This window comes from Scleropages formosus, chromosome 21 (assembly GCF_900964775.1).
Source record: "Scleropages formosus chromosome 21, fSclFor1.1, whole genome shotgun sequence".
Taxonomy (NCBI): domain Eukaryota; kingdom Metazoa; phylum Chordata; class Actinopteri; order Osteoglossiformes; family Osteoglossidae; genus Scleropages; species Scleropages formosus.
The window spans coordinates 15719267-15791101 of NC_041826.1; the positions used below are offsets into that span (position 1 = coordinate 15719267).

The window sequence follows — 71835 nt, forward strand, 5'->3', positions numbered from 1 at the left end:
AATAAGTAAATCTTTGTAAGTAGCTTAACATTGCGTGTCTTTGGAGAAATTCCTCAGCTAAATGAACAAACTGACTGACCCTTTCATCCCATAAACATGAATTGCATTCCTCATCTTGGCATTGATCTCTAGCACACAGGAACACCAGATACAAGTAGTAATCATCATGCGTGCGAGTTGAATGATAGCAGTCCTGCGCTATACTGTTTCTGTTCTGAGCACATTATTTTGCCAGCTGATGCCTGGATGTGGAAATGCAGGTTTCTTTAGCTCTGCAAGAGATGGAAATTTTTAGAACGTAGAACAGGGAATAAAATGCCCTTAAAATGAACAAATAAATGGGAAATACTGATATCTTTGAAAATTTGTTACTCTAATGTTACGCACGGCAGCAGTGTACTTACGTAATACAATGCAGTTATACACAAATTTGCCTTTCTCCCTAAAAAGAACTCAGGATTCAGTCAGGCAACCTTGTGTAACAGCAATGAAGGCAGAGCTTTAATAGCTTATGTGTTTCATTTGTTTGAAGGTGCAGACAAGGCACATTGATGTTTGATGTTTGTTTTTTTTTTTAATTTTTTTAATTGAACTTTGTTGATATGGTCTTGATTTTCAAGTATATTGAGTTGTGCGGTAGTGTTGTGGTTGTTTTGTTTGCAAATGTTGAATTGTGTGCTTGTAAAGTGCTTCAATTTTTAATTGGCGTTAGTAAAAGAAAGGAAAAATGAAGATGTGATGCATTTTGAAGTGATCTCTCCCAGAGAATGTAAATTTATTCATAATATCTGTTTTTCTCTTCATGTTTGAAATAATGGCATTCAAACAAATAGAAGCATCTACACACCATGAACAATATGAACACATAGTAATGCATTAACTGGTATAGTGAAAAAGAATAAAAACATTGAGAACGAGTCACTATACTGCAGGATAACATTTCCACAACTAGTGGCCATCTCCTGCCATAAGGGACAATAAGTGACAGGGACCTGTTCAGGTGGGAAGCAATTTGCAATATCATTTGAGTGTCTAGTGCAATTTTTCCCTGGAGAAACTTACCACACTGGTAGTTATAGAGCCCTGTATACGAGCGTGATGCTGATTAATTTCTAAGTTAAAGATGAGATGGTGATTATTTTGTTTTACTGAGCACCAACCTCTGTTCACCATGAGACAGAGAAGGTGTTGTTACACTTGTGGCTTTGGCTCCTTTTTGAAAGGACCTAGAGGTGTTCATATCACAGCCGCCACCACCACTGGTGACAATGAACTGGCCCACATCCTGAACTGTCCCAGGAATTATTTTTTTCTTTTTATTTTTCCCGCTTTTCTCCTCTGTCCCTGGAAAGAAATTTAGTTTGACCCCGCATGATTGCTGGTTAAGATGTGGGCACCACCAAATGATGCAACTATGTAATAGATGAAGTAGCACTAATTAAATCGTGGTGAGTGACCTTGTCACGTCTCCGTCAACCAGCGCATCGGTTCACCAAGTTAGACCTCCAAAGCGCGTACAACTTGATCAGGATCCGCAAGGGGGACAAATGAAAGACGGCGTTTTCCACCACTCTAGGTCATTATGAGCATCGGGTTATACCGTTTGGTTTAGTGAATGCCCCCTCGGTTAGTGTGGCGGACGGTCCGGAATCACCTGCTCCACGGTGCCGAAAGGTACAAACATCAAGCAGACCAACACAGGCGTACCCTTTCCTTCGCGCCTGGGCAAAGAGTGTGGCTGTCCACCCGGGACCTTCATCTCAAGACCCCTTCTAAGAAACTTGGGACCCGGTACAACGGCCCATTCGAGGTTTTGCGCTGAGTGACTCCAGTTACCTACCGCCTTCAGTTACCCCCGGATCTCCGGGTACATCCTACATTTCATCTATCTCTCCTAAAGCCTGTAGGGGTGTCCCTCCGCCAACCGCCGGTCGACCCAGCTCGGTCCCCTCCTTTACCAATTGATGGGGATCGAACGTACACAGTCCGGGCCCTGTTGGACTCTTGCAGGCGGCGGGGTGGGCTACAATACCTCGTCGACTGGGAGGGATACGGACCGGAGGAGCGATCCTGGGTTGCAGCATCGGACATTCTGGACCCCGCACTCATCTCTGACTTCCACAGGGATCATCCTGAGCGTCTGGCCCCTTTGCCCCAGGGGGCGGCCGTCATCCCGGCCTGAGGCGTCCAGAGCCGCCCGTTGGGGGGGTACTGTCACGTCTCCGTCAACCAGTGCATCGGCGACACCTGCTGTTCCCTGATGGAAACGGAGATTAAAAAGGGACGCTGAGGAGGAGACAATGTGGAACCTTGTTCAGCAACTCCTCTTTCAGTCCGCTTGGGTTACGTGTTACTCCTTCCAATCTCGACCTTTGCCTGTGTGCTCTTTGACGCCGATTCTCGCCTTGTCCACTGAACTCTGTTCGCTGATTGCCTGACCATTGCCTGTCCCACGACCACTCTCTTGAATTACGTCTGTCTGTTATAATAAACGTCGCTTTGAAGAACTCTGCATTTGAGTCCGTCACCGTGTGGAACGAAACCATGACAGACCTGTCTCTGATACAGTCAATCTGTAAACTTTCCGATGACACCTTTGCCACAGGCTCTGTGCTGTACAATCACACATGAAATGTGCAGCCTGAAGGTATTCTTTGTTGCGCCCTTTCTGCTTCCTAGCAGCAAATCTTGATAAAATGCACACATTTGCCAGCAAAAGCAATGAAAGAACTGAACATTTTATTTTATACTACTGCATGTTTATGTATTACTGCAACATCTCTATAGGGATGTAGAAGTGTGGAACTCAGGTGCAGTGTGAAAATATGAGTGTACATGGTAAAGATGATGCCATGTCTATTACCATCTACCTTCCTCTGATTTATCTGGACAAAAAGGACAACTATGTAAGGATGCTGCTCATTGACTTCAGTTCAGCATTCAACACAATCATCCCTCCAAAACCGATAACTAAGCTGAGCCTGACCACCTCCCTCTGCAAACTGGATCTTCGACTTTTTGACTGGGAGACCGCAGTCCATCAGGATCGGCAACTCCACCTCCAGCACCACCACACTGAACACTGGCTCTCCCCAGGGCTGTGTGCTCAGTCCACTGCTGTTTACCCTACTGACTCTTGACTGTGCTACAAAGTACAGTTCAAATCATATCATCAAGTCTGCTGAGGACATTACAGTTGTGGGCCTTATCAGCAACAATGATGAGTCAGCATACAGAGAGGAGGTGAACCAGCTTACAGAATGGTGTAAAGACAACAATTTATCTCTTAATGTTGATAAGACTAAAGAGATTATTGTTGACTTCAGCAGGACCCGAGTAGACCACTCACCACTGCACATCACCGGAACAGCTATGGAGAGAGTCAAAAGCTCCAAGTTTCTTGGTGTGCACATAATGAAAGGTATTTTAAAGCTGTGGCCCACTCCAGAAGTTTGCTCTGTAAATATGTGAATGACTGAAGTGTTACATTTTTTCCACTAGAAAAAAACAAGAACCTTTTATAGCAGACCTGTGCTGTGTGCTGAAACAGTTAGTTAAACAGGGAAATCAACTCAGAATTTTCATGCCCCCAGTCGCGTGCCCGACAACTGCACCTGTGGGAGATTCAGAAGGCAGGGTTTAAAGAGGCTGCCTGGAAGCACCTGACTGTGGAACCTCCACTAGAGAAGCTGTAGTTCACTGCTAGTGTGCTTTCCCTGGTTGCCTTCCTGATCCCTTCTCCCGACCCTCTCTGTGCACCTGTGTTCGCTTCATCCTATATCCTAAGCAAGGATGGGGTGGCCATGGACCCCGAGAAGGTTCGAGCGGTCTCTGAATGGCCATGGCTGAGAAACGTGAAGGCTCTACATCAATTCCTGGGCTTCTGCAACCTCTATAGGAGGTTCATAAGAGGATTCAGCTCCATCGCCGTCCCCCTCATGGCCGTCATCTGCTAGTAAGGAGACCCGTCTGGCTTGGACCTAGCACGCCTTCCAGGAGGCGAAAGATCGGTTCATGATGGCCCCTGTCCTCATGCACTCGGACCACACGTTGCCCTTTGTGGTGGAAGTGGACGCGTCCCTGGTGGGGATGGAGGCCGTGTTGTCCCAAAGGCAGGGTGATCGCCCAAAGCTCTATTCTTATGCAGATTTCTCATGGGAGCTGTCCCAGGCTGAACGGAAATACGACACTGGAAACCGGGAGTTCTTGGCAATAAAATTAGCCTTGGAGGAGTGGTGGCATTGGTTGGAGGGGGCCGCGCACCCTTTCCTGGTGTTAACCGACCATTGCAACCCATAATATCTCCAGAGGGCACGCAGGCTAAACCCTTGCCAAACCCAATGGGCCGTATTCTTAACTAGGTTCTAGTTCACAGTATTGTATAGGCCAGGCACCAAGAACACTAAGGCAGATGCCCTTTCATGCATTTATAATAGCGACCTTCCAAGTGAGACCCCCAAGCCAATCCTGCCTAAGAACCGCATTGTTGCTGCTGGAACCGCTGCTGGTGCCCTCTTGCCCCCGGTCACACTTGGCAGTGGACTTCCTGTTGGACCCCCACTTCCGAAGATAAGGCCACAATACTGACCTTAGTTAACTGCTTTTCCAAGGCCTGTGGCCTGATTTCCCCATCCCCACCAAGGCTTCCCACAGCCATGGAAATGGCAGAAGTTCTGTTCCAGCAGGTATTTTGCTTATTCAGCCTACCCGAGGACATCGTATTGGACTGGGGGCCCAAGTGTATATCGCGGGTCTGGAAGGCATTCTGGAGCAAGCTGGGGGTGTTGGTTAGCCTCACCTCCGGATACCACCCCCAGGCAAATGGCCAGGTATCTGCCCTGGACGGAATATGCCCATAATGCCCTGACCCACTCTTCCACAGGTATGTCTCCCTTTCAATTTGTGTTAGGGTACAAGCCCGCTTTGTTCCCCTGCCACCCCAGCCTGAGCAATGTGCCTGCGGTTGATGCCTGGTACCAAGTCAGTGGTGAGCTGTCAAGCAACACCTCCAGCAGAGCACCCACTGGTACAAACAGCAGGTGGATTGACACTGATACACCCGCTGCTTCCTGCTCAGACAGAAAGTGTGGCTGTCCACCCGAGACCTGAAACTACACCTTCCTTCCAGGAAACTCAGCCCACGCTTCATTGGACTTTCCAAGGTCCACCGCAGGGTCACCCCGGTCACCTACAAGCTCCAGTTACCCCAGCGGTTGCAAATCCATCCCACTTTCCATGTGTCCCTGTTCAAGCCTTGTGGGACTTCCGTCCTCCAGGCCTCGATCAATGCCGCGCTCCCTCCACCGGTACAGGTGGACAGAGGTCCTGCCTATACTATATGGGCGCTTCTCGACTCCTAGTGGTGGCGCAGAGGGCTACAGTATCTGGTGGACTGGGAGGGCTATGGGCCGGAGGAACAGTGTTGGGTGTCTGTCTTTGTCACTGATTTCCACAGAGACCACCTGGACTGGTCCCAGGGGGGTGTCCAGGACAGCAGGAGCCACCAGGTGGAGGGGTACTGTCACGTCCAACAACTGCACCTATGGGAGATTCAGGAGGCAGGGTATAAAGAGGCTGCCTGGAAGCACCTGACTGTGGAACCTCAACTAAAGAAGCCACAGCTCACTGCTATCGCTCCGAGATCTCTTTTCCTGTTTGCCTTCCCGCTCCCGTCTCCCTTCCCTCTATGTGCTCCTGCATTTGGTTCATCTGGCTCTTCGACCCTTTGCTCTACGATCATGACTCCGGCTCTTCTGTGCTCCCCTGTATGAGCACATGATAAAGATCGACCAATCCTTGCCTGCCCCTGAACATGTTCTTTCTCTGCCCCTTATCGGAAATAAAGCACCTGCACTTGAGTCTGTGGGCTTGGTTTCCTGGGTTCAACAATGACAACAATGGAGATGATTCTGTAGGCTTACAAATGGACCACAAACAGGCAAATAATGGCTGGTACAGCAGCAGCGAACAGATCGGCATCTCAGAACACATTTGCACTCCAGTCAACTAAAGAAGCTGAACTGACTCCAACAACCATTCAGTTACCAATTCCACGTAAGTTATGAGTGGAAAAATTGCCTGCTGTGGCACACCCAGGCTAGGGGAGTGGGGGATAGTTAGGAGTAGTGATTTTACCCCACCTGTCACTAATAATTGGCCCTATTTAACCCCGTCTTCACAAACAGTAGGAGAGAGTGACTCGGGAGTTCCAGACGGACACGGGACCTGAGAGCCTGAGGAAACACAACCCCAGACCTTGAAGTTTCAAAGCCTGCACCAAGAGCACAGAATGGCACAAACATGAGAGAGCACTCCTTCCCCTGTGCACAATTTCCCCTTCATTGATGTGCCGTACTTGTAAATAAAGACAAATCCTCACCCACTGAATGTGTCCTGCATGTTTGTGCCACACCCATTTATTTTTAATTATTGACGATGGCAAAATCAAGGTTTGTTTTAAACAGCTGGACTCTGTAGACCTGTCCTGCCTGTTATCAGTGGTAAGAACCTATTGTCTCATTGAGGGAATGACAGCTGTGATCAAGAGAGGATTGTATTTAGCCTCGACAATGTATCTATTGTTTGGTGACCCGGTGTCATTGCTCACTCATGTCCTGTGTTCCTGGACGTAGGATAGAGGTGGGTGATTCCCTTTTCATAATGCATTCACCCAACACACGCACATGCACCCACACACACAAAATGTTTTCACTTTTGATATAACTGATCACCTACAACTGAGTAAGACATTTCTTAGTAAATGATGTCATATCACTTACTGTAAGGGTTTTTAGCCCAAGCTGATTTCTGTAAAAACTGCCAAAATGGTCACGTATGGAACACACACACATTTTCAGAACCGTTTGTCCCATACGGGGTTGCGGAGCCAACCCGGGGTGGAAGGCCGGAGGGGGAGGGGACACACCCAGGACGGGACGCCAGTCCATCACAAGGCACCCCAAGCAGGACTCGAACCCCAGACCCACGGGAGAGCAGGACTATGGTCCAACCCACTGCGCCACCACACTCACATATGGAACATTGCATTAATTTTTACTTTTATTAATTTATCTGATGCTTTTCTCCAAAGCAACTACCCGTATATGCAGCTGAGTAATTTTCACAGGAGCAATTTAAGATACACACCTTGCTTGAGGATATTACAGCTGGAGGTTGGATTTGAACCTGTAACTTTCTGGAACTTAACTCAGTATTACATTTTTGGGGGGACAGTACATTGAAAGTACAGTAAGAACATGGGGACAGCTGGCAGCGTGGTTGTTAGAGCTGTTGCTTTTGGATCCGCAGGTTGCAATTCCACCTCCAGCTGTAGTACCCTTGAGCAAGGTACTTTCCGCAAATTGCTCCAGTAAAATTACCCAGCTGTTTAAATGGTTAAATAATCGTAGGTAGCTTAACACTGTAAGTTGTATCGGAAGAAAATGTCAGCTAAATGAATACATGTCAGTGTAAGAATTCATTCTGCTCCTGACTGACTTGCTTCTGTGCGGAGTGCCAGTGCGTCCAGAAGATGGCACAGTTTACAAGATACCAAGTGTGACAGAAGAGCAAACAGCAGCTGTGTATAACATACGATCATTCTTACATTTAAATTTCTGTATTTATTCAGCTAGAAAATGCATTTCTCCAAAGTGCACAAAAATTGCTTTCAATAACAGGCAAATTGCTTTAGTTGCAGACACGTAATTATGAAAGTTCAATTTGTTTGTATGATACCATCATTTGTCTGGCATGTATTGTTTAAGTAGCTTAATAGAAAAGTGTGAATCAGAAAACAAATGTAGATATAATTATGGAATATAGGAATATAGTGTGGTAAAAAAATTAAGAAGCTGTCAGGGAATTGCAAAAGAAATGGGGTTTGAATCCTGGGAGGTTTTCAGCAGTTGTGAGGGAAAGGGGGAGCTCATTCCACCAACACAGTGCCAAAACTGAGATTTGAGGGAGTTTATATTTCGGTTCCTCATGAGCTGGTCCACCAAGTGGCCAGAGGTGAAGGACTGCAAGGATCTTGCTGGGGTGTAGGGAATGATCAGGTCCTGTAGGTATCAGGGTGCACATACCTTGACATATTGTGGGCTCTATCCAAAATCTTGAACCTGACACACGCAGCTACAAGAAACCAGCAGAGGGAGAGATACAGGGGAACACTTGGGCAGGTCAAACACAACTTGCACCAACACTCTGAAACAGCTGGAGAAGCTTATGTTTACATTTATTCATTTAGCTGACACTTTTTTCCAAAGCAACATACAATGTTAAACTACACACACATTTTCAGAACCGCTTGTCCCTTACGGGGTCACGGGGAACCGGAGCCTACCCGGCAACACAGGGCGTAAGGCCGGAGGGGGAAGGGGACACACCCAGGACGGGACGCCAGTCCGCCGCAAGGCACCCCAAGCGGGACTTGAACCCCAGACCCACCGGAGAGCAGGACTGCAGTCCAACCCACTGCGCCACCGCACCCCCTTCTCCAATGTTAAACTACTTAAAGTTATTTACCCACTTACACAGCTGGGCAATTTTACTGGCACAATTTCAGGTAAGTACCTTGCTTAAGGGTACTGTAGCTGGAAATGGGATTCCAACTTATAACTTTTGGACCCAACAGCAACAGCTCTAACCACTATGCTACCACCTGTTCTGAATGGTGTCAAGGTCTCCTAAGCCAGAATCAAACCAGCAACTAAGGACGTCAGCTGTGCGTTTTCTCCTGCACCAACTGAGCTATCGAAGGCTCTTAATAGTGGAGGCTGGCAGACCAGGCAGGAGGGAGATATGGAAATCCAGGAGAGCTATCAATACAGAGTAGATGTAGAGCAAGATACAGGGATATGTGCTATGAGATAAGGTCAGATCCTATAAATGATATACACGAGGTATGTTGTATAGGATTTACCTGCGTTTACAGTTATTCATTTAGCAGACGTTTTTCTCCAAAGCAAAGTATAACTCAGTGTAATGGAGAGCATATGGATGGGTTATGGCTCAAATGGGCTGGGAGAAGAAGAGATTTCAGTGAGTTGTTATTCAAAGGCTTTTGACTGATAAAGAGAAAGAAATGAGTAAGTTGTCCAATTTGAAAAGAGCTTCTGACAGGTAGGGGGACCTGGTGGGAGATGGAGGATCTCAGTCCTCAGAAAATCTAAAGGAGTTGCAGATGTTGATCAGTCATCTAGGTGGAGATGTTATTACTTCTATTTAAATTTCTGGTTTAAATGACTTCGGATATTCCTTTCTGTTCTATATATTTTCGTATTTTCTATTGATGTGTGGAGGAGAAATGCATGAAATATAAAGAACTATCTGTTCATTTAACAATAAATGATGTGTAATGGGGGCGGTGTGGTGGTGCTGTGGTGTAGTGGGTTTGGCCAGGTCCTTCTCTCCCATGGGTTTGGGGTTTGAATCCTGCTTGGGGTGCCTTGTGGTGGACTGGCGTGTTGTCCTGGGTGTATCCCCTGCCCCTTCAGCCTTGCGCCCCATGTTGCTCGGTTAGGCTCCGGCTCCCCGCGACCCCGCATAGGACAAGCGGTTTCAGAAAATGTGTGTGTAATGACGTTTTTAATAGCAGTGCTTTCTCTGTTTAAAAAGAAAAACAACACAATACAATTGTTTGTCACCACCACAGACTTATATAACTTTTTCATGGTAAATTATAATCTTTGCTGGCATTTTGACAAACCATTTCAGGTGTCAGCATCCCTATGCAAATAATTCATACAAAACTTCTAACAAAATTATACAGCATCATTGCAATAATCCTGTAAGAAAATTGCAATGAGATTTCAATTACAATTTTTATGGCATACAAAACACCTTTATTATATATACGGTATATATATGCTATGTTTCATTATATTTATGCTATTTTATATATAGCAATGTTTACGAATAAGGAATAAGATTAGTGTTTCTGCTTTATTCTGAAAAGATTTATTCACCTTTAACATATTCTTTATCTTTTTTTGTGCTGTAACATGCCATGAAACTGAAATCTTGTGCTTTTGGGAAATGATGAGTTACCGTCTTTTAATTCTGGCCTTTGCCTGATTTTAAGTGAAGTCACCATGTACATTGCAGTTGTTTTTTAGAGCACATCGCACAGACGTGGAATAAGTCCAGCTTCAGCTTTAATTTATTGTTTTGATTTTCTGTACAGTCTGTCTTAATGTAAATTGCATTCTGTTTAAATGATCATCCTTTTCATGCTGCCTGACAGTGAGGTATGGGTCCTCCCAGAAGGGAGCACACATCACAGAGGGTGGGAAGCGTGCAGGGCGGAGACATGAGCTCCCCTGTTAAAATCAGCCTTCACACTGAAGTCTGTGTCTCAGGGCTTTGGATGCCAGAACCAAGCGTGGTCATTACAGCCTGAAGACACAGCCAGACTGGACCTGAACAAGACCCACAGCTCAAGTCCCAGCAGGACTTGTGACCCAAGCTGGCTGAGCCCAAGGGCATTTGACAAGATCAGAATCGTTTGGAGGAATCAGTCAGGACCCAGATTTTGCTAAACTGAAGAAAGGGTGAGGATGAAGCCTGTGATGCTGCTGACCCTTGCAATCTGTGGGGTTCTGACCCAAGGAAACCACATTGAAAGGATCCAGGAATGCAATGCACATTGCGCTGAGGTAACATTGTTCTTCTACACCTGTTATCACAGTGTACTGCTGTGCTAAATCCACTGTCTTTTATCTCTTTTGGAGGAATCTGTTGTATAGCTGTGTGGACAGTTTCAAACATCTAATCACCATTATGGTTGTTACTACCTTTATGATTGTGAGTGTAATGGCAGTCAGTCTGCCCCCTGTCAAACACCCATACTCAGGGTATCCAGGAGTGTCATTAATGAGGGTCTGAGGGACTCTCACTGCTGGTATTTAGTACTTTAGCAGAATTTGGAATAGTGATGATACAGCTCCAATGAATAAAAAAACTGTGATTCCATCACACTGTATCCCAAGAAGTATATTTCATATATACTGTATAAACCGCCATCCCTATTTGTGTGAAAAACTGTATTCTTCGTCCTGACCTGGTGCCCTCTTTATTTCCATTTGTAGCTGCAGGTTTTTGGATTAGTGTGAATTTTAAAAGAGCCTCAAACCTGTACTAGTCAGATTTACTGAACTCAGCATGGTACAGATAGCAACTGTGAATGGTAAGCGCTGCCTTAAGTCTCAAATAACAGGAGAAGGTCCAAAAGAATCAAAAAAAAAAAAAAAAAAAATGAATAAGCTGTAGATGATCCAATGGCTTCTACAGCTATCAGTTTTGAGCCTATTGGTGAACTGCTGCTTCTCTATCATCTTGTACCTTTATGTAATACCTCAGGTTTCAAGTTAATGTTCAGAAAAGCCTTCAATTTAGTTGACTGTACCTTGACTGTAGAAGAAAAAAAAAAATTTTTGTAGGAAGGTTATAAGGATTCATCTAACCTGCGTTTTATGCACCTACTTCAGTTATGAACATCAGTGCATCTATTGGAAAGTAACAAACTAGGTTTACTTAAGAATCACATGTCTGGGGCTATGTCTCTTTTTCCTGATGTAATTAAAAAATTTGTATTTTCGCTGAGATGTACGTCGCTTTGGCGAAAAGTATCTGTTAAATGAATAAATGTAAATGAAGATTTGACAAAAGCTGTTTAAGCTGTTGAGACAGAATTGAAAGATTGTGTTTGTCAGTGAAGGCATGTTTTAGACAATCTCCGGTGCAAGGTTGTGGTGGTCTGTGTGTATTCTGTATCCTGGACCCAAACACCAGATGTGATGTCATAAAACTTTTTTTTAAATGAATATCAAAACTACAAAATAAAAACTTTCTTAAAATTAATGAATATAAAAATTGTATAACCACAACCTTCCATTTAATGCCATTGAAAAATTCATCCCATAAGGATGGTCAGTGTTTTTCAGCTTCAGGCCAGTTTCTGCTTTCTTTTTCTTCTTCACCATCAACACATATTTCTATTCTATTCACACTATGTTTCACCGACTGTTGATGACATGTCATTTTTTTTTCTCTGAGCTGTATGTTGCTTTGGAGACAAATGTCTGCTAAAATTAAGAAATGTAAGTGTAATGGACCGAATCAATACAAGCTTAATAAAAAAGACATTTATCATTATGGCTTAGATGAAATAAAAATCGTAGATATAATAATGGTAAATAAAAATTTTTTGTAAAAATTTTTGTTAACTTCATGCCACATTATTAGCTAATTTAAAATTACTAAAATTAAAAATACACACTTTCCACAAACCCATTGTCACATCCCCAGCAGCCAGGACATCAGCAACACCTGCTGTTCCCTGACGGAAGTGGGGATAAAAGGGGATGCAGAACAGACAGGGACTCCGTTTCATTCCGGATTGCGATTCCTGTTACGCCTTCTGATCTTGACCTTTCTCCTGTGTGTTTTGACTGAGATTCTCGCCTCGCCCTGTGTACTCTGATTACTGATCGCCTGACCCTCGCCTGTCCCTCGACTACTCCCTTTGGATTGCGCTTGTCTGCTACAATAAACTTCTCTTTGAAGAACTGTGCACTTGAGTCCGTCCTCTCGGAACGCGAAACCATGACACCCATAGTGAATTCCGATAGTGAACTGACTAATGTCACAAGTGTGCGACGTTTTTCAGCTTGATATTGATCACAGGCACCCAAAGAAAATCCTTACAGCCATGGGGAGAACATATAAAGTCCACACAGACTGAGCTGACTTCAAACAGCTTGAACAATTCAGGCACTGTGAAGGAGCAGCACCAAATGCTGTCCCACCTTGCTACCCCCCACATGTATAATGTGATTGAAAACATAAAGAAATTTTAATTTGCACTTTGCACCATTACATAGTACATGTAAAATGAAGAAATATTCTATGTGGCGTGACTTTCATGTACAAGTAGGTGAACACAATGACTAATTATGATTTTACATTTTGTCATCAATATTAAACGTTTGTTAGTTTGCTGTGTACATGAATTGAGTAACTATCTCAAAGAGCTGTTCATTGTGCAATGAAGACGTTTTGTAGCTGAGACATACAAGATCGAAACTGTATAGCCGTGACAAACTGTATAGACATCACAGAATTGAAAGTTACTGAAAGATAAACAAGCCACTCTGTAAGCAGTTAAACAACTAACAAATTTCACCAAGAAACAAACGAAACCAGTAAGTAATATTTTCCTCTCAGTTTTTAGGTAATATGACAAATGATAAATTGATCATATGATCAAAGACAGATCTTCAGCAGCATAGGACAAGCTTTAAGCTGTAAAACTGGCTTCATGTAGCCGGATTTTAACATGCGTATCATTGATGTTCGTCAAATCCACTGGTATGGGTGTGTACGTGGGGCAGTAAGCCAGAAGATAAGTGACATAGGTGACATAAATGATCAGTTATTCAATTCTTCCCCCAACAGGAACTTTGGTATATACATCGTTGACCTTTATGGGACCAACTTATGGATCTACCTCACAGAAGTAATCTCTGATATGCAAACCACATAATTTGATTTGTAATGTACCTTGGAGGGTTTTCTTTGAGTCATAATACATCACACTTGGTAATAATTGATTTTACACAGTTTATCAGTTGTTCGATACTGATTTGTTTTACCAAACTGAAGGATTGTACTGGAAAAGAGTGATTCAAAAAAGAAATGATGATGGCATAGTATTAGAGCTAATACATTTAGGCTCAAAGCTCACAGATTCAAATCCCACCTCCACCTGTAATACCCTTGAGCAAGGTATTTACTTTAAAAATACTCCAGTAAATTTGTATAAATGGGAAATTAGTTGTAGAGAGCTTAACACTGTAAGCTGTCCTGAAGAAAGGTGTCAGCAAAATGAATTAATGTAAGAAAGCATGCCAATTTGTGTTGCCAATGTGGTGCAACAGTGTCATGTTCATATAGAGCCTTTTGCAGTGTTTCACTGTTCTCGTGTGACCTTATAACCTGGACAATGGTGCAGAATCCTTGCCGTAATACAGATGCTGCTGTAGGAACTCCAGAATTTTCCTCCATGACTGCTCCTGAGCATCAGCATGTGGTTTAGACTGGCCGCCCCACAGCATCATCACTGCATGTCGATCAAAATTTACTTTAGTCTCTTTAAACAGACATCATAGTTTGCCATCACCTCCTTATTAACATTAAAGATTTCTGTCGCTACTCATATTGACTGTACTACTTACATACTATGTGGATTCATGAAGCAAACTATGTATAGATATCTAACATACCATTAGCTTAGCAGGGTAATGCTACACATTGTGACAAAAACAGACTGTGTTCCTATTAATTAATTAGATACAGTACTGTGCAGAAGTTTTAGGCACTTGGTTGGGGAAAAAGCTGTAAAGTGAGAATGCTTCCAAAAATAATGCTCTTAATAAACTTCCTACAAAGCTTAGTAACCATCCATCATCAACAAACGCTCGTCTTGAGCAGGGTCGTGGCGGGCTTGGCCAGCTCCCGCTCTCTGGTGGGTCTGGGGGTTGAGTCCCGCTTGGGGTGCCTTGCGATGGACTGGCGTCCCGTCCTGGGTGTGCCCCTTCCCCTCCAGCCGTGCGCCCCGTGTTGCTGGGTTAGCCTCCAGATCGCTGCAACCCCCACTTAGGATAAGCAGTTTCAGACAGTGTGTGTGTGTGTGTGTACTTTATTCTTTAACGACATACAAAACCCTTACTGTAATACTGTAACTTTTTGCAAAAGGAATGCTTGGAAATCTAAAATATGCTCTTTCCCATTGACACTAATGCAGACAAAATTAAATAACCATCTAAAACAAATTTTTGTGAAACCTCTAAGTTCCTAAAAATTTTGCACAGTACTGTATCTGTTATTAGTTAACATTAACATTTACTGTATAGGCTGCTGTCCAAAAAGAAGATGCTGGCATGACAGTGTGGAGAGTAGGGTGGCTCAATCAGATGGCCAGTTTTGGGGTAGGAAAGTACAGTCAACAAATGACTGTTCCCAGCTTTCTCCATCATCATGTGCATCTGCAAGATGAGGGCCAGAGTTAAGCATCCCTTCACTTCTACATAGACATTATACTGTCAGAAAATTCTATACTGTATACATTGCCAGAAGAAAGAAATTGGCTCCTTTGTGATTTCTTGCATTATTAAAAAGTTTTGATATGGAATGTTTTCAGGTCAGGGGGGTGCGGTGGCGCGGTGGGTTGGACCGGGTCCTGCTCTCCAGTGGGTCTGGGGTTCGAGTCCCGCTTGGGGTGCCTTGCAACAGACTGGTGTCCCGTCCTGGGTGTGTCCCCTCCCCCTCTGGCCTTACGCCCTGTGTTGCCGGGTAGGCTCCGGTTCCCCGCGACCCCTTATGGGATGAGCGGTCTGGAAAATGTGTGTGTGTGTTTTCAGGTCTTCAGCTATCATTTAATATTAGATAAAGGGGACTTGACTGAACAAATAAGTATTGCTGAAAACCTGCGTGTGTGTGCTTGTCTGTGTGAAATTACTGTTTATATTACATTTATTCACGTAGTAGATGCTTTTGTCCAAAGCAACTTACAACAGGTACTATGTAGTGTTACTAGCCCACACACCTTAGGTGACTACATTGCTAGATACACTACTTACAAGGGGTTACTCATCCACGCATTAGTGAAACACACTCACTCCGTGACACTCACACACACTACGGGGGAACCTGAACAGCATGTCTTTGGACTGTGGGAGGAAACCAGAGCACCCAGAGTAAACCCACACAGACACAGACACAGGCAGAACATGCAAACTCCTTACAGACTGAGCAGGGATCAAACCCACATCCACCCAGGCGCTGTGAGACAGCAGCGCTACTCGCTGTGCCACCATGCCGCCCCCGTTTACGGATAAACTTGTTTTACTTGATGAAGAAAATCCAGCAACAACTGGCATTGTATGGAGAAAGTAATTGCCCTTTAGTTAAATCAACCCAGTTAAGTGATAACTAGTCAGGTGACTTAAAACAGCCAAGCTTAAATTCAACCAGCCCTGCTCATGTCATGCCCATGGCTTCCACACTTGCCACTGATCAGAGGGATGGGTATAAAGGCACAATGCCGGCACACCTACTCGTGGCACCTTGTCCAGAGCAACTGTGTTGCCATTGTATCTATGGACAAGTGGCAGCCTTCCTACTGCTCCCTCATTCCTGTCTCTGTGATCCTGACCCTTGCTATTCTTCCTCAACCTTGTCTCGCCCATCAGAACCACGTCTTTCCCCATTTGGTTTGCTCCAAATAAATGCATCCGCATTTGGGTTCCCTGCAACACTGCCTCACCTGAATTGCTCCAGAAAAATTGCTAAGCTGTCTAAATGGGTAAATAATTGTAAGTAGCTTAACATTGCAAGTTTCTTTGGAGAAAAGCATTAACTAAGTGAATAAATAAATGAAACTCCTCTACAGTCATGTAAAAAAACTGACAATGAATTATAAGAAACATTTAGCTGCATGGGTGTGGTGGCGCGGTGGGTTTGACCGGCTCCTGCTCTTTGGTGGGTCTGGGATCCAAGTCCCACTTGGGGTGCCTTGCAACAGAGTGGTGTCCTGTCCTGGGTGTGTCCTCTCTCCCTCCAACCTTATTCCCTGAGTTGCTGAATTAGGCTCCAGTTCCCCGCAACCCCGTATGGGACAAGTGGTTCAAGAAGTGTGTGTATTTGGTAGCAGTCATGGCAGCCAGTTTAGTAGAAGGGAAGATGTACATTTCCACGCAGTTCTAATTTGTGTTGAATAACTTTCTTCATTAAATACAAATAACCAAAAGACTGTTGTACTGCTACACTATCGGCTGCTTCTATTAGAGTAATGATGAAAGCCCATCACTGAATGTTTGAGGTTACTAGTATACAGGTGCCAGAGAACTGACACTGTGTCGTACTCACATCTTCCGCAGATTCTGCTGCCGGCAAGCTCTGATCATCTAGCCCATTAACAAATAGCAATGGGCACTTTATCTTCCTCACCTATAAAACAAATTAAACAACTGAGCATGATGAAATCCAATTAAAAGAATATGAAAAAGTCAAGGAACAGTGGTGACGTCGAAACCACTTACATCTAATTTTGTGTCAAGATCCGATGATATTGGTAAAAGAATGTCTTTCCAGATTACACAATTCTCTTTGTCAATATGCATTTTGGACATGTTTCTGAAAAGCACAGTAAAGATGCATTTCAGAACAAGCTGTTATTTATTAATCAGTAAATTAGGTCATGTCAGTCTGAAACGGTTTTTTTTCTCACCGCTCTATATTGCAAAGACCGTGGTTTTATGGGAACCCTTAAACTGGGATACACATACAGAAGAATACAAATGACATACAGCAAGACAGGACTCACTGTTTAAAGAACTCCAAAGCAGGTGCGAATGCTGTCTTCGTAGATTTGACATGGCTTCCATTGATACACACGCAACACCTGGGCTGGGTTTGGAAAAAATAATCAGTTTGCTTGGTACTTCACTTATGAATGATCAAAAACAATTTTTCAGTTTACACTGCACCTTCAAATTATACACACAACTGGTACTGGAAGCCTGGTTGCAACCCTATTTGTTCATAAATCCAACTCTCAAGTCACACTTGAGGAAAATTTAATAATACAGACGCTCCTTATTTTATTCGCAGGCTAGCCTCTGCAAATACCTTAGATTGTGCTACAATGAATTAAAAAAAAAAAATGCTGTCATTTGTAGGGATGTTGTGAGTTCTACAGCCTATCTTGATGTGACCAGCAGAATTACTTGAGGTCAAGGTGACTGTAGAGATGAACAGAGAACATCTTAGTGCACATGAAAAAGAACTCCTCTGACTCACTGCCTTCTTGACACAAGCATTACAAATGTTGCACACCAGACCTCCTTTTCCCAATCTTGGTCTGGTCCGTCCACAGTTGTCAATGGAAGCACCCACTCTCCCCATGAACCCCAGCATCGAGCAGTCTGCTGCCAACACGTCTCACAATGACAGAGCAAGCAGATTCAAACCATGGAATGAATCACTTTCAACGCAACATGACATGCACAAAAAAGGCAGCAAAGGACATCTGACTCAGGCAGAGAGAACATGTTGTTTCCAGCAGAACTTGTATTTTTACAACATTTATTTTTTCTCCAAAGCAACTTCCAGTGAAATTTATGTAGTGCTATTTGCCCACACACCTTATTTACCAAGGTGATTTGCAGTGCTAGATACACTACTTACAAACAGCCATGCATCCATTCATCAGTGCAGCACACTCTCTCTGTCACTCACACACTAGGGGTGAACCTGAACAGCATGTCTTTGGAATGAAACCCATGCAGACACTGGGAAAACATGCAGACTCCACACAGACTGAGCCGAGATCAAACTCACACCCTCTTGCACCACCCAGGCGCTGTGAGACAGCAGCAGAACTCGCTGTGCCACAGTGCCACCTACTTTTACTGCAAAGCTGCGGATCACATTCGGGTCTCTTGTCCTGCACGACCATCCTGTGGATCCAGTGGTGTGGCTCTAATGGTGAGCAATGTTTCTCACAGTGCTTCCCAGTTATTGTTGCCAACTAAGTTGTCATGGGGCATGTACACAAAGGGGGTTAAGGCCCTGGTGGACAGTTGTGCAGCAGAGAACTTCATTGATATAAAAATTGCTGAGACTTGGGGTTTGCCCTGTATTCTATGCTTGAAACTCTAAGCTATCAGCTGTATAGATGGAGGACTAATTGGGTTTGGGCTGGTTAACCACCATACAGAATCTGTCACCAGGGGCAGAAAAGATTTGGTTTTATTTAATCAAATTCCTCTTAAACCCCATTATCCTAAGATACACATGGGTAGTTACCCATGACCCTGTCTTTTCTTGGAGTGCCAGCGAGTTGCTCTCTTGGGGAAAGCAGTGTTCAGAAAACTGTTTTACTATTCCACGTGGCTCCGCATCCATTGAAAGCCATAAAGCAGATAAGCCCTTGCAGAGTCCTCTGGAATATTCAGACCTAGCAGATGTGTTTAACCATTGACGGCACTGTTACAAGGAGCTCCGGAAACCATTCAGGCCTTTAAGGACCCGTTGATGCGTTTTACCACTGCTCCAATTCTGAAACACCCTGATCCGAAGTTACTCTTTGTGGTTGAAGTCGATGCGTCAGAGGTTGGTTAGCAGCAGTGCTCTCACAGTGTCAGGGAAACCCCCTAAGCTATATCCATGTGCCTATCTTTTGCTGAAATCGTCTCCCACAGAATGAATTATGATGTTGGAAACAGGGAGCTCTTAGCAATAAAATTCGCCTAATAGTATTGGAGGCATTGGTTAAAGGGTGCCACTCACCCATTCTTAGTTCTGACAGACCTTCGGAACCTGGAGTATCTACAAACAGCAAAGAGGCTCAATTCCAGACAGGCACAGTGGACCAGATTTAGCTTTACAAGTGACTTATCGCTCAGGCTCCAAGAATGGCAAAGCTGATGCTCTCTCCAGGTCATTTGAGGTTATGCCCAGACTCATGTCACCAGATACCATCCTGCCACCTGTGCAATTCATAGCTCCAATCCGGTGGGCTCTGTAGGATGGCATCAGAGCAGCTCAAATCCAGGAACCTGGTTCCATGGAGCAGCCACAAGAAAAGGAGTATGTCCCTTCTGCTGTCAGGTCCAAGCTTTTACACTGGGCCCATGATTTTCCTGGCACATGGCAGCCAAGGATTAACCAAACATTCAAACTTGTCTCTGGACACTTCTGGTGGCATCCATAAAACACGACCCAAGAGACTTTGTCCTTGCTTGTACCACTTGTGCCCAGGCTAAGGTTCCACAACAGCTACCAGCAGGGCTCCTTGAACTGCTATCAGTCCCAAACCGGCCATGGTCCAATATAGCAGTAGTTTTCACTATGGTCCTACATAGGTCAGATGGGAACACCACAATACTGGTGGTTATGGACCACTTTTTTAAAGCCTGTTACCTGATCCCATGGAAAGGTCTGCTCACAGCATGAAAGCTCAAATTTTTGTTTCAGCATGCCTTCTGGTCCCTTCCTGGATCAGGGCCTTGGCGTGGCGGAAGGGTTGCGTGATCTAGGGATCTCCAGAGCTATATCGTCAGGAGCAATATGCTCCTGGTAGGGTCTCCTGCAAGGTCCAACATGTTGGTCGGGTGCAATGCTTTTCAGGCAGCAGGAGCAGGCAGGGTGGCGCTTGGTGTTGCGGCCCCTCAGGACAGAAACTGGCTCTTGGCACGTGGAATGTAATCTCAATGTGGGGGAGGAGCCGGAACTAGTGCGGGAGGTTGAGAGATACCAACTAGATATAGTTGGGCTCACCTCCACTCACAGTGTTGGCTCTGGAACCAAACTCCTCGATAGGTGGTGTTCTCTCTGCTACTCAGGAGTTGCACAGGGTGAGAGGCACCGGGTGGGTGTGGGGATTTTCACAAGCCCCTGGCTGGCTGCCATACAGTTGAAGTTTATCGCGGTGGATGACAGGGTCACTTCAATGCGACTTAAGGTTGAAGGGAGGAAAACTTTGGCTGTTGTGTGTGCTTATGCACCAAACAGCAGTTCAGAGTATCTGACCTCCTTAGAGAGGATGAGTGGGGTTCTGGAGAGGGCCCCACCTACAGACTATATAATCCTGCTTGGGGGACTTCAACGCTCACGTTGGCAATGACTGGGAAATCTGGAGGGGGTGAATGGCTTGCCTGATATAAACCCGAATGGTGAAATGTTATTTGACTTCTGTGCTAGTCATGGTTTGTCCCAAATAAACATCATGTTTGAACGCAAGTATGCTCATAAGCGTACTTGGCACCAGAGCTCCTTAGGCCAAAGGTCAGTTATCAGCTTTGTAATTGTTTCAACTGACTTGAGACCACGTGTTCTGGAGACTCGGGTGAAAAGAGGTGCCGAGCTGTCAACTGATCACCATCTGGTGGTGAGTTGGATCAGATAGCGGGAAAACTGATAGACAGACTCGGTAGACCTAAGCATTTAGTGAGGGTGTGCTGGGAATGACTGTCAGAGGACCCTGTCCGGAATGATTTTAACTCACACCTCCGGAAGAGCTTCTCCCATGTCCTGGAGGAAGTAGGGGACATGGAGTCTGAATGGAACTGTTCAAAACCTCCATTGTGGAAGCAGCCAGGCACAGCTGTGGCCAAAACCTTGTTGGTGCCAGTCATGGCGGCAGCCCAGGAACCCGTTAGTGGACACCGGTGGTGAGGGAATCCGTCAAGCTGAAGAAGAAGGCCTTTAGGGCCTGGTTGGCTCTGGGGACTCCTGACTCAGCAGACAGGTGCCAGCAGGCAAAAAAGGTGGCAGCGGCTGCGGTTGCAGAAGCAAAATCCAGAGCATGGGAGGACTTTGGAGAGGCTATGGAAAATGACTCTCGGTCAGCCTCAAAGAGGTTCTGGAGAACCATCCAGTGGCTCAGGAGGGGCCGGAGGAGCTTCACTGAAGCTGTGCTCAGCAAGAGTGGAGAAACTCTGACCTCTAATGAGGACATTGTCAGGAGGTGGAAGGAGCACTTTGAGGAACTCTAAAACCTGAGAGATATGCCTCCCTTGCAGGAGTCAGGGCCAGAGGCTTCTGGGCTATCAGAGTCCATTTCCCTGGTGGAAGTCACTGAGGTAGTTGGAAAGCTCCACAATGGCAAAGCACCGGGGTTGAATGAGATTTGCCGGGAAGTGCTTATGGCCCTGGATGTTGTACAGCTGTCGTGGTTGACACTCCTCTGCAATGTTGCATGGATCTTGGGGACAGTGCCTTTGGATTGGCAAACTGGGGTGGTGGTCCCTATCTTTAAGAAAAGGGAGGACTGGAGAGTGTGTGCCAACTATCGGGGTATCACATTTCTCAGCTTCCCTGGGAAAGTCTATGCCAGGATGCTGGAAAGGAGGCTCCGGCCAATATTTGAACCTTGGGTTGAAGAGGAACAATGCGGATTCAGTCCTGGCCCGGGAACAGTGGACCAGCTTTTTACCCTCTCACAGATAATTGAGGGGGCATGGGAATTCGCTAATCCAGTCTACATGTGTTTAGTAGACTTGGAGAAGGCCTATGACCATGTTTCTCGAGAAATTCTGTGCGAGGCGCTTAGGGAGTATGGGGTGCCGGGGCCACTACTGCGGACCATTCGGTCTCTGTACACATGGAGCGAGAGGTGTGTCCGCATACTCTGCATTAAGTCAAGCCCATTCAATGTGGGTTTTGGACTCCACTAAGGTTGTGCCTTGTCTCCACTCTCGTTTGTGGTTTTTTTATGAACAGGATATCAAAGCATAGTCAAGGTCAGGAGGGCATTCTGTGTTGGAGTCGGAAGGTGATGTCTACTTTTTGCTAATGATGTTGTCCTTTTGGCAGCGTTACATGGTTGCCTCCAACATGCCCTGGAACGGTTTGCAGCCGAGTGTGAAGCGATTGGGATGAGGATCAGAACCTCAAAGTCTGAGTCCATGGTTCTCTCACGAAAGAGGATGGCATGCCCCCTCCAGGTAAGGGGAGAGAATTTGCCCCAGGTGGAGGAGTTTAAGTATCTTGGTGCGGTCGCTATACCGGACTATAGTGGTGAAGAGGGAGCTGAGCCATAAGGCAAAGCTCTCTATTTACAGGTTGGTCTGCATCCTTACCCTCACCTATGATCATGAACTCTGGGTAATATACGAATGAATAAGATTGAAGATACAAGCGGCTGAAATTAGTTTTCTCCCCAGGGTGTTGGGACTCACTCTCCGTGACAGGGTGAGGAGTTTGGACATCCGGGAGGAACTCAGAGTAGAGCCGCTCCTCTTCCACATTGAGAGGAGCCAGGTGAGGTGGTTTGGGCATCTGATAAGGATGCCCCCTGGGCGCCTCCCTTTAGAGGTATACCAGGCAAGGCCAACTGGGATGAGACCTCAAGGTTGGCCCAAGACCTGCTTGAGGGATTATATCTCACAGTCGGCTTGGGAACAGCTGGGGATCCCTGGGCTGAGCTGGAGGAAGTTTCAAGGGACAGGGACAGCTGGGCCTCTCAGCTCTCCCTGTTGCCATCGCTATCGTGGAAAGACAATCGGGCAAGAAAATGGATGGATGGATGGATGGATGGATGGATGGACGGACAGATGCCTTCCGGCTGTACGGCATACCAGACAATTTTGTATTAGACAGGGGACCACAGTTCACCTCCAGGGTCTGGAAGGCCTTCTTTTCCCATTTAGAGGTGTCAGTCAGCCTTTCTTCTGGATATCTAACGCAGTCCAACGGGCAAATGTAGCGTCTCAATCAGGAGATAGGGCGTTACCTGTGGAGCTACTGCTACGAGCACCAGACTATTTGGAGCAGATTCCTCCTTTGGGCAGAGTATCCCACAAACTCTTTGGTCCACTCGTCAACTAACGTGAGACATTTCTAGTACATTTTAAGTAATCAGCCCCCATTGTTCCTGAGGACTGCAGAAACCAGTGAGGAAGACTGGTACAGGAGGAGTGAATCGGTGTAGGAGTCTGCGCATGTATGACTCCAGGAAGCGGTGTCTTCACAAAAGAAGAAGGCTGACAGAAGGCGCAGGACGGTGTTGTACCAAGCAGGGCAAAGAGAGTGGCTGCCTACACGAGACATCACGCTGCGCCTTCCGTCAAGGAAATTAGCTCCCCAGTTACTAGAAGTCATTTTACATTAAAAGTCTATGAAAACAGTACAAATTCACAGACATTAAAAGAGGTAATCAGTTATGCTGAGTAAATACTGATTAATCACTGGAATGCTAGGTCATGTTCTGAAACTACAGCTAACTGAGCTGGTAAAGATTAATAAAGGACAGAATAAAGAAGAGCTGTGCTAACTCACCTGTGCAGGGACTTACCTTTGCAACCTCAGAGTGCACAGCCATGTATAAGGAAATATAGCAGCCATAAGATAAGCCAAGCAATGCCACACATTCACTGGCTACCAGGGGGTGCTCTTGCAAAATTCTGAAGGCTTTCTGACAATAAATACACAAAAGCAACAGAATTATCCTCATTTGTATTGCAAACCAAATTTCATATCTATAAATGCTAATTTTCTAATAAGAAACCTGACTTTATATGGGTCTCAGATGAAATCAAACACTACATTACTATTATTCAAGACATTATTAATAAAATAGCGATTAAAACTATTATTTTTTGTAAATTTTCATCTAACTTTGTCTTTTTATATCTTTTTATTGTCCTTCTCTTTGTTGCTGTCTTTTTTTCTGCTGTGTTGTGTTAGTAATGAAAAAAAGATTTAGCCTCCAATTAACCGAAAATAAAAGTAAATATTTATTACATTGTTCTGCAGAACATGTATACACTACATTATACAAATTATTTTAAGAAACTACACTGACAAAATTGGGCAGAGCATCATACACTTTTCCGGATCAAGGTGAACGGCCACAGTAGAGAATTTGTAACATTTTCACGGAAGGATAAAATTTACGAGACTAACATGAAAGTAAGCAGGTTTTTGTGTTTCACGCCAATCGAGACACATGAAAATTTTACCTCAAAATGGAGCAAATGAATATCAGCCTTTACTTTTTTAACAGAATGATACTCCAGTGTCATGGAGACGAAGCCATGGGATGCCAAGAGGGCAGAGCGATATTCCACCAGACCTCCACCAATTCCCCACATGTCCAGAATTGCTGGAAAAGGTCCAGGACCTCAAAGAGGACAACATGTTTTTGTGTGAAGACCTGATCTTGAACCAGCACTTACTCTGCTGCACAAATACCTGAGTTACCTGGAGGAAGGAAGAGGGTCCCACGGACCAGGGGATCTGTGACATCGACTCTCTGGACACCTGGGGCCATGTACCAGCGTTCAACTGGGGAACAAGCTAAGGCCACCTGCTCCCTGAACCCCTGGTTGAGGTGACCCATGTAAACAAAGATCTGGACCACAACTGGAGTCTGAACATTCTTCTTTCTCAACCTGGATAGGGGTTAATACAAAAAACAGAACACGAGTTAGAACCAGGGTGGCACTGTGGTTAGCGTCAGTGCCTCACACCACCTGGGCTTTGTGACTAGTTGTAGGTTTTACAACTGTGCTGTTTCTGTAGGTTGTGCTTCCAAGATAGGCGGTTACTGACATTAAGTATTGATGCAAGATGAAAGTAATAATAATGTCTACCTGAGTCCTGGTTTGCTCCCTGGTACTGGTCTCATGCTCCAGAGTAAACCCATGGGTTCAATGCCCTCATAAGTACCTCCTACACTGGCATCGTCTGTGCCTTTAAACAAATGAAACACATTAGCTATTAAAGCCCTGCCGTCATTGCTGTTACACAAGGTTGCCTGATTTAATCCTGAGTTCTTTTATAGGAGAAGGGCAAATTTGTGTGTAACTGCATTGTATTACGTAAGCACACTGCTGCCGTGTGTAACATTAGACTTACAGATTCTCAAAGATATGAGTACTGCCCCCTTTATTTGTTCAGATTTAAGGGCATGTTCTTCCCTGTTCTACTTTCTAAAATTTCCATCTGTTGCAGAGCTAAAGAAACCTGCATTTTCACATCCAGGCATCAGCTGGCAAAATAATGTGCTCAGAACAGAAACAGTATAGTGCAGGACCGCTGTCATTCAACTCGCACGCATGATGATTACTACTTGTATCTGGTGTTCCTGAGTGCTGTAGAGATCAATGCCAAGACGAAGAATGCTATTCATGTTTATGGGATAAAACAGTCAACTGCCAGTTTTTAATTTTTTTCAGTTTGTAAAAATTTTGAAAATGAAAAGTCTTGTAAATAAGCTTATTTTGTTACAGGTATAGCCAAGATTTTTACAGAATTTAACATGTGAGTAACTCAAGGCATGTGCTTTATTATGCTTTTATTGATTTGCAGATGAAAAGTTGAAAGTGGCCCGAAGCTGACAAAAGCCATATGTATACAAAATATTTTGATCAACGGCACTGGATGGGAGGCTATGGAGATAACATGTTTTTAGTTTTATATAATTTTTAAACAAGTTGTTTTTTTGAAAATCGGAATAATAAGCGATACACTGCAATGCAGTGGCATCACATCCGTGGTGTACTCAGCTTGCTGCTATGGGCTGCTGGAAGAGGCCAGGGACACCATAACCCTGTATTAGATAAGTGGTATTTAATCATGGATGGACAGCTGAAAGTGTCAGAGTATTTTTTCTTTTATTTTTTTTTCGCTTTGTCTGAAATTGAGAACTGAACCCTGGGGTATCCAGCCCTTGGCTTGCCACCTCATGTAATGTAGGCTGCAAGAACATGTGTAAACTATGAATATACTGTATGCTACAGCTGGCATAAATACCATAAATTCTGCTGAATCACTTGGTAATATGGATATAGTGAGAATCATAATGAGAGGGACAAATGTGTTCAGCTTGTTTAGGATTGCAACTTTAGAGTCAGAAGTTACTTTGGCATTACCAAATCGAGTACATAATCGAGTTATGAAGAAACTTCGGATCCTACGTTTATGTGTTAGTTGAGGATTTAGTATACCTGAAGGACAAGAAATTCTTCGGGAATAGCAATTTAACACTTTTTAGTTTGGAACATCTCTAGCAGAAATTTTACTAAATGTTACTAAGCAGCATTTCAGTTGTAACCTATGAAATTATGTGTTTACAATTTGCAACTGGCATTTAGAATGATATCCTGAAGCTTGACCAGTCAACAAATACTGATCAGTTTCAGTACCGGATGTCAAAATGTACAAACACAATATCAAACCTGAGACTGCTCCTTGTGGGTCGCTGACATAGTGTCCAAATGCCTCCCAGAAATTCCCGTTTTCACACTCATGTAGGGAATAAAGAGTAACCTCTTGTTTAGGCGGTAAATGTTTTACAGTAATTACAAACTTTTCATCAACAAGTCCTCTGGATGGCTGGACTGTGAGCAGTGGACAAGTTCTAGACATGACCTGTTAAATAAAAAGAAAAATTAGAAGGAAAGTGATCAGCTCATTAATTTACTACCTGTTTTCTGCCATGACACCATTAAACACACATTGCTCTTAAATAGTAGAGTCCATGTCTACCGTGGCACGGTAAATATCACTATCTTTGAGGTAGCCATGTCCTGTATTCTGAAGGAGGATGATAATCTTACAGACAGGTGGATGCGAGAGTAACTTGGTCTAAAATTGCTTTAAATATATAGCTGCTTGAAAGTATGTGAACCCATCGTGTCCCTTACAAAACGGTTATTTAATGAGAAGCAGTCTTTCTCATCTGACATAATAGGTGAGTCATTAGCAGTTCCTTTAATACAATCCCTGGAGAAGTACTGACTCTTTTAAAGAACTGCAGTTGTAGTCCATTCAAGCTCCGTGAAGCTGTGAAAATTAGAATTAGTTTTGAGATATTAACAACTATTTTCCCAGACTGTTGACACTTGTGTGGACAGAGACCAACAGGGTTACAGAACAGTTAAATAGCGGTTAAAGAATGGTTACAGTGTGATTACAATACGGTTAAAGAGCGGCTACATTGTAGTTACATAAGGATTAAAGAGTGGTTACACTGTGGTTGCAAAATGGTTAAATAGTTACACATATACACACACACACAGTCTGAAACTGTTTGTTCCAATTGAGATCGCGGCGAACTGGAGCAGAGCCCGACAACACAGGGCACAAGGCCGTAGGGGGAAGGGACACACTCAGGACAGGACACTAGTTCATCGCACGGCACTCCAAGCAGGACTTGAACCCCAGAGCCACCAGAGAGCACCACTGTGCCCCCTACATTGTAGTTACAGAATGGTTAAAGAGTGGTTACATTGTGGTTGCAAAACGGTTGAAGAGCGGCTACATTGTGGTTAGAGAACGGATCAGTAGCGGTTACATTGTAGATACAGAGCTGTTAAACAGTGGTTATACCGTAGTTACACAATGGTTAAATAGTGGTTAAATTGTAGTAACAAAATGGTTAAATAGCAGTTACAGAGTGGTTAAAAACCTGTTACACTGTAGTTACAGAATGGTTAAATTTCAGTGTTTATGTCTAAAAGAGACTGTTTCAATCGGAACAGTTTAGCAGTATTACCACAACTAAACTATTCATCTGTTTTTATTGTCTGTTATTTATTTTATAAAAATTGTTCTCTTCTGAAGAGCCTTGTTTGAACATTTGACCTTTTTAGGTCACCGATTAAACTCGCTTAGGTAAAAGAAAAACGAATTTTTGCTTTTTAAATTTTTATATATAATTAATTTTGTGTTCAGTGACAGCTGGTAGCGTAGTGGTTAGGGTTACTGTCTTTGGATCTAAAGATCGATTTGGCTGTAGTACTCTTGAGCAAGGTACTTACTCTGAAATTGCTCCAATAAAACACATTATTCATCTGTATAAATGGGTAAATAATTGTACTTTTAACATTCAAAGTCATTCTGACTGAGTGAATTTAAATGAGTAAATTTAAACATTAAGGGATATGGGTGTCTCTCCAGTGAGGTCAAATTCCCCTCCACACAACACAGTTATATTTCACTGCATGTTATCGACATTATCTTTAAGTTGGCTGACTTACACTGCTAGATACACTATTTACAATGAGGCACTCATCAATACACACTTTCTCCCCGTCACTCACGCACTATGGCCGCTTTTGGAAGTCACCAGTCCACCTGAACACCATGTCTTTGGACTGTGGGAATAAACCGGAGCACCTGGAGGAGGCCCACGCAGACACTGGGAGAACATGCAAACTCCACAGAGAATGAGGGAGAATAGAAACCACATCCTCCAGCACTACTACCTCGCGTCACTCATTTTTCGCCTTTCGTGCTCAGTTTCGATTAGATAAACATTCCTGGCAAGTGTGGTGTGGTAAAAATACTACTCTAAGTACTCTAACCACGTGTTCTCGCCTTCTTCTTAAGATGATTTCGACGTACCTACATTGACAGCACAGCTTACACTTGGATTCAAATACTTAACTGCTTTTTTGTCCTCGTGTCACAAATGGAGACTCCTCCACAGACTGTTTTCCCACACGACGACAGCGGAGTATTGACCGTCTATCTGTCTCTTTCTTTGAGGCGATTGCAACACACGGGTTGAACTGTACCGTGGGGCGGTCAGTACAGCAGAAAACCATCACAAAACCTTAATTACACTGTGGTGGGCAGCCCTCTGTGTTTGGAGGGAGGGAAGTAGGATGCAGAGGCAGTGTTCATTGCAAACATTGCATTACAACACCGGCACACAGAGAAATAATGCTCTCGGTCCGAGGACCCCTTTTCCTCAACGATCTGCATCCCAAGCCAACCTTCCCAGCTTGCTTAGTGCCCCCCACAGGCTTTCTCTTCCTCCCACTCCCGAACATGTTCACCCCTTTATTTAGCCCGTAAGTGTTTGACCATCCTAACGCCGGCCATGCTGCCGGTGACCATTTCCTGCACATACGACAGTGAACCTGGACCGTGGCCGAGTACGCTGGAGTTCTGGACCCTGGCAGAGTAGAGTGGGTGGAACACTACTGCCATATACATAACTGATGAGGAACAGTCTCAGAGTCGTTTTGAGTGATTTTTAACGTTGATCTCTCTCTCTCTCTCTCTCTCTCTTACACACACACACACACACACACACACACACACACACACACACACACACACACAGTCTGAAACCGCTCATCCCAAGCATGGTCGCGGTGAACTGGAGCCTAACCCAGCAACACAGGGACCAAGGCTGGGGGAGAGTGGACACACCCAGGATGGGATACCAGTCCGTCGCAAGGCACCCCAAGCAGGACTTGAACCCCAGACCCACCAGAGAGCAGGCACAGGCCAAACCCGCTGCATCACCACGCCCTCTAGCTAGCCTAATGAACAGACACAAATTCAAAAAAGTTAAATTTGCATCAATGAAAAGCACATGCTTTGATAAGCTTAACATCCTTAAGCACAGCAACTGATTGGAAGTAGACTGCATTTCACAATTTTTTATGAACAGCGCAAACAAAAGTGCAATATTCTGACCGGTAAAAGTGCAAACAAAAAAAGCCCCTTCTCTTTCCTTCTCAGATCTTCCTTACTTCTCACATGACTTCTCAAAAAGGATTTAAGAGCAGTCAGTCCAGTTCTGCATGAGGCGAATGATTGGAGTAACGTAGCAACGCCCAACAATGACAGTCGGACTCACACACACAACACACAGCTCTGTTTCACATCCATTTTTTGCGATTTGTTTTCCTAATCTTTTAACACGTATGCAAACTGCGAAGTTTATGTATGCAATAAATATATGTAATAAATACTTTTAAATGTCTCGGTGTGGAAGGTTAGAATACGGGACAAACCGCGTTCCGTTTGGTTTTAATATGGAACGTAACTCTTATCCACAAGTATGGAACGATTCTGCACGGGATGGCTGGCAACCCTAGTCACCTCGGCTACGGTGCCCTGCCCGTCCGTCATCAAGGCATGCCGTTCAGCACATTACCTGACCTCTTCAGGAAATCGTCGCTCTCCGCAGGGCAACTTTTTCCAGCACTGCGCTCGGAGGTGGTTCGCTGCCTCCTTCTGCCACTTCTACCCTACTAGGCGCTCCGCCATCTCCACCACAGCGCGTGCTTCCCCAGGGTCCCTCTGGAGACTCGTTCTCCGCCACAGCTGCTCCGTGTTGACCCCCACTGTCACACGTACTTCTTTCAACAGGTGCTGTTTTTTTCATCCCACTGGCTTCTCATTTTTCGGTGTTCAACAGCTCCCGAATTCAGTCTCTTATCACCCTGCCCCATCCCACCTCAGACATCCAGTGGTGCGCACAGGCCTGGCTTCAGGTATGAGATGAAAAGTCGGCCGAGTGTTCTTCCTGGTGGGCCCGGGGGGGAGGGGCTGCTGGGGTGTGGGGGTGTTATCACTTGGAATATCACAAAATCTAAAAAGAAAATTTTTTTATTTGTTTCTTGTTGTTTTTGTTGTTTATTTTATTGTTTTTGTTTTTCATTTTTAATACATATATTTTTTCATTTATTTTGCATCTATTTAGTAACTTTAGATTTTATAAAAGGGGCAGGTCTTTACAGAGACTGGTCTTTATCTTTTTCCAACGTGTATTTAAACAACTTGGCAAAAAGCCCTGCAGCTATGCAATCCTCCTCATTGTCAAATGTTTCCCGATCCCCATGTAGTGGAAGGTCATTGACTGCTAAAAATTTCACAATACCTGCCATGCTTTTTTATTTAATAGCGATTCTTTTCTATCTGTTGGGGGCCGAGCAAACATGCTACGGTCTCCTCTGACACCTGTCAGCGGCAAAACTCTGTCTATGTTGTCGAGGCTTGTAAATGAGCCTGGCTACAAGCATGTTTTTGAAGACTGTGGTCACATTCTAATGCTGCTTTCCAGTTTTTAAAACCTGTTGAAACAAAAGTTCTTCGGTGGGCTCACCACCTGCCGGAGAAACCGTAAGGGGCCGGTGCATTGTTATTTGGGCGGTGGTCGGGGCCGAGTGCCCGGCCGACCCAAACCTCGGGCGCCAACTCTGGTTTCTGGGACTTGGAATGTCACCTCACTGGCGGGGAAGGAGCCTGAGCTGGTGCGGGAAGTTGAGAGATACCGTCTAGATATAGTCGGGCTCACTTCCACTCACAGCTTGGGTTCTGGAACCACTCTTCTCGATCGAGGGTGGACTCTCCACTATTCTGGCGTTGCCCAAGGTGAGAGGCGGCGGGCTGGTGTGGGCTTATTAATAGCCCCCCAGTTCAGCCGCCATGTGTTGGAGTCTACCCCGGTGAATGAGAGGGTCGTCTCCCTACGCCTTCGGGTCAGGGAACGGTCTCTCACTGTCGTTTGTGCTTATGCGCCTAGCGGCAGTGTAGAGTACCCGGCCTTTTTAGAGTCCCTGGGGGGTGTGCTGGAAAGCGCTCCCACTGGGGACTCTGTCGTTCTACTGGGGGACTTTAACGCCCACGTGGGCAGCGACAGTGATACCTGGAGGGGCGTGATTGGGAGGAACGGCCTCCCTGATCTGAACCCGAGCGGTGAGTTGTTATTGGATTTCTGTGCTAGTCGCGGTTTATCCATAACGAACACCATGTTCATGCATAAGGGTGTCCATCAGTGCACTTGGCACCAGGACACCCTAGGTCGGAGGTCGATGATCGACTTTGTAGTCGTTTCTTCTGACCTTCGGCCATATGTCTTGGACACTCGGGTGAAGAGAGGGGCTGAGCTGTCAACTGATCACCACCTGGTGGTGAGTTGGATTCGATGGCGGGGGAAAAAGCTGGACAGACCTGGCAGGCCCAAACGCATAGTGAGGGTCTGTTGGGAACGTTTGGCGGAGGCCCCTGTCAGAGAGGTCTTCAACTCCCACCTCCGACAGAGCTTCAACCAGGTCCCGAGGGAGGTGGGGGGACATTGAGTCTGAATGGACTACGTTCCGTGCCTCCATTGTCGGGGCGGCGGTTCGGAGCTGCGGCCATAAGGTCTCCGGCGCCTGTCGCGGCGGCAATCCCCGAACACAGTGGTGGACACCGGAAGTAAGGGATGCCGTCAAGCTGAAGAAGGAGTTCTATTGGGCCTGGCTGGCTCATGGGACTCCTGAAGCAGCTGACAGGTACCGACGGGCCAAACGGAGCGCGGCTCTGGCAGTCGCCGCGGCAAAAACTCGGGCTTGGGAGGAGTTCGGCGAGGCCATGGAGGAAGACTTTCGGTCGGCCTCAGAGAGATTCTGGCAAACCGTCCGGCGACTCAGAGGGGGGAAGCGGTGTTCCACGAACACTGTTAACAGTGGAAGTGGTGCGCTGCTGACCTCAGCTGAGGATGTTCTCGGGTGGTGGAAGGAGTACTTTGAGGATCTCCTCAATCCCTCCGACACGCCTTCCGTAGAGGAAGCTGAGGCTGGGGACTCGGAGGGGGACTCGTCCATTACCCTGGCTGAAGTTGCTGAGGTAGTCAAAAAACTCCTCGGTGGCAAGGCTCCGGGGGTGGATGAGATCCGCCCCGAGTTTCTCAAGTCTCTGGATGTTGTGGGGCTGTCTTGGCTGACACGCCTCTGCAGCATCGCGTGGAGTTCGGGAACGGTGCCTCTGGACTGGCAGACCGGGGTGGTGGTCCCTCTTTTTAAGAAGGGGGACCGGAGATTGTGTTCCAACTACAGGGGGATCACACTCCTTAGCCTCCCTGGGAAAGTCTATGCCAGGGTACTGGAAAGGAGAATCCGACCGATAGTCGAACCTCGGATTCAGGAGGAGCAATGCGGTTTTCGCCCTGGCCGTGGAACACTGGACCAGCTCTATACCCTCACTAGGGTGCTGGAGGGTTCGTGGGAGTTTGCCCAACCAGTCCATATGTGTTTTGTGGACCTGGAGAAGGCATTCGACCGTGTCCCTCGTGGCATCCTGTGGGGGGTACTTCGGGATTATGGGGTTCGGGGCTCGTTGCTACGGGCTGTTCGTTCCCTGTATGACCGGAGTAGGAGCTTGGTTCGCATTGCCGGCAGTAAGTCAGACCTGTTCCCGGTGCATGTTGGACTCCGCCAGGGCTGCCCTTTGTCACCGATTCTGTTCATTATCTTTATGGACAGAATTTCTAGGCGCAGTCAGGGAACGGAGGGTGTCTGTTTTGGTGGCCGCGAGATCTCGTCTCTGCTTTTTGCGGACGATGTGGTCCTGTTGGCTTCATCAAGTCAAGACTTGCAGCGTGCACTGGGGAGGTTTGCAGCCGAGTGCGAAGCGGCGGGGATGAGAATCAGCACCTCCAAATCCGAGGCCATGGTTCTCAGTCGGAAAAAGGTGGATTGCTCCCTCCGGGTTAGGGGGGAGTTGCTCCCTCAAGTGGAGGAGTTTAAGTATCTCGGGGTCTTGTTCACGAGTGAGGGAAAAATGGAGCGGCAGGTTGACAGACGGATCGGTGCGGCGTCCGCAATAATGCGGTCATTGTACCGGTCTGTTGTGGTGAAGAGGGAGCTGAGTCGTAAGGCGAAGATCTCAATTTACCGGTCAATCTACGTTCCTACCCTCACCTATGGTCATGAACTCTGGATCATGACTGAAAGAATGAGATCGCGGATACAAGCGGCAGAAATGAGTTTCCTCCGCAGAGTGGCTGGGAGCACCCTTAGGGATAGGGTGAGGAGCTCAGTCACCCGGGAGGAGCTCGGAGTAGAGCCGCTGCTCCTCCGCATCGAGAGGAGCCAGTTGAGGTGGCTCGGGCATCTGTTCCGGATGCCTCCTGGACGCCTCCCTGGGGAGGTGTTCCGGGCTTGTCCCACTGGGAGGAGGCCTCGGGGCAGACCCAGGACATGTTGGAGAGACTATGTCTCCCGGCTGGCCTGGGAACGCCTTAGGGTTCCCCCAGAGGAACTGGAGGAGGTGTGCGGGGAGAGGGAAGTCTGGAGGACTCTGCTCGGACTGCTGCCCCCGCGAGCCGGCCCCGGATAAAAGCGGAGGAAGATGGATGGATGGATGGATGGATGAAACAAAAGTGTCTTTTTCGGAAAAAGCAGCACCAAACACTCGACACGGAAAACAAAAGCATGCATCGCGCTCTACAGAAAATTCAAGCCAGGGTCGTGACTGATACCAAGCGGCCGAAAAGCATCTCTCCCTCCCTCCAAAAAGAGCTCAGGGATATGATTTCAGAACTGGCTGATGAGGATTTGCCCTTTTTTAAATTGTTTGGGACAGAATTACTGCATTTTTGAGCGGGTGTAATTGTGATTTTTGACACCATCGGAAGCTGCTGATGAACTTGACTCTTCTATTTCTCCGACCTCATTGCCACAAATCATTGGATGAGGTGGTAGTTGTGTCCTGCTGAGCTAAAGTGGTTTTCTATTGTCCTTTCGGAACAAGAAATCTGTACATGTTGTGTTGTCTTAGGCTATTAAAGTGTGTAGTAGTAATAAAGTTCACTAATAATTCTAATACAATTCACTGGCTGTTTCTACCATTGCTTCATAATTCAGCATGTCCGTTAACCTCGAAGGTAGTGAAGTGAATGAGGCTAAGGCTATTCGACAGCCAAAATAAAAAAAAAAAAGAAAAAAAAGGAAAGAAAAAAGAAAATCTCTGGAGCTGAACTGAATATCGCACCAATTTCGTGATTGGATGTGGGGCCAGGGTGGGCCAAGCTTCTGATTGTGTGGGCCTGGCCTGGGTGAGTAGTGCTCTGGGTTCGGATGGGGCGAAAAAGGATACACAAACAGCATTCATTATAATGTTTTGTTAGAACACCGGCACTCAGAGGAATAATGCTCTTGCTTTGACAATCTCTTTCCTTTAAGGACCTACACTTGAAACCAGCCTGCTTAGCACCTCCTCACTGGCAAACACAGTCACTCCCTCATTTTCCCCCAAAGTTACCCTAGTGGTTGCACACTTACTTACATTTTTCCCATGATCCAGCTATTTACAATAAGTAGGTTTCCTGCTCAAACTTGCAGTAATGTGGGTCATTACAGTATTATACATATATACTAAAAAATAATTATGATTTATTACAAAAGCAAATGCCATTTCCAGCTGTGGTGAAACATTGTTATGGCATGGTTTGCGGGCATGTGTGTCTCTCTCTCTCTTTCTTCACAGGTGATACTGGGAAAATTAATTGCAATTGTAAATAGTTCATTGTGAAACAGCAACTGCTGGAAGGGGTGAGTGTCATTTTCTTTTGTACCAGTTTTCTTCTTTACTTAGGAGTCAGATATGGATGAAATTTTAAATTGTGCTATTTGTGCTATATTGTGTTGTGAGCCAGCACTGTCCTAAGAGTATTGTGTAGTGGAAAAGTACTGAGGACAACAAGTTTGCACAAGAGAACATTATGTCCTGCACAAGGACTGTTGACTGTTCTGTACGCAAGGGATAAGGCAAATACCAGAGTGGAAAAGTACGGGGAAAAGTATGGAGAAAACACAAGCGCGCGCGCGCACGCACACACACACACACACACACATACACACACACACATACATACATACAGTGTCATGTTCATATAGAGCCTTTTGCAGTGTTTCACTGTTCTCGTGTGACCTTATAACCTGGACAATGGCACAGAATCCTTGCCGTAATACAGATGCTGCTGTAGGAACTCCAGAATTTTCCTCCATGACTGCTCCTGAGCATCAGCATGTGGTTTAGACTGGCCGCCCCACAGCATCATCACTGCATGTCGATCAAAATTTACTTTAGTCTCTTTAAACAGACATCATAGTTTGCTATCACCTCCTTATTAACATTAAAGATTTCTGTTGCTACTCATTGACTGTAGTACTTACATACTATGTGGATTTATGAAGCAGACCATGTATACATGTCTAACATTCCATTAGCTTAACAGGGTAATGCTACACATTGTGACAAAAATACTCTCTTTCTGCTGGTCATTAATTTGATCTATCATATGATTTACTGTCTAGGCTGCTGTCCATAAAGAAGATGCTGGTATGACAGTGTGGAGTGTAGGGCATGTCAATCCGATGGCCAGTTTCGGGGTAGCGGAGTACAATCAAGAAATGACTGTTCCTAGCTTTCTCCATCATCATGTGCATCATGACATGGAATGTTTTTGGGTCATCAGCCATCATCTAATATTTGATAGGGGCATCTGAGTGAACAAATAACTATTGAAAACTTGCTTTCTGTGTATTTTTATATACTGTCTGCAAATAGTAAAGGCTTCTCTTGCCTTAGCTAAGTTCGGTGCTCATAACTCCTCAATCAGAAAGACAATGGGCAAAAAATAGCCTTCATGGGAAAGTACGTACACACACACACACACACACACACACACACACACACACACAATTTCAGAACCGCTTGTCCCACACAGGGTCACAGGGAACCGGAGCCTACCCGGTAACACAGGGCGTAAGGCCGGAGAGGGCACACCCAGGACGGGACGCCAGTCCGCCGCAAGGCACCCCAAGCAGGACTCGAACCCCAGACCCACTGGAGAGCAGGACCCGGTCCAACCCACTGCGCCACTGCACCCCCCTCATAGGAAAGTAGCAAAGCAGAAACCACTGTTAACCAAGAAGAACAAGAAATTTGTCTCTCACTCACCAGGGAACACCTGGATGATCCCCAAACCTTTTGGGAGTATATTCTATGGACAAATGAGTCAAAAGTGGAACATTTTGGATGAGATAGGTCCCATTATGTTTAACATGCAGCAAACACAGCATTCCATAGAAAGATCATCCCAACAGTCAGACATGGTGGTAGCAGTGTGATGGTGTGGGCACGCTTTGTCTTAGAAACTGGTTGACTTGCCATCAGTGAAGGAACTGTGAATTCTACTCAGTGTCAGAAAATTTGTATCCAGAATGTCTAATCACTCATCTGTGAGCTATAATGCAAATAATAATCCAAAACACAAAAGTAAAGTCACATCAGATTGGCTGAAAAAACAGCAAGATGAAAGTTTTGGAGTGACTTGGTGAAAGTCCAGACCTAAACCAAATACAGATGCTGCAGCAGGACCTGGAATGAGCAGTTCATTCTCAAAAAGCTACCAGTCCATCTGAATTAAAACAGTACGGAAATGAACAGTGAGCTGATGACATAGTGGTTACAGGTATTATCTCTGAACCCAGAGGATGTAGGGTTAAATCCTACCTCCAGCTGTAGTATTCTTGCACTAGATACTTGCTCCAGTACAACTGCCCAGCTAAATAAGTAAATCTTTGTAAGTAGCTTAACATTGCGTGTCTTTGGAGAAATTCCTCAGCTAAATGAACAAACTGACTGACCCTTTCATCCCATAAACATGAATTGCATTCCTCATCTTGGCATTGATCTCTAGCACACAGGAACACCAGATACAAGTAGTAATCATCATGCGTGCGAGTTGAATGATAGCAGTCCTGCGCTATACTGTTTCTGTTCTGAGCACATTATTTTGCCAGCTGATGCCTGGATGTGGAAATGCAGGTTTCTTTAGCTCTGCAAGAGATGGAAATTTTTAGAACGTAGAACAGGGAATAAAATGCCCTTAAAATGAACAAATAAATGGGAAATACTGATATCTTTGAAAATTTGTTACTCTAATGTTACGCACGGCAGCAGTGTACTTACGTAATACAATGCAGTTATACACAAATTTGCCTTTCTCCCTAAAAAGAACTCAGGATTCAGTCAGGCAACCTTGTGTAACAGCAATGAAGGCAGAGCTTTAATAGCTTATGTGTTTCATTTGTTTGAAGGTGCAGACAAGGCACATTGATGTTTGATGTTTGTTTTTTTTTTAATTTTTTTAATTGAACTTTGTTGATATGGTCTTGATTTTCAAGTATATTGAGTTGTGCGGTAGTGTTGTGGTTGTTTTGTTTGCAAATGTTGAATTGTGTGCTTGTAAAGTGCTTCAATTTTTAATTGGCGTTAGTAAAAGAAAGGAAAAATGAAGATGTGATGCATTTTGAAGTGATCTCTCCCAGAGAATGTAAATTTATTCATAATATCTGTTTTTCTCTTCATGTTTGAAATAATGGCATTCAAACAAATAGAAGCATCTACACACCATGAACAATATGAACACATAGTAATGCATTAACTGGTATAGTGAAAAAGAATAAAAACATTGAGAACGAGTCACTATACTGCAGGATAACATTTCCACAACTAGTGGCCATCTCCTGCCATAAGGGACAATAAGTGACAGGGACCTGTTCAGGTGGGAAGCAATTTGCAATATCATTTGAGTGTCTAGTGCAATTTTTCCCTGGAGAAACTTACCACACTGGTAGTTATAGAGCCCTGTATACGAGCGTGATGCTGATTAATTTCTAAGTTAAAGATGAGATGGTGATTATTTTGTTTTACTGAGCACCAACCTCTGTTCACCATGAGACAGAGAAGGTGTTGTTACACTTGTGGCTTTGGCTCCTTTTTGAAAGGACCTAGAGGTGTTCATATCACAGCCGCCACCACCACTGGTGACAATGAACTGGCCCACATCCTGAACTGTCCCAGGAATTATTTTTTTCTTTTTATTTTTCCCGCTTTTCTCCTCTGTCCCTGGAAAGAAATTTAGTTTGACCCCGCATGATTGCTGGTTAAGATGTGGGCACCACCAAATGATGCAACTATGTAATAGATGAAGTAGCACTAATTAAATCGTGGTGAGTGACCTTGTCACGTCTCCGTCAACCAGCGCATCGGTTCACCAAGTTAGACCTCCAAAGCGCGTACAACTTGATCAGGATCCGCAAGGGGGACAAATGAAAGACGGCGTTTTCCACCACTCTAGGTCATTATGAGCATCGGGTTATACCGTTTGGTTTAGTGAATGCCCCCTCGGTTAGTGTGGCGGACGGTCCGGAATCACCTGCTCCACGGTGCCGAAAGGTACAAACATCAAGCAGACCAACACAGGCGTACCCTTTCCTTCGCGCCTGGGCAAAGAGTGTGGCTGTCCACCCGGGACCTTCATCTCAAGACCCCTTCTAAGAAACTTGGGACCCGGTACAACGGCCCATTCGAGGTTTTGCGCTGAGTGACTCCAGTTACCTACCGCCTTCAGTTACCCCCGGATCTCCGGGTACATCCTACATTTCATCTATCTCTCCTAAAGCCTGTAGGGGTGTCCCTCCGCCAACCGCCGGTCGACCCAGCTCGGTCCCCTCCTTTACCAATTGATGGGGATCGAACGTACACAGTCCGGGCCCTGTTGGACTCTTGCAGGCGGCGGGGTGGGCTACAATACCTCGTCGACTGGGAGGGATACGGACCGGAGGAGCGATCCTGGGTTGCAGCATCGGACATTCTGGACCCCGCACTCATCTCTGACTTCCACAGGGATCATCCTGAGCGTCTGGCCCCTTTGCCCCAGGGGGCGGCCGTCATCCCGGCCTGAGGCGTCCAGAGCCGCCCGTTGGGGGGGTACTGTCACGTCTCCGTCAACCAGTGCATCGGCGACACCTGCTGTTCCCTGATGGAAACGGAGATTAAAAAGGGACGCTGAGGAGGAGACAATGTGGAACCTTGTTCAGCAACTCCTCTTTCAGTCCGCTTGGGTTACGTGTTACTCCTTCCAATCTCGACCTTTGCCTGTGTGCTCTTTGACGCCGATTCTCGCCTTGTCCACTGAACTCTGTTCGCTGATTGCCTGACCATTGCCTGTCCCACGACCACTCTCTTGAATTACGTCTGTCTGTTATAATAAACGTCGCTTTGAAGAACTCTGCATTTGAGTCCGTCACCGTGTGGAACGAAACCATGACAGACCTGTCTCTGATACAGTCAATCTGTAAACTTTCCGATGACACCTTTGCCACAGGCTCTGTGCTGTACAATCACACATGAAATGTGCAGCCTGAAGGTATTCTTTGTTGCGCCCTTTCTGCTTCCTAGCAGCAAATCTTGATAAAATGCACACATTTGCCAGCAAAAGCAATGAAAGAACTGAACATTTTATTTTATACTACTGCATGTTTATGTATTACTGCAACATCTCTATAGGGATGTAGAAGTGTGGAACTCAGGTGCAGTGTGAAAATATGAGTGTACATGGTAAAGATGATGCCATGTCTATTACCATCTACCTTCCTCTGATTTATCTGGACAAAAAGGACAACTATGTAAGGATGCTGCTCATTGACTTCAGTTCAGCATTCAACACAATCATCCCTCCAAAACCGATAACTAAGCTGAGCCTGACCACCTCCCTCTGCAAACTGGATCTTCGACTTTTTGACTGGGAGACCGCAGTCCATCAGGATCGGCAACTCCACCTCCAGCACCACCACACTGAACACTGGCTCTCCCCAGGGCTGTGTGCTCAGTCCACTGCTGTTTACCCTACTGACTCTTGACTGTGCTACAAAGTACAATTCAAATCATATCATCAAGTCTGCTGAGGACATTACAGTTGTGGGCCTTATCAGCAACAATGATGAGTCAGCATACAGAGAGGAGGTGAACCAGCTTACAGAATGGTGTAAAGACAACAATTTATCTCTTAATGTTGATAAGACTAAAGAGATTATTGTTGACTTCAGCAGGACCCGAGTAGACCACTCACCACTGCACATCACCGGAACAGCTATGGAGAGAGTCAAAAGCTCCAAGTTTCTTGGTGTGCACATAATGAAAGGTATTTTAAAGCTGTGGCCCACTCCAGAAGTTTGCTCTGTAAATATGTGAATGACTGAAGTGTTACATTTTTTCCACTAGAAAAAAACAAGAACCTTTTATAGCAGACCTGTGCTGTGTGCTGAAACAGTTAGTTAAACAGGGAAATCAACTCAGAATTTTCACGCCCCCAGTCGCGTGCCCGACAACTGCACCTGTGGGAGATTCAGAAGGCAGGGTTTAAAGAGGCTGCCTGGAAGCACCTGACTGTGGAACCTCCACTAGAGAAGCTGTAGTTCACTGCTAGTGTGCTTTCCCTGGTTGCCTTCCTGATCCCTTCTCCCGACCCTCTCTGTGCACCTGTGTTCGCTTCATCCTATATCCTAAGCAAGGATGGGGTGGCCATGGACCCCGAGAAGGTTCGAGCGGTCTCTGAATGGCCATGGCTGAGAAACGTGAAGGCTCTACATCAATTCCTGGGCTTCTGCAACCTCTATAGGAGGTTCATAAGAGGATTCAGCTCCATCGCCGTCCCCCTCATGGCCGTCATCTGCTAGTAAGGAGACCCGTCTGGCTTGGACCTAGCACGCCTTCCAGGAGGCGAAAGATCGGTTCATGATGGCCCCTGTCCTCATGCACTCGGACCACACGTTGCCCTTTGTGGTGGAAGTGGACGCGTCCCTGGTGGGGATGGAGGCCGTGTTGTCCCAAAGGCAGGGTGATCGCCCAAAGCTCTATTCTTATGCAGATTTCTCATGGGAGCTGTCCCAGGCTGAACGGAAATACGACACTGGAAACCGGGAGTTCTTGGCAATAAAATTAGCCTTGGAGGAGTGGTGGCATTGGTTGGAGGAGGCCGCGCACCCTTTCCTGGTGTTAACCGACCATTGCAACCCATAATATCTCCAGAGGGCACGCAGGCTAAACCCTTGCCAAACCCAATGGGCCGTATTCTTAACTAGGTTCTAGTTCACAGTATTGTATAGGCCAGGCACCAAGAACACTAAGGCAGATGCCCTTTCATGCATTTATAATAGCGACCTTCCAAGTGAGACCCCCAAGCCAATCCTGCCTAAGAACCGCATTGTTGCTGCTGGAACCGCTGCTGGTGCCCTCTTGCCCCCGGTCACACTTGGCAGTGGACTTCCTGTTGGACCCCCACTTCCGAAGATAAGGCCACAATACTGACCTTAGTTAACTGCTTTTCCAAGGCCTGTGGCCTGATTTCCCCATCCCCACCAAGGCTTCCCACAGCCATGGAAATGGCAGAAGTTCTGTTCCAGCAGGTATTTTGCTTATTCAGCCTACCCGAGGACATCGTATTGGACTGGGGGCCCAAGTGTATATCGCGGGTCTGGAAGGCATTCTGGAGCAAGCTGGGGGTGTTGGTTAGCCTCACCTCCGGATACCACCCCCAGGCAAATGGCCAGGTATCTGCCCTGGACGGAATATGCCCATAATGCCCTGACCCACTCTTCCACAGGTATGTCTCCCTTTCAATTTGTGTTAGGGTACAAGCCCGCTTTGTTCCCCTGCCACCCCAGCCTGAGCAATGTGCCTGCGGTTGATGCCTGGTACCAAGTCAGTGGTGAGCTGTCAAGCAACACCTCCAGCAGAGCACCCACTGGTACAAACAGCAGGTGGATTGACACTGATACACCCGCTGCTTCCTGCTCAGACAGAAAGTGTGGCTGTCCACCCGAGACCTGAAACTACACCTTCCTTCCAGGAAACTCAGCCCACGCTTCATTGGACTTTCCAAGGTCCACCGCAGGGTCACCCCGGTCACCTACAAGCTCCAGTTACCCCAGCGGTTGCAAATCCATCCCACTTTCCATGTGTCCCTGTTCAAGCCTTGTGGGACTTCCGTCCTCCAGGCCTCGATCAATGCCGCGCTCCCTCCACCGGTACAGGTGGACAGAGGTCCTGCCTATACTATATGGGCGCTTCTCGACTCCTAGTGGTGGCGCAGAGGGCTACAGTATCTGGTGGACTGGGAGGGCTATGGGCCGGAGGAACAGTGTTGGGTGTCTGTCTTTGTCACTGATTTCCACAGAGACCACCTGGACTGGTCCCAGGGGGGTGTCCAGGACAGCAGGAGCCACCAGGTGGAGGGGTACTGTCACGTCCAACAACTGCACCTATGGGAGATTCAGGAGGCAGGGTATAAAGAGGCTGCCTGGAAGCACCTGACTGTGGAACCTCAACTAAAGAAGCCACAGCTCACTGCTATCGCTCCGAGATCTCTTTTCCTGTTTGCCTTCCCGCTCCCGTCTCCCTTCCCTCTATGTGCTCCTGCATTTGGTTCATCTGGCTCTTCGACCCTTTGCTCTACGATCATGACTCCGGCTCTTCTGTGCTCCCCTGTATGAGCACATGATAAAGATCGACCAATCCTTGCCTGCCCCTGAACATGTTCTTTCTCTGCCCCTTATCGGAAATAAAGCACCTGCACTTGAGTCTGTGGGCTTGGTTTCCTGGGTTCAACAATGACAACAATGGAGATGATTCTGTAGGCTTACAAATGGACCACAAACAGGCAAATAATGGCTGGTACAGCAGCAGCGAACAGATCGGCATCTCAGAACACATTTGCACTCCAGTCAACTAAAGAAGCTGAACTGACTCCAACAACCATTCAGTTACCAATTCCACGTAAGTTATGAGTGGAAAAATTGCCTGCTGTGGCACACCCAGGCTAGGGGAGTGGGGGATAGTTAGGAGTAGTGATTTTACCCCACCTGTCACTAATAATTGGCCCTATTTAACCCCGTCTTCACAAACAGTAGGAGAGAGTGACTCGGGAGTTCCAGACGGACACGGGACCTGAGAGCCTGAGGAAACACAACCCCAGACCTTGAAGTTTCAAAGCCTGCACCAAGAGCACAGAATGGCACAAACATGAGAGAGCACTCCTTCCCCTGTGCACAATTTCCCCTTCATTGATGTGCCGTACTTGTAAATAAAGACAAATCCTCACCCACTGAATGTGTCCTGCATGTTTGTGCCACACCCATTTATTTTTAATTATTGACGATGGCAAAATCAAGGTTTGTTTTAAACAGCTGGACTCTGTAGACCTGTCCTGCCTGTTATCAGTGGTAAGAACCTATTGTCTCATTGAGGGAATGACAGCTGTGATCAAGAGAGGATTGTATTTAGCCTCGACAATGTATCTATTGTTTGGTGACCCGGTGTCATTGCTCACTCATGTCCTGTGTTCCTGGACGTAGGATAGAGGTGGGTGATTCCCTTTTCATAATGCATTCACCCAACACACGCACATGCACCCACACACACAAAATGTTTTCACTTTTGATATAACTGATCACCTACAACTGAGTAAGACATTTCTTAGTAAATGATGTCATATCACTTACTGTAAGGGTTTTTAGCCCAAGCTGATTTCTGTAAAAACTGCCAAAATGGTCACGTATGGAACACACACACATTTTCAGAACCGTTTGTCCCATACGGGGTTGCGGAGCCAACCCGGGGTGGAAGGCCGGAGGGGGAGGGGACACACCCAGGACGGGACGCCAGTCCATCACAAGGCACCCCAAGCAGGACTCGAACCCCAGACCCACGGGAGAGCAGGACTATGGTCCAACCCACTGCGCCACCACACTCACATATGGAACATTGCATTAATTTTTACTTTTATTAATTTATCTGATGCTTTTCTCCAAAGCAACTACCCGTATATGCAGCTGAGTAATTTTCACAGGAGCAATTTAAGATACACACCTTGCTTGAGGATATTACAGCTGGAGGTTGGATTTGAACCTGTAACTTTCTGGAACTTAACTCAGTATTACATTTTTGGGGGGACAGTACATTGAAAGTACAGTAAGAACATGGGGACAGCTGGCAGCGTGGTTGTTAGAGCTGTTGCTTTTGGATCCGCAGGTTGCAATTCCACCTCCAGCTGTAGTACCCTTGAGCAAGGTACTTTCCGCAAATTGCTCCAGTAAAATTACCCAGCTGTTTAAATGGTTAAATAATCGTAGGTAGCTTAACACTGTAAGTTGTATCGGAAGAAAATGTCAGCTAAATGAATACATGTCAGTGTAAGAATTCATTCTGCTCCTGACTGACTTGCTTCTGTGCGGAGTGCCAGTGCGTCCAGAAGATGGCACAGTTTACAAGATACCAAGTGTGACAGAAGAGCAAACAGCAGCTGTGTATAACATACGATCATTCTTACATTTAAATTTCTGTATTTATTCAGCTAGAAAATGCATTTCTCCAAAGTGCACAAAAATTGCTTTCAATAACAGGCAAATTGCTTTAGTTGCAGACACGTAATTATGAAAGTTCAATTTGTTTGTATGATACCATCATTTGTCTGGCATGTATTGTTTAAGTAGCTTAATAGAAAAGTGTGAATCAGAAAACAAATGTAGATATAATTATGGAATATAGGAATATAGTGTGGTAAAAAAATTAAGAAGCTGTCAGGGAATTGCAAAAGAAATGGGGTTTGAATCCTGGGAGGTTTTCAGCAGTTGTGAGGGAAAGGGGGAGCTCATTCCACCAACACAGTGCCAAAACTGAGATTTGAGGGAGTTTATATTTCGGTTCCTCATGAGCTGGTCCACCAAGTGGCCAGAGGTGAAGGACTGCAAGGATCTTGCTGGGGTGTAGGGAATGATCAGGTCCTGTAGGTATCAGGGTGCACATACCTTGACATATTGTGGGCTCTATCCAAAATCTTGAACCTGACACACGCAGCTACAAGAAACCAGCAGAGGGAGAGATACAGGGGAACACTTGGGCAGGTCAAACACAACTTGCACCAACACTCTGAAACAGCTGGAGAAGCTTATGTTTACATTTATTCATTTAGCTGACACTTTTTTCCAAAGCAACATACAATGTTAAACTACACACACATTTTCAGAACCGCTTGTCCCTTACGGGGTCACGGGGAACCGGAGCCTACCCGGCAACACAGGGCGTAAGGCCGGAGGGGGAAGGGGACACACCCAGGACGGGACGCCAGTCCGCCGCAAGGCACCCCAAGCGGGACTTGAACCCCAGACCCACCGGAGAGCAGGACTGCAGTCCAACCCACTGCGCCACCGCACCCCCTTCTCCAATGTTAAACTACTTAAAGTTATTTACCCACTTACACAGCTGGGCAATTTTACTGGCACAATTTCAGGTAAGTACCTTGCTTAAGGGTACTGTAGCTGGAAATGGGATTCCAACTTATAACTTTTGGACCCAACAGCAACAGCTCTAACCACTATGCTACCACCTGTTCTGAATGGTGTCAAGGTCTCCTAAGCCAGAATCAAACCAGCAACTAAGGACGTCAGCTGTGCGTTTTCTCCTGCACCAACTGAGCTATCGAAGGCTCTTAATAGTGGAGGCTGGCAGACCAGGCAGGAGGGAGATATGGAAATCCAGGAGAGCTATCAATACAGAGTAGATGTAGAGCAAGATACAGGGATATGTGCTATGAGATAAGGTCAGATCCTATAAATGATATACACGAGGTATGTTGTATAGGATTTACCTGCGTTTACAGTTATTCATTTAGCAGACGTTTTTCTCCAAAGCAAAGTATAACTCAGTGTAATGGAGAGCATATGGATGGGTTATGGCTCAAATGGGCTGGGAGAAGAAGAGATTTCAGTGAGTTGTTATTCAAAGGCTTTTGACTGATAAAGAGAAAGAAATGAGTAAGTTGTCCAATTTGAAAAGAGCTTCTGACAGGTAGGGGGACCTGGTGGGAGATGGAGGATCTCAGTCCTCAGAAAATCTAAAGGAGTTGCAGATGTTGATCAGTCATCTAGGTGGAGATGTTATTACTTCTATTTAAATTTCTGGTTTAAATGACTTCGGATATTCCTTTCTGTTCTATATATTTTCGTATTTTCTATTGATGTGTGGAGGAGAAATGCATGAAATATAAAGAACTATCTGTTCATTTAACAATAAATGATGTGTAATGGGGGCGGTGTGGTGGTGCTGTGGTGTAGTGGGTTTGGCCAGGTCCTTCTCTCCCATGGGTTTGGGGTTTGAATCCTGCTTGGGGTGCCTTGTGGTGGACTGGCGTGTTGTCCTGGGTGTATCCCCTGCCCCTTCAGCCTTGCGCCCCATGTTGCTCGGTTAGGCTCCGGCTCCCCGCGACCCCGCATAGGACAAGCGGTTTCAGAAAATGTGTGTGTAATGACGTTTTTAATAGCAGTGCTTTCTCTGTTTAAAAAGAAAAACAACACAATACAATTGTTTGTCACCACCACAGACTTATATAACTTTTTCATGGTAAATTATAATCTTTGCTGGCATTTTGACAAACCATTTCAGGTGTCAGCATCCCTATGCAAATAATTCATACAAAACTTCTAACAAAATTATACAGCATCATTGCAATAATCCTGTAAGAAAATTGCAATGAGATTTCAATTACAATTTTTATGGCATACAAAACACCTTTATTATATATACGGTATATATATGCTATGTTTCATTATATTTATGCTATTTTATATATAGCAATGTTTACGAATAAGGAATAAGATTAGTGTTTCTGCTTTATTCTGAAAAGATTTATTCACCTTTAACATATTCTTTATCTTTTTTTGTGCTGTAACATGCCATGAAACTGAAATCTTGTGCTTTTGGGAAATGATGAGTTACCGTCTTTTAATTCTGGCCTTTGCCTGATTTTAAGTGAAGTCACCATGTACATTGCAGTTGTTTTTTAGAGCACATCGCACAGACGTGGAATAAGTCCAGCTTCAGCTTTAATTTATTGTTTTGATTTTCTGTACAGTCTGTCTTAATGTAAATTGCATTCTGTTTAAATGATCATCCTTTTCATGCTGCCTGACAGTGAGGTATGGGTCCTCCCAGAAGGGAGCACACATCACAGAGGGTGGGAAGCGTGCAGGGCGGAGACATGAGCTCCCCTGTTAAAATCAGCCTTCACACTGAAGTCTGTGTCTCAGGGCTTTGGATGCCAGAACCAAGCGTGGTCATTACAGCCTGAAGACACAGCCAGACTGGACCTGAACAAGACCCACAGCTCAAGTCCCAGCAGGACTTGTGACCCAAGCTGGCTGAGCCCAAGGGCATTTGACAAGATCAGAATCGTTTGGAGGAATCAGTCAGGACCCAGATTTTGCTAAACTGAAGAAAGGGTGAGGATGAAGCCTGTGATGCTGCTGACCCTTGCAATCTGTGGGGTTCTGACCCAAGGAAACCACATTGAAAGGATCCAGGAATGCAATGCACATTGCGCTGAGGTAACATTGTTCTTCTACACCTGTTATCACAGTGTACTGCTGTGCTAAATCCACTGTCTTTTATCTCTTTTGGAGGAATCTGTTGTATAGCTGTGTGGACAGTTTCAAACATCTAATCACCATTATGGTTGTTACTACCTTTATGATTGTGAGTGTAATGGCAGTCAGTCTGCCCCCTGTCAAACACCCATACTCAGGGTATCCAGGAGTGTCATTAATGAGGGTCTGAGGGACTCTCACTGCTGGTATTTAGTACTTTAGCAGAATTTGGAATAGTGATGATACAGCTCCAATGAATAAAAAAACTGTGATTCCATCACACTGTATCCCAAGAAGTATATTTCATATATACTGTATAAACCGCCATCCCTATTTGTGTGAAAAACTGTATTCTTCGTCCTGACCTGGTGCCCTCTTTATTTCCATTTGTGGCTGCAGGTTTTTGGATTAGTGTGAATTTTAAAAGAGCCTCAAACCTGTACTAGTCAGATTTACTGAAATGGGAACTGGTATTTAATGCACTTTGCCCCCAAACACATATTATTAACCATACTCATAGTGCTTGACATATTTATCCTTTGAATATGGTTCTGTAATGTGGAGAAAAATGGTCTGCCTTTGTAAACACTGGGTTTGTTATTGTGTAAAGTGTAAATGTAGCTACAGTTTGAACATTTCTGAATAACAAAGATGAAAGAAAGTATTAAACATGGAGAAAAAGCCTGATTCATACACTGAATTTCACAGCTTTTCATAACCACTTTTATTATGATTTATCGTTTTCAGTACTGGAAGCTACTATGACAGAAATACTTTAATAAACACTAAAATAAGAATAAATGTTACACAGATGAAAATATTTATTTATGTAATTTTTTTACAAATTTGTTTGATAATCCTTTGTAATATGTCATGGGTCTGTAACGTGAAGTTTGATGAGTCCACACCATCATAGCATGCTTGAGCATGCTTCTCTACTTGAATTACTCTATCACTACATTAAGCCATATAAATGGGCCGTAAAGTAAGACACCTCAGATAGGTAACTTGGGGAAACAATACATTGATGATAATAATAAACTACTTCACAGAACCAATGCAGTGCAATCAACTTACCTGCCCTACTTTGAGAATAAATCACAATTTTTTATTATGTACTGGTATCCGAAGCATTTTACAATTTTGGACTTGAACAATTCATACCCTTCAACTATTTATTGAAGCCGCTCAGTTTAAGTTAATTCTTTCTGACCCCACAATGACATTTCAGCTTTGCATATCCAGGCCCTTAACCACCATGTCCAGCCTGGGTGTGGACATATTTTGATTGATGATTTTGTTTGTAATACTGGGGCTGTACTCAAAGTAGACAGATAATGTATACAGTACTAAAGTCAGAAGCAGATATACGAAGCTTCCCACCAACAGCCAGCATGTTGAGAACATTTGAAACATCAATAAGGATGTAATTACACTTAAGAATGTGCCCCCACATACAGTTCATAAAAACAAACCCGGATGTGTTCTCTTCTTAGCTGGGAAACCCCTTATTTACTTACTAAACCAAGTGCTTCCTCCAGATATTAGTCACACAAACTTACTCACCTCTGTGTAACTGATAAGTTGGTTGTAAACTTTCTGTAGTTACGATATTCAGGCATGACTGGTTGCAATTCACATTAGAATGACTAATCAAATGTCTTTCATTTCTTTGCAACAGGGAATCCACTGCAAAGCCAAACCCCACAGTGAGTATGTTATTTACACACATACACGTGTGTGTATAGATACGTACATGTACATATATATGTATGTATATATATATATATATATATATATATATATACATATATATATATAGATATATATATACATATATGCACACACACACACACACACACACACACACACACACACTCTCACATATTTGCATGCTTTATTTCATTACTTCGGCCAAAAGTTGAGTTCCCTATCACGTAGGACACCTTATTGATTTGACCGTAAACTGTGCATCAGTGATTAATTAGCTGGAATCATTCTTGGTTGATGTGGGAACTGATAATCTGTAGAATATGAAGATTCCATCTCAAGAATCAGTGTTTTGTCTGTGACTGATTTTGGAGCTGGGGAGGTGCAGGAGTGTGGGGGTGTGGTGACACGGTGGCGCAGCAGGTTTGGCTGGGTCCTTTTCTTTGGCGAGTCTGGGGTTTGAGTCCTGCTGGGGATACCTTATGACGGACTGGCATTCTGTTCTTGGTGTGTCCCCTGCACCCTGTGTTGCTGGGTGAGGGTCCAGTTTGCCGCAAACCCTGCTTGGGATGATTAGCTTCAGACTGTGTGTGTGTAACTCTCACAACGGCCCAATACTGCTTAACTAGCCTCTTCTGCTGTCATTTTCCTTGGTACGTATAGTTATATTTACTTTTTTGTGGTTCAACTGCAGCTTCATTTGAAGCAGGTTTGGATTTAACATCAACAGAAGGTTTGAAGGGGTACATTATTATTTTAGGCTTTTATAAAATTATTAAAAAAAAAAAATACAGCACTAATACATAACTCCTGAAAACCAGCTGTCATTTCCTGGTATTTTCATGACTTGAATTTGTATGAGAGGAGCAGAGGACACAGACGACTTGTCAAAGCTTCACTGACCATAGCTCAGTCAAGGTCACAGGTCACAGGTTTGTCTCACACCGTTCTATGTCACTGAGAAACAAAACAGACTACTCATGTGACAGGAATCATCTTGCCAGCCTCCCCCCCAGTCAACCTGAGAGCGGGGCGCGCACTACACAGTGTGAGTTCCATTTAACATCCTCAACGGCCTCATATTTTTCCGCAAAATTTACGGAACTTCAGACGTCTGAATTGTAAATAAGCCCCTGAGTTACTGATTGAGGCCGTTTGTAAGCTAGGAAGTAAAAAAAGAGAAGGCCGACAGACCACTAGATTAATCATTAAAGAATAACAGCCACTATGTAAATAATTTCATGACAAAACTTCTAACAAAATTATATTATTATTATGGTGATGTTTAACATAATAATACGTTATACTGTATTATTATAATATAAACTTATTTGATATTTATTTAAACAGCCACAGAAGACAGCTTCATTGAAGTCTCTAGGCGTTTTTAAAGTGTTTACATTTTGTGTCGATATTATAAGAATATAATACTGTTATTATTTACTTTATTTTGTTATACAGTATGTTCTAATAATGAATTTTTGTGGGTGTTATGAGCCCATGACAATAAGCGTTCTGTCCTATATTCCTTAAACAGAAGACATCATTTATCTCTGTTTTACAGTGTCCTTTGCCTTCTGTGAAAGTCCACGCAAGCGTCTCATCAGCTCTGCCATCCATAGCGTGAACATATCCACGGTGATGAAGTGTGAAAAGACGAAAAGATGTTCTCTGCATCTGAGTGTAACTTCCTTAATACAGATCAGTGGTGGGTCACACTCTTCTTTGTTTAATGTATTTGTTCAATTTCATCAGTGCCTGACTTATTCGGTTATTTACTCATGTTTAAAACTGTACGTAAGGTTGCTGTCATAGTACTGAAAACCAAACATAGTCTTGATATCACTGTTTTTTTTTCCATTAGGAAACAAAGGGCCAGCTCTACAGTATTCACTGAAAGGAAAAAAGAAATGAGATTATACTTTTAGGACTTTGAAAGTGAAACTGGGATGTGGGCTGAAAACAGGAAAACTTCACAGACATAATTAAATGTTTATGGTTACAATAAAAACTATGATTTGATTCCAGTCCTTAGTAGGTTCCCCAGACCTGCTCTCGGTTCATAACTGTGGGGGCTCCTGTTTCACAAAAAAGGGGGATCACGTTCTACTCCTCTTCCTCCTTCCATGGAATAGGCTATAGAAGGGGAGTCCCACTGGAACTTACCCCATGTGTCTCCTTGCAACCTGGCCAGTTATTTCAGCGTTTCAGACCCACCACCAAAAGTTTCTGTTTCCGAATGAAGGCCCTGCTAGTTACCTCTCGATTTCTCCACACTTGAACAACATTAGGGTCACAGGTATCACTGTTGTAATGAAAACTTAATTCCCCCAGAGCACCTCCGGGGCATTACCGTTTGTGCTGCCTCTGTGGGGATGCTGAGAAGTTGCAGGGATGTTGTTTTCCCCAGAGGGACCAGAGAGAAGCTCGATGGACAGAAGGTACTTCCTACATCCCTGTATTATGCTAATATGCACACACCTGCCTGTCCTCCACAATTGTAAATCCATGATGCTGAGCACACATACAGGCACAAACAAGAAACACCTGCTGGACAACTTTAAACAATTCTGCACACCTGCTATACTTCTGTTTATTGCACATACAGGTCAAACAAGGTATTTATATCACCACATGTAAAATATTGACTGTGCACACATACAAAGAAACATGCAGACAAATATAGATCATTGTAAGAGTCTTTAAAAAGAGACTGTGGTGCTGTTGCTTTACATTTTTTGGCAATCATTCTGACCTGTCACTGCTGTCTGATTCCTTTCCTGTGTAGGTGGCAGTTAACCATGGCTGCTTTAACATGAGGCCCGACCAGCAGGTCCATGTGACACTGAGAACCATTCCCAGCTACTGCAACCTAACCTGGTCCCAGGTCTACAATGTTCCAGGTGTGCAGTATTTTTGTATAGCACTCCATGTGTGCTTGTTGGAGCAAGAGTGGGCAGACACTTTCATTATTCATTCAGCTAATGCTTTCCTCCTCACTCATACACACACCACTTCTCCTAAGTGGGGTCGTGGCAAGCCAAAGCCTAACCCGGCAACACAGGGCATGGGGCTGGAGGGGGAGGGGACACACCCAGGATGGGACACCAGTCCATCACAGGGCACCCCAAGTGGGACTTGAACCTTAACCTGCCTGCAAGCAGGAGCCAGTCAAACCCACTGCACCACCGCACCCCACATCCTCCTTACATACAATTTATATATATTTGCATATATAAGCTATCTAGAATTATTCGGGTGGTGGGAGGTAACTGGGATGGGGGATTCAAACCTTTAACAGCAAGGCAGACAGCCGACGTTGTTGTATAGCACATGAAGGGGTTGTCAGTAGATGTTATGACCAAGTGTTGGGACTCAAGAATAAAACGTTATGGTTAATGGGATGGCCATGGTATATCGGGATTGTTGTAAGAAACATAAGTGATAAGTCGGGGACTACCTATGTCTTCATTATGAGTAGCAAAGCTCACTCATTCATTAAGAAATGAATGAGATCATTACTGTGCTGTTTTTCCTTCTTATTATTCCAGGATGTCACAATAATGACCTGAGAGAAAATGTCCCAGAATGCATCAGTAAGAATAATTCCTGAAACCTCCTTCTAAAAAATACTTTGTTTTTCGGTTCTTTTATGCAAATAAATCCGTTCACATTTCTGACACATTTATTATATTTCTCAGCCATTATTTTGCTGATGGTTAAATGCCAGGTGCTAGGTAGTGTGCGTTTTGTAACAGCTGGGAAGATTTCGTACAATGTGGATGAGGAGAGACGAAGGCTGTTGGTCAGCGTGTCAGGCATGCTGGAGGACAGGGACTATCACCTGAGACTGTGTCACAAGGCCTTTGTGTGCACAGCCACCGAGGAGCACGTACTGGTGAGCCCACAAGAACCATGCCCTGCCCTGCTGTTGAGAATAGCCATTCAGCCAGTGAGTTTTGCAGTAAAAAAGGGAGAAAAAAATAATAAGAACTCCATTTTTTTCAGGTAACAGCCTACACAATGTCTCATTCGGTACCACTGCCTAGCTTCACCGATTGATAGCTTTCTGAAAGGACTCTAACCATGTTCTGTAAAGCACTTCTAGAGTAAGGATAAAAGAGGCAGACGGACAGTAAAACTGAAACCAAGACAAACACGATTACCATCAGAACTCAGATTAAATTTTCACTGAGTGTCACGACTTCATTTCTCAATCTTTTTTTTTCTTCTGAATGTTGCAGTCATTTTAGAAAGCAGACACTAAGAGGCCGATGAGGTTTCAAGTTTTTTTTAGGAGAAAGGTGCAAAGCGAGGCTCATGTCAAACTGAAAGCGGATAAATAGAGGAAACGTAGTTAAAGCATTGTGAACTTGCAAAAGGGAACCTGTGCGTGATGTAATCTATGGTGGCTGGTTACAGTGCCAGTGAAGGGGGAAACCAGGTACCTTTAAAATAGTCCATGCTCAATATTCACTGTCATAACTGACAAGCTCACCAGTTTCAGTATGAACCTTCTAGAAGCACTGTATTCTATGTTTGTTCATAACATATTATGAGCAAGCTGTTACATTATTTAATTTACTGATGTTAGTAGACTAATAAAGCATTCATCCAGGATTCATCATATGGTTAGTTTTTTAAAATTACATCTGTCAAAACATGACTCATTTAGTTATATATGTTTGCCCCCCACCCATTGCCATGGTCACATGGTGCCATGGTCACATGGTGCCACATGACATCATCTTCTATTTTATTGCACCATGAAACTTCTCTTTCCAAAAGAAACCTTGCTTTACTAGTTCTTCCTGATGGAAACTCCAGAAATAAAGCTGCTGGATAAACCAATTAAAGATAGAATACCCTGAAGGGTGCATGCGATGTGATGACTTTTCTCACAATGAAATTGTATGAAGTGCAATACATTATTGCCTTTTTTTTTTTTCCAGCTGCCAAAGGACAGTCCACACAAAATTGCAACATTTCAGTATTCCAAAGCTTTGCCCTGCCTATGCATTGAGGTAAAGTTGGCCAGTGCGGTTTATTTCCCAGAAGCTTGTGGTGAGTTGTCTTCAGGCTTAATGAAAATATTTTGCAGGGCTGGTCATCCATGGTTGATGCCCCCAGAACTCAAGTTTGCCCGTTCATAAATCGTGAGTACTTCGGCCGTCAGGGAGATATTCTTGTATTGCACAATGAATTACGTAATCCATTTCTTGATGCGTATATTGATTAATATTTTCTCACAAAGAAACACAGCTCATTAGTGAAGCATGACAAGAAGCTGCTGTCAGTCATCCATGACTCTTGGTGATTCATTATCTGACAGCAAAGGTCACACTTTGTGTGAAGATAAGGTGTTCCTTCAAGACAGCTAGTAGCATAGTGGTTACACCTCCTGCCTTGGGACCCAGAGATTACAGATTTGCTTCCCACCTCTGCTTGTAGTACACATTGTGCAAGGTGCTTACCCTAAGTTGCTCTAGTAAAATTACTTACTTATACACACTGTCTGAACCACTTGTCCCATACGGGGTCGCAGGGAGCCAGAGCCTAACCCGACAACACAGGGCATAAGGCTGGAGGGGGAGAGGACACACCCAGGACGGGACACCAGTCCATCGCAAGGCGCCCCAAGCGGGACACAAACCCCAGACCTACCAGAGAGCAGGACCTGGTCCAACCCACTGTGCCACCGCGCCCCCTAGTAAAATTGCCCAGCTGTGTAAATGGGAAAATAACTGTTAATACTTCAATATTATAAGATGGTTTGGAGAAAAGTGTCAGATAACTGTAAGACAATCATGGGATGCTTCAGACCAAAGTGACACTTTTCCGTAAAAAACTTGCAATGAACTGTATGTACCTATCCAAAGTGATCAACAATGCTTGATACTGTACAGTACCCTACCTACAATCAATCATTTATACACCGGGAGCAACACACATTCACACACACATTATGAGCAGCGAGGAAGGGAGAACATGCAAACTCCACATAGATTGAACGGGGGTGAAACTCAGGTCCTCTCACGCCGTACTGTGATACTCACTGTGTTACCTTGCAGCCCGCTTTTTGTGCAACGTGACCAGATCACTGGCATGTTCCGCAGCATTCCATGTCAAGTGAAGGGTTTGCTAAGGCTCTGCCTTCCTCAGGTACAGATGAGCTATGGCATGGACTGACCTTTGACCATGAGGTGGAGGCGCTGTCTTGGGAACCCGCATGTTCTGTGAATGTAGTGGTGACTCTATGCCAGATGGCAGGAGAGCATCTGTGCCACAATCTAGTCAACTCCAGACAGGAAGTCCACAAGAAGAAGAAGGTATCATATGTTTTCCCATTCAACCTGTTACACCATGCTTTTTCCACCATTTTTGTTACCTAATGACACTGAACTCTCTTTTACTATAGGTGGTGTATTCTAAAGTGGATGCTCATCCCAGACTTTGTGTCAAGGTAAACAAATAAAAGACTCCCCCCTGTTTTCCCCAGGCTTTGGTCCATATGTCCTTTTTCATGCCGGGTTTATAACTCTACTGTCTGTAATGTAATCGCAAAATACAAATATCCACTGCTATGATACTATGGCTTAATTTGGAGGCCTTTTCAACTGCGGCCAAACTGTGTATAAAAATGACACTGGGCAACCCATCTTTCACATATATATATATATATATATATATAAATATATACTGTAGATATAGGTATATATAGTATATTGTTCTGTTATTTGCTCCATAGAATGTGCACTAAAGCAGGGTTTTCCACAGTTCAGCACAGATTTGGGAGACTGGATTAAGTGTCCCTTTCTGAAAGGGATTTTTCCAGGTAAGCTGCCTTGTGTCACAAAATGCACTTTACTAGAGATGACCTTGTGTTTGAGTACATAAGTCCAACATGCCTTTAGGTGTCAGCAGTGTTGAGTGATGACAGAAGAAACTTCCACTCAACCAATGGCCAAAGGGCAGATAAGACATAAAATGTGGTATAGTACAATTCATGAGAAAGACCCGCTGTCATTCAGTGTAGTCGCAGAGCTAATGTGCTGATTCTCTTTCAGTGTGGGACTTGACTTTACAATGGGGTGCCGGTCACCCGCAAGCTGTCCTGACTTCCCAGATCAACGCGAACCTCTCGCTGAGTCTGTGCCGGAATACTAAGAACACCACGTGTGACAACATTGCCTTGGTTTCCATGGTAACCCGTCAGTCAGCATTTCGGTGCCTTTGACGCTAGGAGCTGTGGTGATCATTGACTCTAGCATAGGAAGTGTTCATTGTGGTGTAGCAAAAATGGAATTGCCCGGAGGTGTTCCTTCACAGGCCTCCTGGAGTCACACGATTAGTCACCACAGATTACGTTGTCAATCAGTGTAGGTCACAGGTCAAACTTTTCTGACATTTAACTGTGTATTACTACGCTTCTTTAAAAAATTAAGCTGCGGTGGGTTTTTTGTCTACATGAAACTCTTTCCTCATTATTTTTCATCTTCCTGCTTGTGTAGGAGAAAGCAAAATCTGTCGCCATCAATCTCACTGCTGATGTTTGCAGACCTGATGTCTGTGTTCAGGTATGTACATCTGAAGACTGCAGAAGGCTCCTTAAAACTGCCCATCCAGCCTGCAGCAGGTCTAATCCATGTGATCTGTGGGATTCTCTTTGAAAGGTGACAAGGACTGATGTGGACTTCTCATCCCAGGTTCTTCTCTGTGACCTCCAGTGCTGTAAGTACAAACTCACCTAATCATAAGTGTCATTCCTCATCTGCCCTTGTCTGTAATCAACATCTTAAGCTCAAGTTTCCTTATGTAATTACTTTTCATAAGTCCTCAACTCATGAAATATGAAACTTACGACCTCCTGGCCATCCTGTTAACTTTATCCTATTACTTTTGAGTCCCAGTGTTTGGACGTAACTCCAGCTGTTGTATGACAGCATCTATATTATTTAATTAACATGAATAATGTGCAAAATCATTGTGAAATATAACAGACTCCATTATACATAGCATTCATGCATGTTAATTGTTTATGTAACTTCATGGTTCACGCAATATGAAGGGATTTTCTATAGGTCACTGCATCCACACATGTAAGAGGGTTCAGCCGATGTATGAAGTGTTGTGCTTCATAGTTTCCGAGGAGTGTGTGTGTGTGTGTGTGTGTGTGTGTGTGTGTGTGTCTGTATACACACGTATATTCTGCGTGTGCATGAGTATACACTGGTACTTTGTGCTGTGAACACTCAGGTTACAAATTTCTGGTAAGTAAAAATTAGGAAGTAAAAATAGTGATCCTACTAATTGGCAGCAATGTGCACTCAGAAGTTATGGGAAGACAAGAGAGGTGAGGGACCATGTGTGTCTGGTGTTCCCCATTTTCGTGATCAATGACAAGAGAAACATTGTTAATGTTTGTGGGATAAACCGGTCAACAATTTTCTTTGAATAGGGATTTATGGAGAGAATTATGGATCCGATAGGATAAAAAAATCAAATTATTTGTATTTTTGTTGTTTTTCAGAAACAAACCACAAGAAAGCAAAACTGCTTTAAAAAATATGCAAAACATTAAGGGTTGTATGCGATCCTAAATATTAATTTTAATTTTTTTCATTTGTATTATTTAATTAAATATTAATATGAAACTTCATAAAAATAATAAGAAAATATTATAAATGTATCTTTCTCACACCCTGTATCACGGATAGGCTGTAGACACTTGTGAGTTTGCGCAGGACAAGTGGTTTTAGATAATGGATGGAATAATTTTTTTATAGCTTGTTTTGTATTGTTAATTTGTTTCAGCTTTGTCTGAGGTTTTTACAGAACCAGTCAAAAGTGGACAGACACTTGTATTTTTCCATTTTTCCCGAATGTGACAGGGTGAAAGCAACTTTGGAATTACGAAGAATTTGCGTTACAGACAAATTCCTTGTTCCCCTTGTGTTTGTAAGTTGGGGGCACATTGCATATGCATGCCTTTCAACAGCTGTCATTTGCTGCTCTAAATGAAAAAGCAAGCAGGTGTGTCTCTCATACTGCCCATGTTCATTGCCCTTGTTTCCACAGCTGATGGCCACCCGACCAGGAAGAAAAGTGACCATGAAGAGCTTTTCTGGACACTGCTGCTGACTGCCATCTACCTGACTGTCGTCGTCCTTGTTTTATTCACAGGATATGTCACACTGAAAAGTATGGCAGCCTCTGAGTCTGGAATAATCGAATTGAAATCTTAAATATTCATATATATTTCGATCAGTACAGGTGGTTCTTGTTCCATTCCAACAGGCATGTTGGAATTTGACTTCATCCTTAATCAAAAATCCCCTTTAGCTATATCATAAAAACCATAAGGATATACTGTATAAACAATTAACACACAGATGCTACATTGTAGAAGTGTTATATTTTTCCACTGCTTTCCTCATCATTTTAAAAATAATAACATGAAGGGAATCGTAAATGAAAAGACTGTAAATAAAACACAGTGGCTGCTGGACACCCAAACATTGAATGAAATCCAGACATGTCACAGACATGCTGTCTTAAAGCAGAGCATCCAGCCGATGTTATCGCAAGGCACACAAAGCAGTCACTGTTAGACATTACAACCACACTTTGGAACACAAAAATAATATAATAATGTTAATAGGATGGCCGTCATGAGTCCAGTTTGTTGTAAGTCAAGGACTACCTGAATAACTTAATTTAACCCTGTGATTTTACTGCTGCTGGTGGATATGGGGCAGAAAGGACTGAGGAGTATCATGAAACCTCTCTTTTTTCTGTTTTTAGTTTTTACCAAGAAACAGTAACGTGACAACACAGCGGCCCTCCATCATCTGAGTGTGGGCAGGTGAGCCAGTTCATAGCAGGGAGAACCCATACACTTTGCGCTGACTGGCACCAGTGACGACTGGATCTTTTTTTACAGTCCTTTGATCTCCAGCTGCAACCGTGCTCTTCTAAGCCAAGGATGACCTTGCTATTATATCCAACTGGCTGACGACTGCAAGAAATTCCTCTCTGGTTGGCAGATGTTTATATAATGCTTTGACTGTGTGAGGAATAGAGAGAGGGCAGTGGCATGAAACCACAAACGTTCTCCCTTGCTCAACAGCTGGACATGGCTGTCTTTGTGTCACTGCGGGCCCTGAAGGCCACCAGACCAGTTGCTTAGCTACAGGAGCACCAAAAGTTCGAAGACTGGTTGCTTAGCTACACTCTGCAGGGCGGTGTGGAGACGGACTATGACAAGAGTGTGCTGTCCAGCTGGAAGCTGTCCCCTTGAGCCCAGTGATGGACATTTTCGCCCAGAACCCCCCTCCTAAAATAAAGCTGGCTCGGAAGACACTGCCCTGCTTTTTGAATGAGCACGGACATATCCGGAAGATAAAATATGCAAAACTTTGCTAGGAATAAACAATGTGAAAGGGCACAGGGCACTTGCATATTGACTTCCCTTTGAAAATGACATTTGTATGGTGGGAACCTGTAAACTTTAATGCAAAAGGTATGATTGTGTTATTTCTGTCAGTGAATGATAGAAAGAGCTTTGTGAACAGTCTCATACTAGTGCTTCAGCGGAGTACGTTGGCATCGATGTCCTTGGTTCAGACGGGTTGAAACTCTGAAACGATTGCCATCGTTGCTGTAACTGAACCTTTTAATAGCAAATAAAGTTTAAACTTCTTAAGTTACACCACTAGCTTCACCTTCGCACACACATTGTCTGAAACCGCTTCTCCCAAGCAGGGTTGCAGCAAGCCAGAGCCTAACCCAGGATGTAAGGGGACACATCCAGGGTGGGACACCAGTCCATTGCAAAGCACCCCAAGCGGGATTCGAACCCCAGACCCACCAGAGAGCAGGACCCAGTCAGACCTAGTGCACCACTGCACCCCCTGTTTCACATTCCTCACTGTACAAAATGTTGTTTGTTAGGCACGTCTCTCTCCTCTCTGTGCCATATACAATTGAATCAGAAAAAAATATTTTCTGGGGTGAAATTTAACGGCATATATATTAAAACTGGAACTTCCAGAGAGCTGGTGCAGGCTGTTGTCACCTGAATATGACTTTAGTATTTCCTCACTGCTGGACAATAGGGTGGTTTCTCAAAGGAAGCCCAATTGGGGATCTTTTCTTGGAATCTTGTCAGTTTAGTAGTTTCTGCTGATGTGGAGCAACAAAGACCTGTCTTGTCTTTGTGGTTAACCTGCTGTCCTCATTTCCTACAAAAGTGAAATTCAAAAACTTTTCTTTCTTTCACTACCTAAGGAGAGTTTTGTCTATGCAAAATACTGGCCACCATCTGAGAACCCTTTCCAGTCGTCCAGCTCGCACTACTGGGCATTCCACTGTCTTTGCAAAGGAAAGTGTCTCCGTGGCTTTTCCCCTCAGCAAAGCCTTCATTTCCTTGTTTTCTTTGTTCCCTACAACTGAAATAAATAGGGTGGGGACTAAGGTGCATTGCACTTGAACACACATTTGAGGGAACTCAATGAAAACTTTAAGTGCAACAAAATCACATTTAACAAATGCTATACGTAGAACATTTAAAAAAAAAAAAAACTGATAAAATTCTACTTGCAATCAGAGAGTAGACATAACGTGTGCTCCCATAGTGCAACAAATTTCAACGGTCAAATTTTTAATTATTTATGTAACTTATTATACGAGAATGTGTTTCTGGTCTATGAACTATATTTATTCATTACTGTTTTCTGGTAAGTGTTGGAAAGAGGGTTTCCTGGAAATGAAGTGATGCAATTATAATGAATCAGACCAAACTGATCGGTTTGACTGTTGAACACAGTGCTTTCCTCTTCATACAGAAGAGTATTTTATGTAACAATTCATCTATTTATGATATTTTCTTTTCAGGTCATTTAATTTTAAACTTCTAAGCTGTTTGTATAGTTGGTCTTAGAATACCCTCACATATATAAAAGAACTGAGAAATGTAACAATACACTGAGAGCAGTACAGTGCCATAAATGTTGGGTAAATAGACACAAGATTACAAACCTTACATTGAACAGTGTCTGGGCCCAGAAGCCTAGTCTTTGTGAGACCAAGTTAAATGTTATGACTTGTATAGTAAGTCCTGAGATAAACTAGAATAATTATTTTTTTTTTAAAAAAAAGGAATTATTTAAATACTTCATAACTATGCCACTTAAGTATTTTTCCCTTTCTTCTTCTCTACATAGAAGATGATTACCTGTATGAACACCTGTGATGTTTCCATCAGTAATAATATGGCCATAGCTACAAAAATTCCCATGACATGAGTTCACTCAACACTCTTAATTAAAAGTTATTCCGCCCACTTTGTCGTCCAGTGCATTTTTCCTGCTCTCAATTTAGCAGCAGGGGGCAGTGCAGCATAAAGTAAGTTTGCATGGGCGTACGTTGATTTCCATCAGACATGAGGAAATAACTTCTGAGGGTATTACTTAAATTTGTAGTCTAGTTGTTAGTCTTTGGACAAATCTGCTGTCAGCATGCCGTGTGATGATGTGCATTTCACGGCGGGAGGTGATAGAGATATAGAGTGTTTGTGAAGTGTGTGTCTAACCTTTCAATAAGAAGGTGTGTATGTCTCTGTGTAGGGGACAATAAACACACACACACACACTTTCAGAACCGCTTGTCCCATACGGGGTCACGGGGAACCGGAGCCTACCCGGCAACACAGGGCGTAAGGCCGGAGGAGGAAGGGGACACACCCAGGACGGGACGCCAGTCCGTCGCAAGGCACCCCAAGCGGGACTCGAACCCCAGACCCACCGGACAGCAGGACTGTGGTCCAACCCACTGCGCCACCGCACCCCCGGACAATAAACAGATATGTGTATTTAGACCAAGCTTGACTGAAAAAAGTGAAAAGAAACAGTGAGAGACAGACCGAGTAGTATAACAGTATACAGCCATTCCCTGAGATATGTCTGAGTTCCGTTCTGAGCGACCGGTCAGATCTCGAAATGGACGTATGTTAGCATGGCATGTAGAAGTCGTATAGCTGCACCACATCCTTTTATCCTGCTCAGTTTCTATCATGATTATCTCGTTTTTTATTAACTAGGTTTGTATGATTCTATAGTTTTTTTACCTTTTATTTAAGATTCTTTAGTTCATAGTCCATTATTTTTATTTTTTTACTTTATGCAAGTTCTATCATGATTATCTCATTTTTGTTTAACCAGTTTTATGAAATCACTCTATGGTGTATTAAAGAAATATTCTTTGGTTTGTTTTTTACCTCCTTATTTTTTGTCACGACCACGCCCACACCCCAACCAACAGCACCTGGACCGGATTAAGCACCTGGCTTCATTTAGAGCACTTGGCTATAAATGCACCACGTGACCACCTCCCACTTGCGGAATCTCACTTGAGACAACTGTCACATCTCTGCTCTCCAACCTACCTTGCTTAATTACCCAACTTCCTGCTCCCCGCGATTCCCCTGTTCCTCTCCACGTCTCTTTGGCAATGACCACCTGCCTCGTTGCCAACCACAACTTCAGATCCTCGCCTCTGTTCAGTTCACCGATTGACCAACCATTAGCCCGACCCTGACCAAGAAAACAAGTCCTTTGATACTGATTAAACGATCCTGCACTTTGGTCCAGCCTCCTCCCTGTTCTCTGTTCCCCATGACATTCTTAGTCTTTTTCTGATTTCACCAAACAAAGTACAGTAGTTTATTTATCCTTCTGTAGTTTCTATTTGTGGCTGGTGGCATGCGTTATGGTTGGAGTGGCTGCCTTTGGCTCCAAAGGTTGCCAGTTCGATCCCTGCTTCCGGCCGTGGTGCCCTTATGCAAGGTGCTTGCCCTGCAATTACTCCAGTACCTTCCTCCAGCTGTGTGCCTGGGTACCTAGTTGTGGCCACTGCGATGGACTGGTGTCCTGTCCAGGGTGTGCCCACCGCCGCCTCTTCAGCCATGGGCTCATTGTCTGTGGGATAGGCTCCGGCTCCCTGCAAACTTGCTTACACAATACAGGGATATCGTCTGATGGTCACTATCATACACACACAGCCGTTGGCACTGGTGTACATACAACCAAGGGTTATTTTCATATATTTTTTCTTTTTTTTTTAAATTTATACAGTATTTTTTTTCTGTTGTATGTGCAAACTGTCGTACGTAGCATATGTCATAAGTAGGGGAGAGGCTGTAGAAGTATTTATTCCATTCATCTTCATGAGAGGCTATGTGATGCCCATATGCTTTTTTTAATAACTTCACTATGAAACATTATGTGCAGAGGATGAGAGCTGGGAGACATAGGAAAAGAAGTGTAGGCTTCGGCTGTAGACTGCGTGGCTGCCTGGTGCTGCTGATTGGAGACATTCCTGACGGATGGAGTCAGCCCACACAATGGAGAAGAATCCCAAATATGGAGCAGGCACAACAGGGGATGAGCTAATCTGTGTTTTTGGGGCCTCTCCCTCTCAGAGCAGACGTTCCGGCCGGCTCTCAGCCTCTGCTGGAAAACAAGGGAACACACTGACACTGGTTTTGGAGCTGAAAAACATAATCGGGGCACACGAGTTGCCACTGCTGCAGGCACCGGGGTGGGTGGATGATCTGAGAGATGTTTGTAGTACTGCATTTGAGTGACGGGATCCTGCTGATGGTGATGAAGCTGACAATGATAATGGGGAAATACATCCATTCATCATCTCAAGCAGGCAGCAGCGTTCTAACATTTAACCTCGATGTTGCTGATTCTAGTCCCGGAACTGCTGTAGTTTAAGGTTCAGAGGGTCAAGTGAAGTGTGGCAATGTAGAGACTCAAATGATCCTAGGGGCATAAAAGCAGGCATCAAGGTGAGGACATTGAGGAAGTGGTGTGCACTGGCTGCAGTGAGACTGGAGGAGCCCTGCCTCAAGCACAGTACTGTGGTTGGCAAAGTGGCATCTGGAACAGCTGGTCTGGTCAGTGTTCTACCATGAGGGTGTGACAAGGTCCAAGCAAAGGAGAGACACAAGCTGATTCAGGAGGTGTGCACAGCAATAGAGGAACAGTAAATCATTAGGATGGCAGCAGCAGGGAGCATAAAATAGGTAGGAAAAGAAGGATCATGAGAGCCCTTGGGTAGAGCTTTGTAGAGCAGAACCTCACCTTACGAAGGTCTTGATCTAGCCAGTTTATGACGTGCTTCCAAACCCATCTAACCCATTCATCTGAATTTCCCTCCTGATATAATAAAGTATTATCCTATCTTATCTTAAAATTTGATCCTTCAATATGTTCAAAGAGAGGGACATGAAAGTGTGTCCTCAACAGCTGTGCAAGAGTATCTAATGAGTCCTGCTATCTTTGGTGTCAAGCTCAGAGATTGGGTTACCACAGAATAGGACCATAGCATTTATCAAGGAAGTGTAAAGGGTTGAATTAACATCCAGACCTAGTTCAGCACTTCTGGTGATACCACTTCATGGTTCAGTTAGAAAGGTAAGATTTCTGGTGACCATCAGAAAGACATCACTAAGACCAGACATTTTCTTTTGTTCAGATGCTTCTGAACAAGTCATATTGTTAGAGCATATGGTCCTGTTGGAAGAGTAGATGGAGGGGGCCAATAAAGAGCAGAGTATGAACTACAAGGAATTGGTGTTGCAGTGCTGCTAGGAAGGCTTGAGGGCAAGGTGTGTGTCCATTGAACATGCTGCAAGGACTTTGCTGAAAAGTCACTGTATAGGTTCTACAGAGCTGGCTCTTTCAGGAAGTCAGAGGTCTTTACTGAGGCTGTGGGGAGGGCATCTAGATGGCTAGGGATCAGGAGAGGGGACCCATGGGTTCAAGGTAACACTTCCTTGGTGTGACCCCAGATTACACCACTTATGATACACCAAGTGCATAGTAATAAGTGTGCAATAACCGAACAAGGCACTCATGTAGGTCACTCATGATACCCCTGTCTACTGTATATAACTTGGCAAAATTGTTAAGCATTTGAAATAAAAATGACAGCTGAAGAATAACATTTTATAATGATCAGATGGCTTTGAGGACCTCACTGGCAGTAACCCTGAACACAACTATCCTGAGGTCTGGAGACTCAGTGTTTGGCCTGTCTTCTATTAATCATCTCTTATCCCTTTGAAGATAATGTGAGGTAGTACCATAAACCAAATCCATACCAACAGACAGGGGGAAAAAATCCAAGAGGGAATGATCTCATCTGCTATCCTGACATGGCCTTTTCACGTGTGCTGTCGCTGACATTGTTTCTATTGAAACAAAATATTTTGTCATGACTTTTTTTCTTCAGACATCTGACTTCCATGCCTGAGACAATGTTTTTCTCTTTGAAGGAACAGATGTCCGTTTAAGTCCAAACTGCCTAAAGAATGTTGACAAACCAATAGAAGTCAACGAAATATGCTGTCTCTCAGGAGAATGAACCTGAGGCTATTTTCTGGCCTTAATTACCTTTGACCCCTGAAACACCACTTGTCTTGCTCCTCTGACCCCAAATAAGTGTTTGCTGCCACGCTTTCCATGTGAGCACAGAGAGACCAAAACACATATTTCCCTGCCTACAGCTGCCAATGAAAATGTGAGACTCTTTCGATCCCTGTGATACCCAGGTCCCTCAAAGTGATAACAGAGATGTTCCAGGGCATCATGGATGTGAACTGCATCCAGTGGAATGACACGTTGACGCTGAGAAACGTGGAGAATAAGAAGACGCGGCTTCATTTGCATGAACAAGCACGTTGACTGAGATTCCTAGGTAGGGTTTAGGGAATCCGGTTCAAGTCTTCAAGACATCTGCTTTCAAACTAGATAGATGATTACAAGTGTGAGTGCGAACTCTGCTGATTAAAACAGGCTACTGAGCCCTCAATCGACATTTTATGACCTTTGACTCTTGGTTCAGTGTGACAATGTCAGCTCATTTCTGGCATGCTATCTGACAGTTCATCGTGACATTGGCAGGACTGTAGAGAAGAGGCTAAGAGATTCCATTATCTCCTTTGTAATTTGTATACTTAAACATCTCCCTATTCAGCTCAAGAGCCTTAGCCAAAGATACAGCAGCTGTCTGCATCTATAAATTTGAACATGAAGAAGTTAGCTGAACTGAAACACTTTTCAATACTCAGTTTGTTGTCGCTAGAAATACGAGGTACCGTCAGACCTTGCTGCTTATCTGAAAATTGTAATCTCCCCTTCAAATTGTCGCAGTGAGTCTGCTAAATATAATTTACTGGACCTTGGTAATGTGTGTGAAAAAGCAGCGGTCCAGCATCAGTTGTGTTTGTTTATTATTTGTGTGTGTGTCAGAGAGATAATATTCAATATACCAATTTAGCTGAATAGGTGCTCGACATGGACAGCACCTCACTAGAGGCCAAGTGCCAGTACCCTGATCAGGGGCTGGAGCAGTATCCCCAGGGCTCAGCATTTTACATGTGCTTTTATTCGTTGAGCAGACACTTTCCTCAAGTGCCATGTACAATGAATACCTCTACCACAATGTTTAGCTGACACCTCTCTCTAGCTTGACTTGCAATGATATATAATGGATGGTGACCACTCCCATGATTTCCAAGCTAAGGAAAGAACAGACATGGTTTGCCACTGCTTTGTTCTGTACATGTATGGAGTGGTACAAACACAGGGAGAAGCATGCAAACTCCATACACATAGAGCTGGACTTGAAACCTCCAAATAGCACATCCAGTGAGCGGCTCAAGAGCTCTGATGCATAGATCTAACCTTCTGTGCTGCAATGCTACATACACTATGCTAAACACCTGACTGAACCCACATTCAGCTAAGGTACTGCGTGGAGCCATAGCTACCTGCTGCACCACCATGCCTCGTTTCATTTTCAGAAATTGCTGGAAAACAGAATAGGAATTAGAGAACATGTAACAAATGCTGTTATGGAAAAGTTGTGGTATTCTGATTTTGATTTTGTGCGGTAATGTGTTTGGCAAAAATGCATGCCCTCTCAGCTTAAATACTGAATTCCCACCCACAAAATATTGGAAAGGCTGGCAGCTTTGAAACTGAACCGACTCAAATGGTCTGTTTTCTCTCCATCCCACAGCAGCATTTTTCTCAAAGCCGTGTCCTTCTGGCATGAAGGTGCATGGCTCATGTTTCCACTTTAGGTCATGTCTACATGCTCAATGGACAGCAAAAGCAAGCGAAAAACAGCCATGTAAGAAAATAAAAGCCAAACTGAGACTGGAAGCCTGCTGCATGTGTTTGCAGTGAAGACCTGTCAATTAGATATTTTTCAGTTTATATTTCTCACGTATCGGTGAGGTGGACAATAAGAAAGGAATAGTGACATGGGAAAAGCAAGTAGGAGTCACACACCTATTGCACCTTCTTCTGACAAAGAGCAGTGTTTTAGTCTGTGATCGCACCCAGCCCCAATCCAGGACATGCACGCACACACACACACACACACACACACACGTAGAAAACATAGAACAATGTTGTGTGAGGTAAAAGTAGCAGACTGCCTGTCTCCAACATGACCTCATGATGACTCTTGTCTGGTATGACCTGGAGTCTGTGTTTGGCTGCTGTCTCCACTCATTGTACCTGCTTACAGTACATAACGCCTGCCTGCTGACACAGGTGCCCTCTGCTCAGGTTTCTCCAACACAGAGCTATTCTGTGTTTCCACCACTGCATAACATATACTGCTGAACATAGAAGAAGCTAACTAGCTGATGTGTGGCAAAAAATGACTGGATCATATTAAATTTGTATAACTAGCCCCCTACTTCTGAACTTAATTGGGATTGAGAGTTGGTTCTTTCCTCGAAAAGTTATGCAGTCCACTGTGGAAGGGCAGAGGGCCCTGTCATCAGTTTTGTACACAGCTGCTCCTGTAATGTGCTCCAGAAGAAACGGTGGTATTGGACAAGTTGACTGATCGCATGTCTGTGTCTAAAGCCCTTTGTGTGCGATGAAACGCACTTCTCTTTACTCTGAGCTGTGTGTCGTTTCTGAAAGAAGCATCTGCTAAAAAAATTAATGTAAATCAATGCATCTAACGTGAATGTCAGCAACAGCTCATGGGCTGGGAGGTAACAGTGGGGATTTTTGGACAGGACTGATTCGTCCCAGCGGACAGTCTCTCCATCCCTGTCCATTTGGCAGATTGTGCACAGCAAGGAGTCAGACATCCCTTTGGTGAGCCGGGATGCCTTGTGCGCACACCTATGTATTCTGAATCCCCTGGCAGAAGCATTTATGACATGGTGTAAATAAGAAAACCCAATTAAAGACTAAAGCAGGGTGCTGGCACTCACCTGCAGCTCAGCAACCCCTTCTTTCTTGTACCACACATGACATGAAATCTACTAATACCCAATGCAAGAGTAATAATAAGTAAAAGCATGAATATGAGAAATTTAAAAAACAATGTAAATTGTAGGTAGTTTACATTGAAGCACAGACAACCAGTAGATGTAGAATCAATAGAATCATCTACAGCTTGTTCATCTTCAATTTGCTTCTTTTATTGTTTCTCCACTGTTTCGAAAATCTTTAGGCAGAAATGACCATTCACAGTTCTGCGCAGCAGGTGATGCTTTGGCATGATTTAAATTGCTATGCCAGCTCTCTTCTTCTGAAAAAAATAAATACTAAATCCTTCTCATAAAAGTTTGTAAAGGCAAAAAGTTTATTACTCGAAAGTTCGTAAGTCGGGACCAACTATTCTCTTCATCTGATCATACAGTTCAAATGAGGGAAAATTGGAATAGTATACATATGTTCTTTTTTGTCATTTGAGGTACATTATTAGTTCCAGGTTGTTATGACTAATAGTAAATACACTTTGATTTTAAATCTACAGCTGGTGGATTGGTGACTTGGCTCTTATAGGTCAGCTGGGGTGAATTTGCTGTGGTCTTGAGTCTATTTGTGCTTGGTTAGATAAATGCGGGAGCAATTTTGTTTCGTGTTTTTGGGCCAGGTTTGATGACTTCATGCTGGGTTTCTGTTTTCAGAGTAAGGTCTGGTAACTCCGAAGTCTGAAAGTGAATCAAAAACACCAATGCTCAGAGACTGGATCACTTGTCCTGTTTCAGTCAAGTCAGTGGAATATCCCCAAGCTGTGGGTTTTATTACAGACCTAAGTCTATGTGTATATGTGTGTGACTGGGGGGCGCAGGAGGGGTGGGGTGGTCATTCATCTCAGCTGTTCAGTTTAAACCCAAAGACAATGAAGCCATCTGGGCCCTTTGTCTTTGCTGGCTGGAATAAATATTAGTGATGCTTTAGCATAGTGAATACAGGATTGGTCCATCATTCTGCTGATATCCCTTAATCCCATCATGATCCTTGATGCACGGCATTGTCTCTAGGGAAACCAGGAGGTGGCACACACATGCACACACATGCACACACACACACACACACACACACACACACACACACCTACAGGATGAAGCTGTTAGGCCTTCAAAGAAGAGCCAGAATCCTCAACTGGAAAAGGGAATTGTTATCCTCAACTTCTGCATGGGACCTCAGATCAGGAGGTGCAGGATCATCGACAGATGGATCCATAGCATTCCTGAACCTCACCACCCCAACCATTTGTTGAGGCAGAACTGACGAAAGTCAATAACATGAGAAAATAACAAAAAACAACAAAATCAGGGTTGTAATGGTTACTTAGTTCATATTATTGCAAGTGATCCACCCATGAGAAATATTTAGGACAAATAGGCCAGGACAAACCAAGGCAACGTGACATGATCCTGTATTAGTGTGACGTGGATTTCAGGCGAAGAACACTCCTCTGCACTGGAAGCATTTTCTGAGTTCCAGGCTTGGTTACTCCATATGTTTACAGACTGTGGTTCAAGGCCTTGCAGTTGCCGCATGGTGCTTAGAAATCTTATAAATAAACATCTCAGCACATTTGTATGAGGCTCTATCTGGAGGGACTTCAGAAAGCGGCTCCGACACAGCTGTGGTTGCTGGAACGTTGGCCTGGCCTGTGCAGGGGGCTACAGATGTGCACAGACCTTCTCTGCTCAACTGTATCTTCTGTAAACGCTGTACTCTCATTTTTTCCTCTCCAGCACCACTCACAAACCCTAGTGCACACATCACAAAGACCTGGAAACATAAAGGGGTCCATAATTTGCTCTGGGTTCTAGGTCTTTTGGTGTTGATGCAGGTTTTGTGTAGTGTTCCCACATCATTGCTTACAAAGTGACCACTATGCTAGGAATAGAAAAAAACAACTCCAAATATCTTGAGGGCAGTAACTACATCTGATGATGAGGGGAATATCAAATTTAACACTGTCACCTGGTGCAATTTAGGATAAGTGCTTTGCTGAAGGGTACTAGAACAGGAGATAAGACTGGAACTGACAACCTTTGGATCCAAAAGCAGCAGTTCTAACCACCATGCTATCAGCTGCAACTCTACACTAGTCTAGCCACAATAGACCACTCTGTAGATGTGTAAATCATTGTAAGTTTACAAAACTAACACTGTAAGCTACCTTGGATAAAGGTATCAGCTTGATAAAGGGGAACAATATCGAGAAACAGTGGTTAACGAAGGGCTAAATATATTTACTATTCAAGCCCTGCTAGAATCTTTCCGTGGAATTATGGTATGTCTACATTTTAGTATATACATCATGAGCAAGTTTCATACACTAGCTATAATTATATTTTGAACATGTTACATTTACTCATTTAGCTGATGTTTTTCTCCGAAGTGAGTTACAATGTTAAGGTACTTGAAGTTAG

General features: G+C 44.4%; 2 protein-coding genes and 1 long non-coding RNA gene across 8 annotated transcripts; 2 read left to right on the plus strand and 1 right to left on the minus strand.

Annotated features, from left to right (window-relative positions):
• Positions 1-1057: 1057 nt before the first annotated feature.
• Positions 1058-30956, minus strand: LOC108922483 (acyl-coenzyme A thioesterase 4-like). 4 transcript variants are annotated; one of them, XM_029247597.1, is made up of 11 exons: positions 30467-30956; positions 26748-26940; positions 25161-25260; positions 24769-24959; positions 24528-24688; positions 23861-23980; positions 17387-17469; positions 17103-17196; positions 16930-17010; positions 14909-15047; positions 13837-14122 (listed from the first exon to the last, which is right to left on the minus strand). In XM_029247597.1, exons 2-11 carry the CDS (start codon positions 26935-26937, stop codon positions 13992-13994), a joined length of 1290 nt encoding a protein of 429 aa, XP_029103430.1. In that variant the 5' UTR covers positions 26938-26940; positions 30467-30956; the 3' UTR covers positions 13837-13991. The 4 variants fall into 4 exon arrangements, with proteins under 4 accessions (XP_029103432.1, XP_029103430.1, XP_029103431.1 ...); XM_029247598.1 differs by having other exon boundaries at positions 30472-30955; XM_029247596.1 differs by lacking the exon at positions 30467-30956 and adding an exon at positions 28961-29485.
• Positions 30957-34392: 3436 nt separating this feature from the next.
• Positions 34393-36764, plus strand: LOC114909302 (uncharacterized). Its single transcript, XR_003797206.1, has 3 exons — positions 34393-35131; positions 35563-35627; positions 36393-36764. It is a non-coding gene; the product is annotated as an uncharacterized LOC114909302 (long non-coding RNA).
• Positions 36765-47171: 10407 nt separating this feature from the next.
• Positions 47172-60644, plus strand: LOC108920786 (putative interleukin-17 receptor E-like). 3 transcript variants are annotated; one of them, XM_018729831.2, is made up of 18 exons: positions 47172-48305; positions 50026-50053; positions 51619-51762; positions 52389-52495; positions 52843-52957; positions 53606-53650; positions 53813-53952; positions 55007-55078; positions 55156-55210; positions 56217-56383; positions 56473-56517; positions 56832-56889; positions 57122-57258; positions 57566-57631; positions 57728-57785; positions 59133-59255; positions 59859-59919; positions 59998-60038. In XM_018729831.2, the coding sequence occupies exons 1-17, from the start codon at positions 48207-48209 to the stop codon at positions 59876-59878; spliced, it is 1479 nt and encodes a 492-aa protein (XP_018585347.2). In that variant the 5' UTR covers positions 47172-48206; the 3' UTR covers positions 59879-59919; positions 59998-60038. The 3 variants fall into 3 exon arrangements, with proteins under 3 accessions (XP_018585347.2, XP_018585346.2, XP_018585348.2); XM_018729830.2 differs by having other exon boundaries at positions 59859-60644; XM_018729832.2 differs by lacking the exons at positions 59133-59255; positions 59859-59919; positions 59998-60038 and adding an exon at positions 58946-58960.
• The last annotated feature ends 11191 nt before the right edge of the window (positions 60645-71835 follow it).

What these genes read in the sequence shown, in the direction of transcription:
- LOC108922483 (XM_029247597.1), bottom strand. Translation starts at nt 26,937, where the DNA reads ATGTCTAGAACTTGTCCACTGCTCACAGTCCAGCCATCCAGAGGACTT. An exon ending in GGGAGCAAACCAGGACTCAG is followed by an intron (nt 24,960 to 25,160) that starts GTAGACATTATT and finishes ACCCCTATCCAG; the next exon opens with GTTGAGAAAGAAGAATGTTC. An exon ending in GACCCTCTTCCTTCCTCCAG is followed by an intron (nt 24,689 to 24,768) that starts GTAACTCAGGTA and finishes GTCCTCTTTGAG; the next exon opens with GTCCTGGACCTTTTCCAGCA.
- LOC108920786 (XM_018729830.2), top strand. Translation starts at nt 48,207, where the DNA reads ATGAAGCCTGTGATGCTGCTGACCCTTGCAATCTGTGGGGTTCTGACC. An exon ending in ATCCCAGACTTTGTGTCAAG is followed by an intron (nt 56,518 to 56,831) that starts GTAAACAAATAA and finishes GGTTTTCCACAG; the next exon opens with TTCAGCACAGATTTGGGAGA. An exon ending in ACATTGCCTTGGTTTCCATG is followed by an intron (nt 57,259 to 57,565) that starts GTAACCCGTCAG and finishes CTGCTTGTGTAG; the next exon opens with GAGAAAGCAAAATCTGTCGC.